Genomic DNA, 72,089 nt, shown 5'->3' with positions numbered 1-72,089 from the left:
GAAGGCACTGAATTTGTACGCTATTGCATAATCTTAGACGCGACTCAGTTTTCAAAATTAGATAACACAGTCCTTCCCAAAATTATAATTTATTGCCGGCAATGAGGTCCTATAATCATGTAGCCATTTCCGGCCCAGACTGATTATTTCAGGCCCAAAAAGTAAAAAATGACGACGAAAGACGAAGATGACATTTTTAACATTGTAATTTGCATTGACGACGCAGCAAAAATCTTCGGATACCGTATATGCACGTACGTCATTCAAGAAATGCAACCAATAAAAAAATGTTTTTCATGATTGGAGTATTCATAAATAACTCTGTAAATTCCTTACTTTTGCCTTGTAACTTTTCTGGAAAAAGCTTATGGAATTCCAAATTTCGCCACAATTTTATACCGGACATGAGGTCCGGCAATATTAGAATAATTTCCGGATTTTCCAAATTATTATCGGAAAAATCCGAGGACCGACGGTATTTCGGAATGACTGATAACAGCTTTTTGTATGGCACGTTTGAAATGAACAAAACCCATTCAAATTTATAAAGAGTTTGTCTTAAGCATGGGTCGGATTGTGAGTGCACTGTTTATCCTAATAGTTATGTTATAGAGATAACTTAGATAAAATAACAACAATATGTCTCTTTTTCTTTCGCAATTAGTTCCTGCAATGGCAACCATCTTTAGAATGTTGGTTCCTTGCTAGAGAATAACTAGCCTAGAATCATGTACATGTTGTGTTATGTGTATCTAGTATTTTAATTATTTTTTTTAAATTATTGAGCAACAATTTTGCCGACATGACAAATTACATTAGGCCACGGCTTTTATATTTCTTGGTTTACAAAACCGCCGACCCTAATTTTTGGAAAAAGGGAAAAAAACTAAAATCGGAAAATCGTCTTTTTTTTAAATATTTTATTCCCGACCGCACTGCAAAACGAGCGAAACGAGAAAAAAAAACGATCCGGTTTGAGTACGGTTGCGAATAAAATCAAGTAAGTACAATCAACGATTGGTTCACATATATTGCAGAGATCGGGATATTTTTCAATGTGACACATTATGTACCAGTCCTTTTATGGGCACTTCTCAAAATTTATTTCGGGTAAAAATTACAGAGAATAAGAAAATCAGCGTCAGTAAAATGTCGACCCCATCAAAATTTATATCCGAGTCTGTGACGCAACTATATTGTTTAACATGTTAATTATATTAAACAAACCCGATATTATAGTAGATAAAAAAGTATTTGATAATTAGTATAAATAATCCAATAAAACACTGCCATTATTTACGATATATGTGTTTAGGAATTTTGTAAACACGTCCGCCATAGTTTATAGGAACTGTACAGAAAGTTTGGAAATCGGAACAAATCGGTATATCTCGGAAAATCATTGATAAATGTATTTGTCGTTTCAATGCTTAGGGCCGAGAAATTTCGGCAAATCGGAACTCAACTTGCGTAAAACACTAGCTCAATTATCCATTAAACTCCGCCTCCGTTCTCGGCAAAAGATTCGAAGGCGGAGCTATGCACGTGCTTTTATTAAATTGGAGGATTGCAATTGAGAAACAAACACACGATTGGTTCGGCATGTTGATTGCTAGACAAAGGAAGCCAATTTTTTCGGCGCGAAATTTGTCGCTTTATTGCTTCCGACAGAAAGCGGCTTTCCTTTGATGACGTCAAACTGTCAATTCACACAGACTGCACATTTTCGGAAGACTTTAACTGACTCCTTGTTTACAAATTCGGTAAAAAAAAACACTTGCTAACATTAAACTTTGGATTAAATTATCAAAATAAAGCAAAAGCGAAGTTGACAAATATGATTAAATTAATTCGCATCAGTTCAAATAAGACGTTTTGCGTTGTAAATCAACGAGTTTTCATGACAACAATAACTTTGACAAACATTACCGCGACGACGCATGGATCGATCTACCTCGATTTTTTTTCATGTACGATCTCATAAGTCGAGTAAGAGCAAACACATACCGGGTAATTTGTGTATGAGTAGTTTATCTTATATAAGATTTATGCAACGGGCATTGCATTGCGTAATGAAGCGCATCGAATTATGGAAATGAAGCGCAGTTTTTCGTTTTAATGGGAGAAGAACGCATGTCATGTAATGGAGTGTTTAAAATTGCCTGATGTTACAAAAGGTGCTTTTAGGACTCATTTCATTTGAAGATACCGTAAATTTGCGGCCATAAGTCGACCTAAAAACGCTCCCAAAATTGACTCTAAAAGTCAACTCGACTTATGGATGAGGTACTTAATAAAAATAAACATATATCTGTGCCGTTTTTTTGTTTTTTAAGGTAATAAATCTCTGAAGCGGAGGAATGACGACTGTTTACGGTTAGGCCGACTCGTCTTTTACTTAAATGTCCGCCGATAACAAAATACTGCATGCTTACATTTGTTTTTAATTCATTAATCTTCGTAATAAGTCCAAATAAAAACATGTAAAAATAACTTCGAAAATATTAAACATTTGTGACGTACGGTATAGTGGCGAAATTTATACATAGCAATTTGTCTATTGATACATCGTCCGTTGCCTGCTAAGAACAATAGAAAATCGACTGCTGACACTTGTACCCATTTAAAGTTAATCCGTGTAAATACAAACTGTCAACAGGTGCAGGTGTCTTTATGCCACCAATTATCGCTTCTCAGCCTTTTGACTAAGATCAAAGTGTAAAGTGTAGTGTTGGCATCCTTTTGATCATTTGCGTCACGCCTTAAATAGTTATCCGTTAATGATATGCACAACGGTTCTGCTACAAACTACTTCTGACCAATCAAAAATAATTACTCTATCGTTGGATACGCCTTTAACCAATCGCTATTGTTCAACTTCACATGGTATATTTTTTGATTGGATGAAAATGTGATTTCGTTGATTTATTCACAACTGTCCCACAATTTATGCATACTCGTTTCATAAATAAATAGATCTTATCTGAGTAAAGATTTCATTCATTGTTTGATTATAATAATATTACGCACTCACCCTGGATTATTAAAAAGTGTAATTGGACATATTAAATACATAATTACTTTCGATTAGCTGCTTAGAATTATTAGATAAGACGTTTTTCCAGAATGCAGAAAATATTCCTTGGCTATCTCGTGATTTACGAATATGTATATAACAGTTGAATAGCGAGCGATGCGAGTGTTGGTAAATTCACGTGTTTCGTGCATAATGGCGAAAGCGTTTTTGATTATTTGAGAGCAAGTTACAATTATTTTGACCATATAATGAATTTCTGCATTCAAGATTTTAACGAATTTTCACATCAATAGCACTTACATTTGAATACAAAAATATCTGCTCATAATATAAACGCTGAAAGTTATTACGTTAAATGGGAAACTAATTTTGATTTGTGAAATATATATTAATTTGGAAATAATCAATGATATATAAATATGATTTTGAACAATAAAATATATTTTTCGTGATAAAAAATAACTGAAACGTTGAATGTTTCGTTTTAAATATATTCTTATTATTAATATCCAAAAAAAAGGTCAACTGCCAGTGCAAAAGCCCTCAGAACCATGACTAAAACGTCACTTAAACATGTTTGAGATATTGAGGAAATTTACCCCCGACTTATGGCAGAGTCAAGGCAAAAAAACAAGTTTTTCTAGCCACATTATACCCCTCGACTTATGGCCGAGGTAGACTTATGGTCGCGAATGTACGGTATAGATGTGTTTCATTGCATAATTTGATTTTTTGTCTCTGTGTTAAGGTTATAAAAGATATGTTGTCTTTGTTCTGATGTTATTAGTATTAACTTTTTTTTCCTATGTTTTTTTTTTTCGACCGCCCGATGGACCATTTTCAAAATAATTTTTGTAAACCAATAAAAAAAAAAGTCGTGGCCTAACGTAGAAAAATGAGCCCCCTCTGTACGTTACTTATGACGTTATTTTGGTCCGTTATGACTCTTTAAGAAAAAACCTATAAAGTCATGGATAACGACATTTATTTCATTGCTGAACACTTTTTCTCACGCATAGACTCGCATAATCCCAACTCGGATTGATTCCCCAATGCATCTGTATCAGCGCAACTCTTATCAATTACTGCATACTTACTTCTTTTCTCATCGCTGTTTAATGCCAGATTATCCCGTATATTCCATTTTAAATAGTAAACTCAAGAATGTATAAACATAAACATTCGCCTTTTTTTATGTCCCCCACTATAGTAGTGGGGGACAAATATTCAAGGTGCCTGAACCACGTGACTTTTTCGGCTATGTGTGGGACAATCGGATGTAAACAAAATGTCGCTTCAGGTAACGTTTTTGATAATTTCTTCATTATTTCAAAACCATTTTCAAAAAAACAAAGACGAGTGCCTGGTCATTGTAAAAATACACAACTTTGTTAAGTTTGCGCAAAATTAATTAAGTATTTTTTCCAAAAAGTGCAACCGAGTGTTTGAAAACACATGAAGTGAAATGCTATGTGTGGTATATTCTGTTCAATCAACAAAAACATTGATTATAATATTGTTGAGGGTTTAAAAAATAGGGTGGACATTGTTATTCTTCATAGATAAGCTACTTACATTGTATGTTTGCGCAAATACATCTAATTCGGAGTGTGTGTATATAAATGTTATACTGCTATGTGTGGGACACATTTTTTAAATGCTATGTGTGGTATACAAGAATTTGCCCGTCAGTTCTGCATTTAATCTGAACACTGTGAGTTTTGTAAGAATGTAGAACATAAACTTTAGTCTGTCCTGAAAATATATCAAATTAACCAGATGTTACATTATTGAATACTGAAGTAATCGTGTAATGATTAAACAATTTATGTTTAACTGAACATAATTCTTATAAAAGCATACACGTTACACTACGCGACCCGTGATTTTTGCCTAATTTGCGAAGTCAAGGCGGGCATTTTGCTTTTTGGGTGGAAAATCACCGCGATTTCACGTGACTTGTCACTCTGATGTCGCGCGAGAGCAAGATAATCTTCGCGCTAAATCCCCTCAATGTTGTGGTGATTCGCTGCGATTTGCCGTGATCGCAGTGACAACGATGACTCGCCAATTCATGCATAGAAACCGAATCGTATCGATAACTTTATACATGTACATAACGCTTCTAATGTTCACAATTATCTGATAATCCAATATCAAAAAAATAATCTTGAACATTTATGTCGGTAAATATGTTTGAGAATTTCATTAAAACAACCATATGACTACGCCATTTTTCAGAAGAGTAAAGAGTACAGCGCATAATGTGGGACACATCTTTCATTGGACGAGCGTATTTAAATTTAGATTGATACAATACGATCTTACAAAAAAACGTTTTATTGCATCATACGCCTTCATGTAAAAAGCGTTTTTCTTCTGGAAATTGTGCTATTAATGAATAATATTATCAAAACATTTTTTTCACACGTAAAGCGTTGTAAAAAATTGATATACAATTCAAAACAAATATACCATAAGTATTAATGTTCCGTTAAATTCCCAAATGAGAATAAAAATTTATAATCCGAAACACACTTCCGATGTTTTAATGTTAACACGACGTTTACAAATGCTTTCAATATAGTCATCATGTATATTTCCCGACAAAAGAGCGCGAAAATTATGCGGCAATGTACATGGTCAAGGTATACGAGTGTGCAAGTATTGATTTTTTATACAAACTGCGAAGCGCAGAGAACATTGAATTCTGTTGATTTCGGTTAAATGTTTCTTTGGTATTTTTAAAACAGTTATATCGCCAACAATTTGATATTTCTTTTAAAGTCAATTCAAATCAAACACGCCGTATCCGTATCGTTACTGATAGAAGTAAAACATAATACCTTGACTTGTATAGTTTTTTTGTTGTGAGAGACCATCTGAGTAAACGCCGAAAAATATATCCAAACTGTTATTTTTTGTCAATGCCCTTTGATCCATTATCGCACTTAATTGACAGCGCCATCCTGTTGTTCCTGTGATTGTCAAATCTTTTCACAGTTTGAACACGTACAAAGAGTGCCAATTAGACACTTGAACAAACACTATCACCCGCTGGACAGTACACACTAAATAATCAAATGTTGAGGGTTTTTTGTTTTTGGCGTGAAAACCCAGAGAAATGCATGTACATTATACATCATCATAAATTTATTGAACTCTGCGAACGCTAAGTGCTACGTTGATATACTCGTGTTTTTTTTTCAGCAAATCAAACACAATGTTTAAATGCTTTAATATATAGGCAATGATGTAATAACAACAAATTATTTACCACGATGTCATAATAACATGTACTTAAAAATAGAACAGTAATGTATTTCCGATTTCCGGCTTATCAAGCATTGTGAATGTATGTACAACGCTCGGAAAGTAACGCGAGTAACACAAGTTATCCGCATTGGAGCCTGAAACAGAAAATAAATAAGTATAGCATATTTTAGTCCAAATAATTAGATGTAATCTACCGATTACATTTAACCTTTAAATGAAAGTGTTACTTAAACATTTTCCCGTGTCTTAAGGCGCGAATATTTTGCTAAACACTGTTAACAAAAGGGCTAGATCTACACGTTATAATTCTTAATGAAATGCAAAAATTAGTATTAACATAATTAATAGTGTCAATTAACACACACGGTAAGATCAAAGTTTAAATGGAAAACTTATATCATATTTCTCGTAAATTACCAAATTATTAGTTTCGTCGAAATCAAATGCCATGTAGAGAAACAAGGTATTTATAACCGACCAATGAAGAAACACTATGCAACTTTCAATTTACACAGTACTACGCTACATGTATATTGGAACAATATGGAATTTGAACAGTGGTAGTGTATTCGGGCCTGGAATATAATTGATTGTAAGTTATAATAAACATTCTGCTTATGCAATTAGTTAAATAATGTTTACATGTTATGTTAAATAATTATTGCATGATCATTCTTCTGCGCTGTTATATTAATTTGGAGCCGTTAAAGCTTCCGACATAACTTCATCATGTTCATGTGGAACGGGAGTATTTTAGCTAAATACGCCTATTGCATACAACAACAACAAAAGCTTTATTATTGCAATGTATACACCCTTTCAGTTATTCGCTTTTACTAGTGTTAGAGTTGTGTCCCTTAGCCGGATGTGACGTCAACGGGGGATAGAAATTCGCCAGAGAAAATAAAATTTTACAGTGTCGCTGAAGAAATCAACGTCTTTAGCACAATATATGCGTAAGTTGCACACATGTTTTATTTTTATTATTTTATTGACGCATATTAAAGCTATCGCTTGTTGTATATTTACTTTTAAGTACGATGAAGTGAGAAAAAATGCATTAAACATTCCGTTTTGTCAAGACACATTTCATGTTCGTACATATACCATTACACCTGGATTGGAACCTAAAAGTAAATATTGTATAAAAATGCCAAATTTTGAAAGCAAAGCGAATTACGAGTTATTTTCAGAAAGTTTATATTTGTAATCATGATTTTATCATAGGAATTATATGATTTCGGGGCTTTTTTTTATTCTTAAATAGAACTAGAAAGTAGAAGAATGTGAATGAAAACCAATCAGGAGAACGGGTCATTTAACTTTCATGTTTTTTACACCAAAATCTCTATATTTATAAACTTTCAAAACCGAAACTATCCTTTGTTTCTTTGAGTGTTTGACTGAAGTGTTGAAATAATATAAAAATCAGCTGCAAAAAAAGCATTATATGTGGGTTTTTTTCAGGAATCATCCCAAATGCTATGTTCAGAAACAGTGAAGTACCATGGCTGAACCAGATCCTGTAACAGAAAAGAAACTACAACAGTACACGACTGTGATTGTCATAAGGTTTGTTTTTTTGTTTAAAATGTGAATTCACTATAATAAATACTCCTAAGTTTATTATTAATATAATTATGCAAATACATACACATTGGTGGCATGAATATATCCGGACATAGTCATGTACCATAAATACACTCTAATAAATATTGACTCGGTACAGAGACCCAACATGAAAGCATACAAGTTCAGCTGTCAGGTTTTAAGCATTATTGCCACTTAAAAAAAAAACATGTAACTTACACTACATTCAGTATCGATCATATTTATTTCAAACCATTTTCTAAAAAAATAATATGATGAATTTTGTATGTTGTATAAGTAACATGATTTTTTTCTAAAGAAGCAATAATGCTTAAAACCTGCCTTTTTATTTTTTGTAGCTGTATGCCAAGGATGTCCCTGGCGCTGTTTTACCGCAACTTCAACCAGAAAGATGCAAAGTTACAGAGTTGCGAATATGGTTGAAATGCCGGGGATAAGCTGTGAAATCGAATGAGACAAAAGCCGAACTTTGCTTGAGGTACTTATTTTATATCGCCTTTTCAGGCCTTTTCCTGGTGTATCTACGGGTCAGTTAAACGGACCCATTCCCTAACCTAAATTGTAATTTGAAAAAAATATTTTTTTAAAAAGAAAGAAGAGGTTATGATTATTTTAACTCAATTATATGTAAATGACATCTAACAAAGTACATTACCATGAATAATATGATTTTTCATCTAATTTGAATGATTGTGAAGGGTTATTTTATAATAGTTTTTCCCAAATCAGTTGATTTTTGGCACGAAAAATTCACGATCCTGCAATTGCTTTTTTCCCAAAATGGCCAGGAAAAAGCCTGCTTTTTATATTAAAAATGCACATTCATGTTGTGAATTTTTTTCTATGTTTCTGTCAACCAGTCTGTTAAAAATAAGTTTTATCTGTTTAGTCAGCCTGACTCGACCACACAGCATATAGTACTTTACAATGTATATAACATGCATAGTGGCACACAGCTTTCTGCTTCAATTAAAATCCCTGACATAATAAGTTACATTACTCTCTTAAGTCTGCATTAGAAATTGGTTGCCACTAGTTAAATTGTCTTTATACATTTTTTGGTCACAAAGAAGGTAGGGGTGGCGTTTATTAGGTGGAAAACAAGTATCTGAAACAGACTCTGGAGTAGTGCTTTTTTTGTAACACCTTAAATCTTAATGTTCTGTTACAAAGTTTAAATCTTTACTTTTATATATTTTCCAGGGTAAAGAAATTCAGTGACAACCAGGATAACATCCTAATTGTGGATCCTTATCCAGACCAGCCATTTGCAGCTAAGCAGAAGTCGTCCTGTATGAACTGTAAAGGACAATCAACAGTGTCAACAGCGGAAGAACATCTTAATTTGGAAGAATGCACATGGACCCAAAGCACCAGACCGATCTTCAAAGACTTTTCTTACATGAACATTCTGGAATGGACCAAAAGTTCTGGTAAAGGTTCAAAACTGGGTGTTGAAAAGCCTATTCAACGAGGCTATGTGTTTTTTCATGACGGTTATGTATTCGACACATGGACATCTGAACGTAACAGTTCAACAATTGTTAGATGCAAGTGTTTCCGCTCCATGAAAAACCTGTAATCAGAAATAAAGAGTATTGAAATAATCTAAATTATATTTGAAAGTATTCAATTTTGTGTTATTTTAGTGTCAGTATTTGTGAGATTCACCTCAAATCACATTTATTCATTCAATATAATCATAGGATCTCAGCTCATTTTGGTGCAATACCTGTATCTGCATGTTTGTAATTTTCAGATTGTGTTTCCTTAAATTAGTTTATGATTTCTAGCTTTCACATATTGTCTTTCATCATTAATCTTACAATTAATGATACTTCATACTGTTTTGTGATGAACTATGCTACTCAAATGTGCTTATCTTGCCTTATTTCTGTTGTAATAAAGCTTATATCATTGATTACAAAGTGTTTTTACTCAAAGGATTACGCAAATCTGTAGCAGAGTCTTAGTGAAATAGTTGCTATGGTGTCTGCTAAGCAATCTGGAGCAACCAGTTTTGATCCCCATTGAGAATCAGTAATTGTTCTTCCCAGGAAACGAACTTAAGTACTGATTTGTCTCAATATGCATTGGACTTTCTTAGTTTTACCTAATATTTCCCAAAAAAAACTAAAATTTCTATTAACAAAATTATTTATTCAGTAGTCATACAATCAAAACAAATTAACAAACATGATTAAAAAGATGTATATACAATTTTTATGTAAAGGCCACACACCTTATTTGGCATAGTAAATTTAAGTATGAGTGACATATTTTATCTATGCCAATTAGAATATATCTGGTGGTTACAAGGTAGAAATCCATCTTTTTTGCACTTTACAACTTAAAAATAATCACGTTTGTCGAAATGGATGTGTACGTCTGGAAATCCTACTTTCGGTTTTAAAAGCAGTACTGTTTGAAAAAAAAAATAACTTGCTATTAAACTAGGCTATAGATTTAATTTTATTATGCCAACTAGAATATAATCTGGTGGTAACAAGGTAGAAAGCCATCTTTTTTTGCGCTTTAAAAAGTTAAAAATAATCGTGTTTAATATAGAAATCCTTCTTTCAGTTTTAAAAGCAGTTATTCCTGTTTGAAAAATAATAAATTACTTGCTAACTAGACTATAGATTTAATGAATATTTTGCACACTTTCAAATTGCATCTATATGAACATGTACTTTATTTCAAGGTGTGTAGCTTTAAGTACTCTTTAAGCATTAATCTGTAACTAAATCAATGCTTATATCAAGATAATTATCAAAAACTTTATACAAAGCCAAAAAATGTACAAATATTACATGAACAGCCAATGGTTTTTCATTAGCCTACATGTAGTATGATGTACACGAACAACAAATGTTCATATAAATGGTATGTATGTTAAACACCAGGACATGGTATAATTGGGTCTTGGAAAAGAGTGAGCAATGAGCAAACTGTCCAAATTTGATTAATTATCCCAAACAGAGAAACCAGAATGATCAAATATGTGAAAACTTTTAATCTTGTTAATTGCACGTTCCACTTGAATTCGCTTCAACAGATGTGGTTTGTCCTTCCAGCAGTCGAATAGTGTAGGGATGGCTCCTGGTTTTAGATACCTCCGCTTAGCAAATCCAGATTCATCAAGACAGTCACGTTCAAAATGGAGAAAACAGACAACCGTATTGTGACTTATCTGAAAGAAAAAAAAGAATAAATAAATATTTGTGCTTTTTTTGAATCACATCAACACTATTTTTCTGACATGAAAATGTATAGTACTTAACATGTTTTATTTTTCTTTATACAAAATCATTTAAAGTTTTACTGAAACCACTAACAACTGACCTTAAAATGTCTGTCTTCATCTCTTCGTATTTTATTCAACCAAACAGCTTGAACTGGATCATCTTCAGCTGGAAATGCATGATAGCTGGGCTTTCCATGGCCTTCTAACAATCCTTAGCCAGTGGTGTGACATTTGGGCACACAGCAGATCCTGTTAGACTGAAATTTTATGAAGATCAACTAATAATATTAAAAAAAATCAAGTGAATAACAACTTTACCAATTATTTTGGATCATTAAAATCAGTATAACAAAGTCCACAAACGTGGTTAACAAATAATAAGATGTGTTTTTATCCTATTGGTTAAGAATTTCATTTTATTTGTATTGATATTAATTATTATATGTCTATAAATGTTTTATTCCCAAATGTTATTTAAACAAATCAATTGACTAAACAATTTAATTTACCTTCAACTTCTTCTCGAGTGATACAGTAATGTCTTGAATCTGTTTTCCATCCGGTTTTGAGTCGAATACTGGTGTTGCTGTGTAAAACTGGACAGCATAGTCGTGGTCATTAATCTGTTGAACAAAATTCTGTTTCATAACATTCATGATAACTGATTCATTGTACTTTATTAATACACATTACGCCGGGTATAGCTTAGTACAAGCTCTAATCAAACAAATAGCTTTTTAACAAACCATATGTTGCATTGGATGCCGTTGGCTTTCAATTTAAAAAAATGGTCAATTGGTACAAAAGCACGGTATGACTAAGACCAGTACGAGCGTCCTTTAGTTGCTTCAAAATATAAATGCCAACGAGTGTTCATACCTTGACGAATACGAAATGTCCTTAGATAAAACAAGTCAATATTTCCACCTATTTAATCTATATCAACATTTCTGAACAGGATTTATTTCAGTAAAAAATCCTTCGTTTGAACGTTTCGTCCTCGCGAAAACAATACCGCTGCTTTATCAGCATTATAAACCGAATATCAAAATTGCATAAGAAAATAATAAATTATTAATAATAAGGTCAGTACAAACCTTTTCGTTCATATTTTAAGTCCATTTACACCGTTGAAAACACACATTGTCAAACAGACATCTCTTTGTTTGCTTACAGTCGATAATCGGGTATCCCCGAATGACGTCATTCAGGGGAGATAATTATAATCAGTTAATAACTGAAAGGGTGTATAATGTAAGTGTATACATATATGTTACATGTACATGTAATGTAGTGTAACCCTTAATGTAAATCTCTTAAAAAGGTGAACCACGGCGGTTCGCGGTGATTTGCGGTGATTCGCGCTGATTGCGTAACAGCGAGATACATCGCGCGACGGTCACCGAGACATCACCCAAATTTTCTTGTCGCTCGGAATCACCGCAATTTGTCACGTTGCATCGATTGCGGTGATGCGAGAATCGCGGCAAAAATCACGGGTCGCGTAGTGTATGTTGAAATATAATATTTCTTTGTTTTACTTATTGTATTTAAATAAATATAATGATTGATATTTCTGCCTGATTATTGAATATGGTCCATTTTTTTATGAATGACAAAGAAAATAAGTGCACATGCTTTAAAATGGGTTTTACTTCTATTGTTTTTCAGACTTGAAAAGGATAAGTCGAACGATCTGTAACGTATTTAAGGATTGAAGCTGTGTAAGAACTACATGAACACCATCAAACCACACGGAAGGTGATATGTGGCAAGTTAATTATCAAAACCACAGTGACAGAGACAGGGACCCCGCTTCATTCTGTGATGTTTATGGAAAGCTATTTTAACTAACTATTCAAACATACCATTTAACATGTATTTTTGCATAAGCAAAACAAAGTGTGTGTATTGATATGTGTGTATATTTATGGGTTTTGTATCTATGTTATTGCTAAAATTGATTAGATGAATATAAAATCTGATTATGTGAGTTAATAAAACAGGTGTTTCATAACAAATAACAATGGAAATCCAATGATGCTTGTGTGTGGTCTATTCCAATATCATCTCCATATGAACATCTTCTAATCCAATAATGCTTGTTTGTGGTCTATTCCAATATTATCACCATATGAATATCTTCAGTATATCAAAATAAACACGTCATTAATAATAACATTACTTTATAACTAGCATGCACATGTAACAATAGAAATTAAAGCACCAAATACATAAAGAAGTACATTAGTATTCACAAAGAAATTGTAATCAGTCAATTTATGAATTTGCAAATCTTGCTATTCAAACATATGAATGCTCCAATTGAGTCATAACAAATGATAATCGCCAAAACGTCTTAACTTGTGGGGGTTATTATACCAACAAACATATTGAATTGCATCAATACTTCATTTACTCAAATTTTAATAAAATCTGAATAACTGAAAATAGTTTAAGATGTTTAATGAAAATACTCATTCGCCCCGGTCATGACAGGGCGCTGCAAGATCTTGTTACCACTGCACCAAGTTATTAACATTAAATCATATAATGTTGTTCAATTTGTTGAAATGTCAAATTTTTATGTAATGTTTACTTTGATTGTTTTCTTTCCCTGCAATATTTGCACCCTCTGGTAATAAAACAAACAGTCATTTAAAACTTTGGAACATTTACTATACATGCTTGTATATGACAACTTTTCATTGATCAAGATATCAGTACGTCTCTTGAAGGTGCTTCCAAAAATACTTTAATCTCCCTGAAAAGAACAAAATACATTGGCTGTTGCTATACACATGTGTGCTGGTTTCTCTATTAAAACAGGGACATAGGTCCCTGATTAAAATTGTTTTCTTATGCGTGATTGGCTGTTGCTATATATACTCGTGGACTGGTTTACCACATTAAATAATTATTATCGGAAAATAACATACCTCCAGTTAAAAGAGTGTGCTAGTCCCCAGATTAATCATAAGCTATTTATATAAACTTCGTTTTTTATTTTCGAAAAATATTAAAGTTTCGTTCTCGAAACAAATATAACCACGGAAATATTACTTGTTCCCGGACAAGCCAGCTTTCAAAAACTGCTTGCCCGGAAGGGTAAATTGACGACTCGGACAACTCAGACAGCATATTTCAGAACCCCTGCCTATGTCCCTGTTTTAATAGAGAAACCAGCACACATGTGTTTAGCAACAGCCAATCACGCATAAGAATTTTAAGAAAACACTTTTCGTACATTGCAAATGGCTGCATACATGTTCTAACGACCTTCATTCGATTTTAATATAATAAAACCACTTCAACGTCTAGCCATGACGCTAATCAGACCAATGATAAAATCAGTTCGGCGTCGGAAAAGAAGAGAAAAGCCAAGTATGAATATGATAAACACACGACGCCAAGCGGAAACGAGAATTTTTTGAGTCTTTGCTAATTGATTTTCCTTGGCTTGAAACGTTGCCGATGTGTGTAAATGTAAACTTCGTAAGGAGTTTCCTTTATTAGGGGATAATTATATACTTATAATTAACGGAGATTATTTTATTTCAAGTGAATTGTCTCGTCATGTTGAGATTATTAAATATCCGAGATGGTATTATGTTAGTCGAACTTGTTGACGCTCTCAAATATTAAGCTACTTTTTATATTGGTAATATTTGGAGTTCCAAAGAATTTGGCCCACATAAAAAGTATCTCTAAATTCTTTGCGCGTCTTATAAATAAGACTAGTATCATGTGTGACTTAAACGTGATCTAATTATATGCACATATTGCTTGTATTTTTTGTTCAATTTTCTAGTTAACTATGTTTATAATTTAAAAATTGAAGTTAACAAAAGTGTATGCTTGTATTATTTGCTTTATTAGTAATGACCTTTTCCTTTATCTATCTTAAAAGTACGGACTTCTTTGGTACGGACAAGTGAATTTGTGGGTCCAACTTGTCCGTGGACAATTAGACTCTTAAATATTTCAGAACCCCTGCAAGAACATACATAATTACCTTTACATCTTCCTTAAATCATTTAATATTTGTATTGTAATTATTATAATTCAACAGAGTTTAAGTCAAAACAAGTTTATCTTATCAGCTTATTTTAATTTAAAAAATAATGAACTTTAATCCTCTTTCTGAATTCAAATACAAACTATTCAAATATAATTGTGATATAAGAAAAATGATAAGACAGAAACTAGAACAAAATGCGATTGATCTTTTTCCTACCTTTTGAGCATCATTATTATAATTGTCTCAGTCTGACATGCTACACACTGGTACCATTGTCTCAGTCTAAATTGCTACGTACTGGTATTATTGTCTCAGTCTGACATGTTATTTACTGGTACAATTGTCTTAGTCTGACATTCTATATACTGGTACCATTGTCTCCATCTGACATGCTACGTACAGGTATAATTGTAACAGTCTGACATGCTATGTACTGGTACCATTGTCACGGTCTCAGATGCTACACACTGCATGGTACCATTGTCACAGTCTCAGATGCTACATACTGCATGGAACCATTGTCACAGTCTCACATGCTACATACCGGTATAATTGTCACAGTATGACAAGCTTCTTACTGGTACCATTGTCACAGTCTGACATGCTACGCACTGGTACCATTGTCACAGTTGCAGATGCTACGTTCTGGTACCATTGTAACAGTCTCACATGCTACATACTGGTACTATTGTCACAGTCTAGCATGCCGTGTACTGGTATAATTTTAACAGTCTGACAAGCTACGTAGTGATACCATTGTCACAGTCTCACATGCTAGCCACTGGTATAATTTTCACAGTCAGACAAGCTACGTAGTTGTACGATTGCCACAGTCGCACATGCTCCATACTGGTATAATTATAACAGTCTGACTTGCTACATACTGGTACCATTGTAACAGTCTGACATGTTACATACTGATTACATTGTCACAGTCAAGCATGCTAAAAGCCTATGTACTGGTATTATTGTAACAGTCTGAAAAGCTACGTAGTGATACCATTGTCACAGTCTCACATGCTAGCTACTGGTATAATTTTCACAGTCTGACAAGCTACGTAGTGGTATGATTGCCACAGCCGCACATGCTCCAAACTGGTATAATTATAACAGTCTGACTTGCTACATACTGGTACCAATTTGTCACAGTCTCACATGCAACATACGGATATAATTGTCATCGTATGACAAGCTTATACTGGTACCATTGTCAAAGTCTGACATGCTACGTACTGGTACTTTTGTCACAGTCGCAGATGCTACATTCTGGTACCATTGTAACAGTCTCACATGCTACATACTGGTACTATTGTCACAGTTTAGCATGTCATATACTCGAGTGGTATAATTGTAACAGTCTGACAAGCTACGTAGTGGTACCATTGTCACAGTCTCACATGCTACATACTGGTAAAATTTTCACAGTCTGACAAGCCACGTAGTCCTGGTACCATTGTCAAAGTCGGACATGCTAGATACTGGTACCATTGTCACAGTTGCATATGATTCATACTGGTACCATTGATACAGTCTGACATGCTACATACTGATACCATTGTCACAGTCTAGCATGCTATGTACTAGTATAATTGTAACAGTCTGACATGCTACGTAGTGTTACCATTTTCACAGTCTCAAATGCTACTCACTGGTATAATCTCACAGTCTGACAATCTAAAAGGTGGTACCATTGTCACAGTCTCAAATGCTACCCACTGGTATAATCTCACAGTCTGACAAGCTATATAGTGGTACCATTGTCACAGTCTCAGATGCAACGTACTGGTACCATTGTCTCAGTCTCACATGCTACATTATGGTTAAATTGTCACAGTCTGACATGCTACATATTGGTACCATTGTCACAGTCTAACATAATACATACTGGTAACATTGTCACAGTCTGACATGCTATGTACTGGTACTATTGTCACAGTCTGACATGCCACATACTGGTACCATTGTCACAGTCACAGATGCTACGTAATGGTACCATTGTTACAGTCTGACATGCTACATACTGGTTACATTGTCACAGTCTAGAATGCTATGTGCTGGTATAATTGTAACAGACTGACACGCTACATAGTGGTACCTTTGTTACAGTCACACATGCAGCAATGATGCTACCTACTGTATAATTTTCACAGTCTGACAAGCTATATAGTGGTACCATTGTCACAGTCTCAGATGCTTCGTACCAGTACCATTGTCACAGTCTCAGATGCTATGTACTGGTACCATTGTCTTAGTCTCACATGCTATGTACTGAATAATTGTCACAGTCTGCCATGCTTAATTTGGTACCATTGTCACAGTCTAACATAATACATACCGGTACCGTCTGACATGCCACATAGTGGTATAATTGTAACAGTCTGACAAGTCATGTTGATGAATGATCTTACTTTTGCTGTTATACCCAGTTAAAGCATTTATGGTATCAAATCTTTAGCTATTAATTCTTTTATGTTAAATAACTGCAGACCAAATTGAACAAAGTAACAAGGGAATTATTGTGATGCTAAAATATGTTTGAATACTAGTACATACAGTACAGCTCACGCAAAACCAACAAATTCCGCGTCTACGCCGTGGACAGATTCTTCTGTTAACGTATTTTCGCCGTGTATTAACTCGGCATGATGCCGAGGTACTCGGCGAAATTTCGAGGAGTGACGCCGCGTCGGTTTCTACCTCGGCATCGATTCGCAGAGTCACGCCGCGTACATGCGAGTGCCTCGGCATCATGCCGAAAATACGCTGGTATGTTTACTTCTGTGCGATTGTTAACATTTCTCAATATCTGCATACATTTAATTAAATTCCCATCGGATGTTATCTGTCAAAACAATGATTTCAGTAACTGGATCTATATCAGGTTTAAGTTAACACAGTTAAATCCCGTAGATGATTTCGGAAACGAGACTTGCTTTAAACGTCGAAACGTTATTTATTTTCATAAGATTTGCTGTAATGCATATGAGAACCAAACCAGCATACACAGACGACACAAAATTTAAATAATGTTGACTATTTGATGAAAATGATGGTTTATTTAAAATGATAGTATGGGCATCTAACAGTTTATAGGTGTCTATCGCAACCGTTGTTTATTTTTGGTGTTTTCACTTCATATACACTTATATTTGTTAATGCAGCATCAACATACTAAAACAATATCCTGGAAAGAGAAAAATAATGCATTTGAATAGCAACCGTACTTTCGTTTGACAACTGATCACGCATGTAAAATGTGAACCTAAATTTAGTTCTAGTGCAGATACGTTCATACGACACAAAGACACAATTTTGGTTTACGGATCATTTTGGCTTACAGGACTGGGTGAGTCACGTAAAATATCGAAAATAGAATATATTTTTATAAACAACTTGTAGCAAGATGAGTTGCCGATAATTGGTCAGTACTCACATTTAACTTACTCTTTTGACCTGTTAATTTTTTTTCAGCTCAATTCCCATAATATCACTTCAAAATAAATTACTTTCACTTCGTCCCGATTTTCTGAAAAAGACTTCAGGTGATATACACATGCTCAGTGGGAATACCGCCGTGGATGTCGTGATAAACGGAATTATCGAGTAATAGATAGAGACGTTAAAAGTGACATGGATATGGTAGTCAAAATAACATAGTTCAAATGACGCACAAATTATTATTATTTTGACAAAGTTCGCGTGTCATGTAAATCTTTAGTTCTGCTAGAAATCGCGCGAAAATAAAGATAGTTATAAAGTGTTATCACGTTGTGCGCATGTAAAGCGTGAGCATTTACGTGTACATTGCAATATAAAAACAATGTAGCGCAGATAAATGGATATCGTTATTATGCTCCCCTTCGAAGAAGAGGGGGTATATTGCTTTGCTCATGTCGGTCTGTCGGTCGGTCGGTGTGTCGGTCGGTCTGTCGGTCCGTCGGTCCGTCTGTCGGTCCATCCACCAGGTGGTTGTCAGACGATAACTCAAGAACGCTTGGGCCTAGGATCATGAAACTTCATAGGTACATTGATCATGACTCGCAGATGACCCCTATTGATTTTGAGGTCACTAGGTCAAAGGTCAAGGTCAAGGTGACCAGAAATAGTAAAATGGTTTTTGAATGATAACTCAAGAACGCATACGCCTAGGATCATGAAACTTCATGGGTAGATTGATCATGACTCGCAGATGACCCCTATTGATTTTGAGGTCACTAGGTCAAAGGTCAAGGTCACGGTGACCTGAAATAGTAAAATGGTTTCCGGATGATAACTCAAGAACGCATACGCCTAGGATCATGAAACTTCATAGGTAGATTGATCATGACTTGCAGATGACCACTAGTGATTTTGAGGTCACAAGGTCAAAGGTCAAAGTCACGGTGACCCGAAATAGTAAAATGATTTTCGGATGATAACTCAAGAACGCTTTTGCCTAGGATCATGACTCTTCATAGGTACATTGATCGTGACTCGCAGATGACCCCTTTTGATTTTCAGGTCACTAGGTCAAAGGTCAAGGTCACAGTGACAAAAATCGTATTCACACAATGGCTGCCACTTCAACGGACAGCCCATATTTTTTGTTAATTTCGTTGCACTTGGAAAAAAACGCAATAATCAATAATAATCAAGAGTTAACATAAATGCTATAACTACATGTATCAACAGAATTTCGCGAGCCCGCCATTTTTAAAATGTGGAGTTAAGACGATATTCAATAGCGGTAACAATTAATTTTTTTTATATTTACTTTGTTATGTTGAAATGTTAACAATGTGTTGTGTCTAGATATATTTCAAGTTCTCAATCATGAATTCTCAATTGCAGGGGGTTTTTTTAGAGAAAGGGGAAGACGCTGGACGCTGGGTGAAAGGGGAAAAAAAGAGTGCGAAAGAGACATATTAGGGGAAAAATAAAAACTGTTAATTTCAATGTCTATAACTCATCAAAAGTGGCTTGTCTCTGTCCTTTTTGTTCTTAAACACATTTAACACGTATTAAAGTCAAAGTCCTTAATAAAGTTGCAGGTGTAGATCTAATAATGGGAAATGTTTTCAACTATATTTCTGTACTGGGGCCGGGGGACGATGTCAATTTTGTGATTTCAATTTCATGATGAATGGGTTGACGATCTTGATCTGCTACAGTATTGGAAGGGAAAGGTCAAAGGAGCGGCAGCTGCCGATTTTCTACTTTCACTTTCACAATGTTCGATGTTGATTACCTCAGAATCCTGCTGGGTTATAATTGTTTTCGATGATTCTTTCTTAAAAAATGCCTCGATGCGTTCAGTATCTTCCGAGTCCGAATGTTTTATTTTGTTTGTGTAAGAACGCCAATTGTGAGACATTTTTTTCTGTTTTCACGTTTATATCTTGGCTTGCATATAGCCCGGATGAAAATTCGACTGGTTTCCGGTATTTAATTGACGAAACACCTTTCTCGCGCAAGACCGGTACCCAGTAAAATAGTCACATGATTATTACGATTAGTTGCCCAGTTTACATGACGTAATTTAAGAGCTATATTTAGAGTAACTGGGATTCACAGATTTTTTGTGTTCGTCTGGAGAGAGAGAGAGCGAAATCGTTGTCCATGGTGCAAATTGGATAATTGTCAAATGCCCAAAGGAAAAATAAACATTTCTTTGAGAGAAAATATTATATTTTGGTGAAAAATTATATTTTTGGTGGGGAAATTGTATTTTGAGGGGAAAAATTCTGTGAGGGGAAGACGCCGAATATCGGCGTCACTTTCTTAGTAAAAAAAAACCCTGAATTGTAACGCTTAACTCCATAGTTTTCTTGCAAGCCTAATTTTCGTTATCCTGACAATCTTCCCTTCGTTATTTTGACAACCCTGACATTCGCCTTACGTCAATACTGTAAAACTATGCATACGGGCTAATTAAGCTCGATTGGTCGTATTGGCTCAGGTACTACTTTAAGTACCCCGGTATACTCAATACCCCTGGTACGGGAAATACTGTACCCGAGTTTTATTCAATCACAATCGAAAAACGCACATCCGAATTACGAAACAAAATCCTTTTTTTAACAAAATCTGAAACCTGTCTCAACATGGTTTTGAGTATGAATTTCGATAATTAATGGCCATTTTATAGAAAATTATTTACACAATTATTCTGAAAAAAATGAGCTGACATCGACCAATTTAGCGTTAATATTCCCGGGTATTTTTTACTATATTTTCTGTACCCGGGGTACATTGAAGTATTCATGTACTTAAGTCTACTCAGGGTACTTTAAAGAAGTACCCAAACCGACAATGACCAACCGAGCGCTAGTTAATAAATTGTTGGGAGACTCCGAAATAAACATGAAAACCCATAAATAATGTTCTGTAGATACCATGTCAAGTGGCGCTATTTTCCAAATTTTTTTTATTTTATTCATAAAAATGGTGTTATTAGCATCAGTGTAAAAGTAACAAAAAACAACTTCCCTATTTTAACAAACAAAGCAAAGATATAAATTAGTCGTACTATTTCTTGTACAAGGAATAAATCAACAATTAAAAACGACAACTTATTTTCAATAGGTAACGATGGAGTTTCAATTTACCCGCTTAATACATAATACACACTTTTTATAAAGACAATAAACACGTGTGATTGAACTGGCTAAAATCTATGCAAAATGTAGTTTATGATAATCTGTTTTGGATTTTGATTTTTAGCCGGATTTTTTTCGAAAAAATCTCGGCTTATAGATTGATGTTGTCGGGCGGGCGGGGGGGCGGGCGGGCGGGCGGTGTGGCGGCGTGCTCGAAAATGTTAAAGTTCTTATTTCATGGTATAACTTTGGTATGCTTGGACCTAGAGTCTTCAAACTTGACATGAAGGTTGGCCAGGATTAACAGATGACCACTGGTCATTTCAAGGTCATTCATTTGAAGGTCAAGGTCACTGTGACCTTCAATATAAAAAATGTTAAAGTTGTTATAACTTTGGTATGCTTGGACCTAGAGTCTTGAAACTTGACATGAAGGTTGGCCATAACTAGTTAGTAACCACTGGTCATTTCAAGCTCATTCATTTGAAGGTCAAGGTCACTGTGACCTTGAATGTAAAAATGTTAAAGTTCTTATTTCATGGTATAACTTTGGTATGCTTGGACCTAGAGTCTTCAAACTTGACATGAAGGTTGGCCAGGATTAACAGATGACCACTGGTCATTTCAAGGTCATTCATTTGAAGGTGAAGGTCACTGTGACCTTCAATATAAAAATGTTAAAGTTGTTATAACTTTGGTATGCTTGGACCTAGAGTCTTGAAACTTGACATGAAGGTTGGCCAGAACTAGTAAGTAACCACTGGACATTTCAAGGTCATTCATTTGAAGGTCAAGGTCACTGTGACCTTGAATGTAAAAATGTTAAAGTTGTTATAACTTTGGTATGCTTGGACCTAGAGTCTTGAAACTTGACATGAAGGTTGGCCAGAACGAGTAAGTAACCACTGGACATTTCAAGGTCATTCATTTGAAGGTCAAGGTCACTGTGACCTTGAATGTAAAAATGTTAAAGTTCTTATTTCATGTTATAACTTTGGTATGCTTGTACCTAGAGTCTTCAAACTTGAAATAAAGATTGGCCAGTACTATAAGATGACCACTGGTCATTTCAATGTCATTCATTTGAAGGTCAAGGTCACTGTGACCTTAAATGTTAAAATTGTTATAACTTTGGTATGCTTGGACATAGAGTCTTCAAACTTGACATGAAGGTTTGCAAGCACACTTAGATGACCACTGGTCATTTCAAGGTCATTCATTCTAAGGTCAAGGTCACTGTGACCTTGAATGTAAAAATGTTAAAGTTCTTATAACTTTGGTAGGTAAAAATGTTAAAGTTCTTATTCCATGTTATAACTTTGGTATGCTTGTACCTAGAGTCTTCAAACTTGACATAAAGGTTGGCCAGTACTAGAAGATCACCACTGCTCATTTCAATGTCATTCATTTGAAGGTCAAGGTCACTGTGACCTTCAATGTTAAAATGTTAAAATTGTTATAACTTTGGTATGCTTGGACCTAGAATCTCAAACTTGACGTAAAGGTTTGCAAGCACACTTAGATGACCACTGGTCATTTCAAGGTCATTCATTTCAATGTCATTCATTTGAAGGTCAAGGTCACTGTGAACTTAAATGTTAAAATGTTAAAATTGTTGTAACTTTGGTATGCTTGGACCTAGAATCTCAAACTTGACGTAAAGGTTTGCAAGCACACTTAGATGACCACTGGTCATTTCAAGGTCATTCATTTGAAGGTCGAGGTCACTGTGACCTTGGATGTAAATATGTTAAGTTGTTAATACTTTGGTATGCTTAGACCTAGAGTCTTCAAACTTGATATGAAGGTTGGCCAGAACTAGTAGATGACCACTGGTCATTTTAAGGTCAAGGTCACCGTGACCTTGAATGTAAAAATGTTAAAATTCTTATTTCATGGTATAACTTTCTTATGCTTGGACTTACAGTCTTATTATTTCATCTAAGTTTATTTTCTTACATTTGATAATGAAATTGATGGAAACTTCAAACAATATGTTACTAATTTGCTAATAAAAAAATTGAGATCAAACTTTCCTAATTGTCAATTCAAGTTCATATTTGTGACCTTAAATGTTATTGTTGTTCATGTATATGCATGCATTCAAAACATAACACAAGGTTTGCTCATGCCTTGAAAAGTACTTACATTTCATTTTGACCTTTGAACAATATTTCAGTAATTTAAGTATTGCATTGACAAAAACACGAAAGGTACTTTCCTGTCATTTAAATCAAAAGTCCGGCTTCAATGCGGTCATCTCCGACCGCGGAACTCTTGTTACCTGTATTAATTAATTTAGTATTTTTGGCAATGCATTACTTAATAAATTGTCTGCCTATTGCCACGTCCAGAACAAAACATGTCTACCACCCGTGGTATATGACACCACGTTGTTAGTTAGTACACGGTGTACCGGGTAAATGTCTTTACAGCATCTGATCATAACGAGATTAATCGGTTTGCGCCCAACAAAGGGGGTAATTAAACACTGGAGTGTGCATGTATATGTTCAAATGATGGTGTCTCGATTCTTGAAACAGTTGTATCTTCATTTAGAGAAATTAGAAAGAAACAATTTCATAATCTAATGCTGTCGGCAAATAAAAAAGACGATAATATAGAGGCCATTTTACAGAAAATTGACATAAATGTGAATATATTTAATTAAAAAAAATAGCCGACAACAACCGATTAAGCTTTAAATTTCCCGCGTACGATTAAGTATATTTACCGTACCCGGGGTACATGTAAGTATACTTAAGAGTACCCGGGGTACATGTAAGTATTACTCGAGCCGACAATGACCAATCGAGCTTTAATTTAATACATGTATGTTGAGTGCATGGGATCGATATATGTATTGTTGATTTCAATCCTTATTTCATCCTTATTTGAGCACTAAACACTATTTCTAAACGAAGTTCGTTTCGAATCGTTTCTCTAAGTACAAAAAATGGTAGCAAATATTTTAGAAAGATCTCTCGAAATATTGAAAAGTGTAAACACCAAGCGCATCATTATCTTGAACACTTTGTAACAACATCATTAACGTTTCAAATACATTTTAAATATTATAAATGTCTTATTCAGACATCGATAAAAATATTTAATGATGGGGATTATTGTGAGTTTACACTACAATGTTGTACAGTTTCTACTCGCGCTTAAATATTCACATTATTTTGCAGGTGCGAGTGACGTGACTCGTCAACTCGTCTCCACGAATGCAATTTAATAATAAAATAATTGACAATCCTTTTGGTCCCTAAAATTTCTTCCCTTAAATTGTTCAATAAAATCATTTCATGAATGTGATCATGCATTTTTATGCAGATTATAATTTCGATGGTGTTAGATAGGTTATATCTCGATTATGGATTCGTCGTGGCTTCAAACTGATAATAGCATAAATAACACAGGGACATTTAATAAAAATTCTCAACATATTATTACAAATATACAAAGTATACTGTTATATAGCATGTTTTTTTTTCTTGAAGAACCCTGTGGGTGCGAACATGATTTCTTTTATCCTCGGCGTCTTAAAAGACAGAGTGAAACCTGTCATGTGTGTAAAATACATGTTGACATTTGGAAAAGGAGACATTCATTTTATATTGGCAATCCCGTATTGTTCTACAAACAAACAAGTGAATATCAAACCATTTATTTATATGTTTTTATTGTTACACATAATATTTAGTGTTTTTCTGTCGTCTTAAAATATTATAGAAATGTACATGTACACCACGCATTAGTGGAAAAGGTTACAAACTAGACAGGGCTCGAAATTAACTTTTTTTTTCTACTTGCAAAACATTGCGAGCAGCTTTAATACCAACTCTCAAAATCAAAAACAGTCTCGCAAATTTTGCAAGAAACATAAAAAAAGTTAATTTAGTACTATAAAAACAAAATAAAAAGTAATTAACATAAATTTTTTATTTCTGCAATCATACAAAGATATCAGTTCCTTGGACCATAAGGGTATTGTTTTCAAATATAAGTGTGTCGTGTTCACTCAGAAAACAAAGTGTAAGTGTCAGTTTTGGGATATTTTTAATGGGTTTTCAATCATTAAAAAAAATCAGCTATGATATCGTGTTGAGTGCGACGACACCAAAATACAAATCAACGGTTAACTTTGCTTTATCTTTCGTATGTTTATTTCCGTCTGTAGGTAAAAAGAAACTAATTATGTTTGGCTTTGACGCCATGTCTGTTCAAGTTCAATGAACAAATGTGAATAGTCGACTGTTTCACGTTTTTTGTACCAATACTATCCGTGTATCTGTACTATAAGTATACCAGTCTACATACAAGGTGCGCGCTTCCGCATACAGGTATTCAGACGTTTTATAAATTGACCTACGGTTTAGCGTTCATGACGTCAAGTGCATTTATATTACTAGTTTTTTTCCCACTATTTCTTTACTCGCAAAAAAGTACTAGTGGCTAAAAACTTAACTCGCAATCAGTATTTTACACTCGCATTTTGCGAGTGTGCGAGTGTTAATTTCGAGCCCTGCTAGAATGAACATGCGCAGACTTCATGGGCAATGGACAGTTAAAGCATCGATATAATTACATTATATCAGCATTTTGTTTAATTTCAGACTCCTTGCAGTTTTCAGATCATTATCTCTGTGCCTTATTACTCGAACTTGTTAGATTCCGATCACATGTGCTACTGAAAATAACTATCGGGATTGTGTTTTATAGCTCAAACCAGCACAAAGTGGGCACGACCTGTCTTTTTGAGGGCTAAATGTTAGATAAGCACGTATGGTGGTGGTCAGTACAAAAGTTCTCCTGTGTATTACGAAACCCAAACTTTAGATATGCACGTGTCGTCTTACAAAAACAATGATTTTATAGAGGTCAGTAAACAGATCGAAGTACACATGTAGCTCACACAGTTAAATCCCGTACATGTATATGATATCGATAACGAGACTTGCTTTAAACACTGAAAATAATTTTCATAAGAATTGCTAAACACAAATGAGAACAAAACCAATATACACAGACGACACAAAATATAAATAAGTTTGACAATTTACATTCAAACATTTACTTCCATTTTTTCCTGATTTCCAGTAAATGACTTGTAGATGTTGCATACAATCTAAAGATAAATTAAGTTATAAATTGGTCGTTTCAAAAGAATATGACCGATACACGACGCTTTTTTTGTGCAATCAGTAAACATGTACATTTCAACAATTGTTTCAATAATTAAGGAACTAAAAGCGCGTAACGCTAACGATACAGCGTGTTTGAATTTTATTTTATTTAGAGTAAATGTCAATGCCAAATAATTCGCGAGATGCTTCGGTAATTTGAAATTCACTACGAAACTCTAAATCGAAATTAAAAGATCCCACTGCTGCCTGCATTCCAAAGTTTTTATTTAGAAATAAATACACATACGCCAATTATCACGCTTTTTATCCGGACAAAATAATTCATTAAATGTTGTGCAATATTTATTTGTGACTAGAATTTGTAATAGAACCTAAACTGTACATGACGCGCGCACACCGCGTCAGGTGACTTACGCAAGTTAGAATACCCCTGTCCTGATAATAAAATCTTATGCCGAAATCCATTTGATACTTAAGACAAATGTTGAACATTTGTGTAAATGAAATTTAAATAAAATGAAGCATTAGTTTCGTCATTATTTACCCGAATTTGCTTTTACAAATGGAAGACGCATAAACGGGTTATCGGGTAGTGCATAGAAACGTGAGAAGTCGCATGTATGCGGTAAAGAATACGGATAATTTGGAAATATGATGAAAATTCTAATAACGAACATTTTCAATGTATTATGTAGTATATGTTTTTCGGAACGTAGTTACTCTACATTTAATAAACATTATGATGCAAAACTCGGGATCAGTTTCTATCCGAGATAAATAATAGTTCATAACATTCTTCGCCGAGTGACTCGGCGTCATATCACCAATTTCCTCGGCATCATGCCGAGGCGTTTCGCGGAGTCGAGATGCCGAGTCGACTCCGCGTACAATAGATGTCGCCAAACTCCGCGGATCGCAGAATTTGCTTTTTTTGCGTGAGCTGTACTGTACTTAGAAATCTCAATTCTATTTTCCAAATCTCAATTCTACCTTTTTGAAACAAAAATAACTTGTTCTAGAACTTTCTTTATTGTTAATTTTATTAATTTACCAATGTTCAACATAGTGTTAAATTCCTTTTTATTCATTAAAAAATCAAGTGAATGAACCATGAAAAAATAATTATATTCTTTATAATTAATTATAGTAGTATATATAAGCATTATAGAAAAATGATGTACATGAACGGCAGGAAATAAGTTAATTAAATAAGTTGGCTTGAGTAAAAATCTTTTAATACTGGAAATATTATTTTTTCCTTCTTTAATTGCATTTGTCGAGACGGCAGTATAAAATCACAAACTTTTTCAGTAATGTATAATAAAGGATAAAATAAATACCTCAAAGTTTGAATCTTAGCTGATCATGTAGATCTCTAGAATGGTTTTAGATGATTAAAAAAATCGTTTAAAGATCTCATTTAATTTTATTTATTAAAGTAAACAACAAATTATATTATAAAAAAACATATATCAATAATGTGTGGAATAATTATGAATACATTTTATACACCATACTAAAATGATTGTATTTGTTCAAAAAAGTGTTTTATGATTGTTGAAAGTTTATGGTAACTAATAAGTTTTGCTTTCTTTTACTAATGATGAAGAATAAAGAGTATATGATGAGAAACTTCCATTTAACACACAAATAAATGTTAAAATCTGCCCAAATTAAAAATGGAAAACAGTTGTAACTTGAGTTACTTCCCTATTGCATAAAAATAATAAATGAAATTTTCCAAAATTTCAGGTGGAAAATGGTTGTAACTTGAACATGTTCAAATATCTCTTTCCATAATTATTCTACAGATTGGAAATGAGTCTTTTAACACTGCTTGGAACTAACCAAATATATGCTTTTTTAATAAAATCCAGCATGAAATTAAAAAAAAAAATTGGGCAGTTTTTTGTTTCTCCTGTAAAATTTCCAAAAATGGAGTTACAACCGTTTTGCGCTAAGCCCACGAAATGTGGAATAAATTTCTTGCTCAGAAAAAATCCAGTGGTCAGGGCGGGATTCGAACCAGGGTCCTATCGTTTACTAAGCCAGTGATCTACCATTACACCACTGTTCCAACTCATTTGTAAGCTGCATAATTTTACTGGAGGTAATGCAGGCCTACGAGTGCTGTCGCTCATGCAAAGCGTGCACTCTCATTGGCTAATATCGATTGTATACAACGATGCTCCGCCCAGCGTAGCTAAGGTCATACTGACTTGCAAAACTCGCTACATTATTTGTACGCTATCACGACCAAATAAAAATCTTCTTGTCCATAACCGTATGGCATAGGGCTACCAAATTTGGTATGTAATGACATTTTATAGTCCTCTACCAAGTTTGTTCAAATAAAGCCCCTGGGATCAAATTTGACCGTTCCCCAGGGGTCACAAAATTGAACATATGCTTATATTGGGCCCATTTTGTGCAAACTATAAAAATGTTCTTGTCCATAACCATTGGGCCAAATTCGGTAGGTAGTGATATATAATAGTTCTCTACTTAGTTTGTTCAAATTATGAACAAATGAACATATGCTTAAATAAGGCCTATTGTGTGGAAACTTTAAAAATCTTCTTGTTCTTAATTATAGAGCCTAGGGCTACCGTATACGTGCGCTCATAAGACGCCCTCGCTTATAAGACGCACCCCGACTTCGGACTTTATAATGGGTGGATTTGAGACTGACCCGCGTGTAAGACGCGGTCAAATTTTTCCGTATTCATCGGCCAGAACATGGCCGAAAAATGGCAGAATGTTAAAGAAAATCATCAATTAGTAAAACATTGAGAATTTTTCAAACTCGCGCTGCATACAATTAGTAATTCACGCAAGTCTGAAAAATAAAACAATCAAACAACAAAGTAAATAATATTTGTTTATTTTATGATATATTAGTGGGTTTTAATTTATTTTCAAGTATTATTCATGCAATAAAAATAATTATCAAATTGACAAAATTTCTCACAACTGTGTATTAATCATTTGCCTTAACAATTGCAAACATAAAACATATTACGTTCGTAATATCAATGCACAAGCAAAATTGATCGTGTCAGTCATCTTAATTGTATTGTTTGACAGGTATTGAAATCTTATAGGCAGATATTTTGCAAGCGTTTAGTTTTATTACCTAGATTATGCAAATTTTACGCCCATTGTCTATCAACAATAGGTAACGCCTACTTTCATAAAATTAGCCAATCGCGTGATAGAGTGATAGACTCCGAAGCGCAGATCAAAATCACGTGTCAAGAAGAAAGCCATATGCGGATAATTGCATGCGGTCGCTCTTTGCTCCCGTCGTTGTTGGCCCCTAATAAATAATGTGTCATCAGTATTAGTGGTTCGTCTGAATAAACGTGTTTATTTAACAATTGACAGTTGCAAACTGGTAACTTATTTCAGAGGATACCCTAATTGCCAATTATGTCTTAATTGAATATTAACAACGTGGAACAAAGACGATCAGGTGATACAAACTTGTCAAATAGCATTTGTAATCGGCAGCGTGTATACTGAGAATTGATTTTGCTGTTGTTTTAAGCATGTTGGCATCGTGTTGCCGCTTACACACGTATACTATAATGACCAATTTATATGGCATTTAACGACGTCGCGCGCAGACAATCAGGTGATAAAAACTTTTCAAGAATAATCACGGACAATATAACGTCTTACGCCCCAAAAATAACAAAATTCAAATTAAAAATAATAGACAACAAAATCAGTAACAATACATTTTATTACAAATAAATCGGTAACTGAACATAGCGTTCCGATACACGGTACGGGCCAATACAGACTTTAGAGAAAATGCAAATGGCTGCTGCGATGATTCAAAACAACTGACAAGTGTCCAACTTGGCTAGCATAAGCCCAGTAAACTCGATATTTTGATTTTTAGCCGGATTTTTTTCGAAAAAATCTCGGCTTATAGATTGATGTTGTCGGGCGGGCGGGCAGGGTGGCGGCGTGCTCGAAAATGTTAAAGTTCTTATTTCATGGTATAACTTTGGTATGCTTGGACCTAGAGTCTTTAAACTTGACATGAAGGTTGGCCAGGATTAACAGATGACCACTGGTCATTTCAAGGTCATTCATTTGAAGGTCAAGGTCACTGTGACCTTCAGTATAAAAAATGTTAAAGTTGTTATAACTTTGGTATGCTTGGACCTAGAGTCTTGAAACTTGACATGAAGGTTGGCCATAACTAGTTAGTAACCACTGGTCATTTCAAGGTCATTCATTTGAAGGTCAAGGTCACTGTGACCTTGAATGTAAAAATGTTAAAGTTCTTATTTCATGGTATAACTTTGGTATGCTTGGACCTAGAGTCTTCAAACTTGACATGAAGGTTGGCCAGGATTAACAGATGACCACTGGTCATTTCAAGGTCATTCATTTGAAGGTTAAGGTCACTGTGACCTTCAATATAAAAATGTTAAAGTTGTTATAACTTTGGTATGCTTGGACCTAGAGTCTTGAAACTTGACATGAAGGTTGGCCAGAACTAGTAAGTAACCACTGGACATTTCAAGGTCATTCATTTGAAGGTCAAGGTCACTGTGACCTTGAATGTAAAAATGTTAAAGTTGTTATAACTTTGGTATGCTTGGACCTAGAGTCTTGAAACTTGACATGAAGGTTGGCCAGAACTAGTAAGTAACCACTGGACATTTCAAGGTCATTCATTTGAAGGTCAAGGTCACTGTGACCTTGAATGTAAAAATGTTAAAGTTCTTATTTCATGTTATAACTTTGGTATGCTTGTACCTAGAGTCTTCAAACTTGAAATAAAGATTGGCCAGTACTAGAAGATGACCACTGGTCATTTCAATGTCATTCATTTGAAGGTCAAGGTCACTGTGACCTTAAATGTTAAAATGTTAAAATTGTTATAACTTTGGTATGCTTGGACATAGAGTCTTCAAACTTGACATGAAGGTTTGCAAGCACACTTAGATGAACACTGGTCATTTCAAGGTCATTCATTCTAAGGTCAAGGTCACTGTGACCTTGAATGTAAAAATGTTAAAGTTCTTATAACTTTGGTAGGTAAAAATGTTAAAGTTCTTATTCCATGTTATAACTTTGGTATGCTAGTACCTAGAGTCTTCAAACTTGACATAAAGGTTGGCCAGTACTAGAAGATCACCACTGCTCATTTCAATGTCATTCATTTGAAGGTCAAGGTCACTGTGACCTTCAATGTTAAAATGTTAAAATTGTTATAACTTTGGTATGCTTGGACCTAGAATCTCAAACTTGACGTAAAGGTTTGCAAGCACACTTAGATGACCACTGGTCATTTCAAGGTCATTCATTTCAATGTCATTCATTTGAAGGTCAAGGTCACTGTGAACTTAAATGTTAAAATGTTAATATTGTTGTAACTTTGGTATGCTTGGACCTAGAATCTCAAACTTGACGTAAAGGTTTGCAAGCACACTTAGATGACCACTGGTCATTTCAAGGTCATTCATTTGAAGGTCGAGGTCACTGTGACCTTGGATGTAAATATGTTAAAGTTGTTAATACTTTGGTATGCTTAGACCTAGAGTCTTCAAACTTGATATGAAGGTTGGCCAGAACTAGTAGATGACCACTGGTCATTTTAAGGTCAAGGTCACCGTGACCTTGAATGTAAAAATGTTAAAATTCTTATTTCATGGTATAACTTTCTTATGCTTGGACTTACAGTCTTCAAACTGGACATGAAGGTTGGCCAGCACTAGTAGATGACAATTGGTCATTTTAAGGTCATTGAAGGTCAAGGTCACTGTGACCTTGAATGTTAAAAAAATTAAAAGTTCAAGCTTGGATCATATTTATGTGTCCAATCTATCTGCTAGAACTGGTGTGATAGAAACCTTTTGGAGTGATCATAAGGCTGTCTGGATTTCTGTGTAGGTATGTGAAAGCAAAACAATAAATAGTATTATTTCATCTAAGTTTATTTTCTTACATTTGATAATGAAATTGATGGAAACTTCAAACAATATGTTACTAATTTGCTAATAAAAAAATTGAGATCAAACTTTCCTAATTGTCAATTCAAGTTCATATTTGTGACCTTAAATGTTATTGTTGTTCATGTATATGCATGCATTCAAAACATAACACAAGGTTTGCTCATGCCTTGAAAAGTACTTACATTTCATTTTGACCTTTGAACAATATTTCAGTAATTTAAGTATTGCATTGACAAAAACACGAAAGGTACTTTCCTGTCATTTAAATAAAAAATCCGGCTTCAATGCGGTCATCTCCGACCGCGGAACTCTTGTTTTTGTTTATTTTCACCAGTATCTCGCTAATAAGACGCGACCCCAACTGTAACTTATTAATATACGTCTCAAAAATGCGTCTTATAAGCGCACGTATACGGTACTAAATTTGGTATGTAGTGATATCTAATAGTCCTCTACAAAATTTGCTCAAATTATTCCCCTGGGCTCAAATTTGACCCCGCCCGGGGGTCACAAAACTGAACATATGACGTTTACCAGTGGAGATTACTGCGGCTGTTTGGCTGTGACCATTAACAACAACATCAACATCTTGTAAACATGAGATAAAACCCTGTCTTTTAGTGCCATTTTAGGTCAGATGGTGACTGCTTACAAAGGCATTGAAGTAAGAACATGTGTTATGAATGTTTTTTCTTACAAACTGAAAAAAGTCGGGTTTTATTTAAATATGTCTAAAGTGACCATGTATCCGGATGGAAATATTTTGGATGACATGTTAATTTCATGTCTTTTAAAATTATTAAATTAAACTGTTGCATTTTTTCATAAATGAACACATTCGGCAGCAGTGAATATCTCTGCTTAACTCAAAAGTGACTGTTAGATCTTTGATCATGTTAATCAATCAAAGTACTGACAGTACTGGTGTGACGATGCTTTTGAGAGGATGGAAATAAAAGCATCAAGTTAAGTTTATCTACATCACCACAATCACCACAATTGTGTATGTTGGTACGAAAAAAAAAATTTGGTAAAAAAATTTTGCGAAAAAAATCTGGGTATGAAAACAAATTTGGGTACCAAAAAATATTTGGGTACGAAAAAATATTTGGGAACAAAAAAATTGCGACCGAAAAAAAATTGGGTACGAACAAAAAAATGGGGATGAAAAAAAACTGGGTACGAAAAAAAAATTGGGTCCGAAAAATTTTAGGTACGAAAATTTTTTTGGGGGAACGGGAAAGTAGTACCTGTGGGGAACTTGACCCACACTCGCACATTTTTGGCCCTTTCCGTCAAACATCAGATAAGTTCCTCGAAGGCAATAGTATGAATACACATTTCGGAAGCGGTAATGCGGTCCTACCTACGCGCGTCAAAATGTAAGCGAAATATGTACACAAGTTTGTCAGGAATGATTGAATTAACAAAGAAAATCGTGTATTGATGTAAGTTTTTTGAAGAAATGTGCTGAAAATATATTAAACAAGAGCTGTGTTTGTGAAACACAATGCCCCCTGCAGCTTTGAAGCCATATATTTTACCTTTGACCTTGAAGGATGACCTTGACCTTTCACCATTCAAAATATGCAGCTCCATGACATACACATGCATGCCGAATATGGAGTTGCTATCTTCAATATTGCAAAATTTGACCTTTGACCTTGACCTTGAAGGATGACCTTGACCTTTCACCAATCAATATGTGCAGCTCTATGAGATACGCATGCACACCAATATTGAAAAAGTTATGGCCAATGTTAAAGTTTTCGGACAGACAGACAGACGCTTTATATTTGACATTTGACCTTGAAGGATGACCTTCACCTTCACCTATCACAACTGAAAATGTGAAGCTCCATGAGATGCACATGTATGCCAAATATCAAGTTGCTATGTTCAATATTAAAAAAGTTATGGCCATTAAAGTTTTCGGACGGACGGACAGACTGACACACTGACTGACTGACTGACAGTTCAACTGATATAGGCCACCCTACCGGGGGCATAAAAAGCAATGGCGATATTTTTCTCAGCCACATAATTATTAATAGTTTGATATCACAAAATGAAAGTGAAAGTAGAACTCTCAAAAATGACAACCTGTCAACGTGTTGTTTTTGCTGGCACGAGAGGACGATTACACTCAATGTGTTCACATTTTGACCATAGGCTTTGTCAATGACCTTTATAGTATGGGTAGCTTTGATATTATTTATTGCTACCATGTAACTGCTTGATCGTGTATATGTTTACAATACACATTTAGCATAAATAATGATATAAATATACTGATTGAGCTTATAATAATCTGAGAACTATAGCCAGGTCAATTAAGGACTTAAAATACAATTTTGTGTCCTGATTTCATGAAGAAATGACCATGCATGTCCTAGATTTCAAATTCAAGGCCCTGGTGTGACACATTGGTAGCATTACGGTTTAAACTGTTACCAGGCTTATGAATTAGTTTTTATTGAACTATCTAAGGAAATCTAAATCAGGCACTGATTTTTCTTGTTTAAATACAGTCATAGATCAGTTGTGGCCTCTAAGTAATGACCATTTTTTGCTTACTTGTCACACCCTTAAAACTTTCCACACGTCTATAATAGCAAATCTGGATTTAGGTGATCTTCAATGGTACATTTAAACTTAAGCTCTGTTACAAGAGTGCTGGTAAAGTCCAGTCACATATTTAAATCTAGGCCATGTCAAAATCAAAGTGTCAAAGACAAATGAAAGATGCGTTCATTAATTATTGTCCAGTTGTTTACTACTGCTGTAAGTTTTTATATAATATGACTGATTAACATCATGTGAAAGAAAATTCACATTATCATTGTATATCAGGTTTAGCAGCCTTTTAGATAACAAAGTATGCTAGTTTTCAATGTCGCTTCTGGGGATCAAACCCGTAGGGCTTTTAAGAAGATTCTGAAATTTTCGATCCCTCGAGAGCAACCAAACCAAAAATTAAGTCAAATATTGCCGACTCGGTTTTTTGAGTCGGTTCATGAGGGATAATGGAGCAGGATTGGTCATTGTCGGCTCTGGTACTACTTACATGTACCCCGGGTACTCTTAAGTATACTTACATGTACCCTGGGTACTCTAAGTATACTTACATGTACCCCAGGTACGGTAAATAAACGGAATTGTACTTGGTCCATATTAGACTGTACCCGAGTTGTATTCGCGCCCAAAATCCGATGTCGTAAAACGCGCAACCGATTATCTTAAACACACTTCTCTTCAAAAAACACTGCATCAACATGCTTTTTGAGTATGTGTTCCGATAATATAGAGGCCATTCTACAGAAAATTGACGTAAATGTGCAGGGCTTAACACTAAGGCACATCCGAACGACATTCACTGCCTGTACCTTGGTCCGGGCTAGCCAATGTCCCAGGAACATACCTGACCGGTCGTGTGTATTTTGGGCGGGATTATATGTTCTATATCAATAAACTGCGTTTTAAATAAGCTTTTCAAAGATGCACAAATCTTGATACAGTACGATCAGATGACAATTAAATCCCAGAGTGAGTTCGGAGACAACGAACGGATCGTATCTCGAAATAGATTCAGAACCCCCTGATTGCAATCAAAAAGAGGCCGACAATTCAGAAAATCCCCGGCGGTTTTCCTGGTAAAACACGTCAGTACCTATTTTTAAACGGAATGCTGCTAGACACGGTTTTTGATTGGTTTCCTCGAAGTGACGTGTTTTCTCAATGAAAATACGTTTGAAACTAAAAGCCGGGATCGCCCAGGATCATCCGGAATGATGAAGGTATAAAACTCGACATTAACACAAAGTAACTATAAAATAAATAGTTATTTATCAATTTTAAATAATTTTAATTTGATGTCATTATGGAAAAGTTATTCCATCCTTTAGACGATTAATAAATCCATTTAGAGGAAGATAGAGACTTTATTTAGATTAGAAGTGTTTTGACAATATTTTTTACGCAATTCAATTAGCAAAACTAATATTAATGGTCGATCCCGGCTTTAAGTAGAGAGTTAACCCTGTACAATTGTTACAACTACCGTAACACGTTATTTATTTTGCTAAGATTCACTTACCATTTCTTTTAAGACGGTAACCCGGCAATGTATGTAAAAAAAGTTTTAACATTCATGTCGTTGTTTAAGTTTGGCTTTACGGGTGGGCATGGGGGTTCCTCGGATACGAAAAGAAAAGGGAAGGAGGAAAGTAAGAGAAAGTATGAGGAAATAAAAAACAAGAAAATTTCTCCAGAAATGGCTTGAAGATTACAAATAGTTGTCTTAAATAGATGAATATTGAATTCAATAGCATTATATAGTAAGGCAAGCTAATAAGAATGATTTAATCATAATTGCGCATCTCCAAGCACAAGAAAATACAAGTTGAATGATAAATATAAAGGTTTTTATAATACTTGGGTCAGGGCACATGAAAGATTGGTCAGGGCTTGTAGGTTCTGCATTTACTAGCCCGAACGGGCTAGTTGAAAAAAGTAAGTGTTAAGCCCTGATGTGTATATATAATTTTTACAAAAAAATAGTCGACAACAACTGATTTAGGGTAAGATTTCCCGGGTACATTTTAGTATATTTACCGTACCCGGGATACATGTAAGTATACTTAAAGAGTACCCGGGGTACATGTACGTAGTACCCGAGCTGACAATGAACAATGGAGCGATACTGGAAGGTGCAACATCTCTCACGCCCCCTAGCATCGCCTTTAGCAGAATTCAATTCTCAACAGGAAAGTGCTGGAGTCATTGATCCCGAGGGACAAGAAAAACAATTGATTAATGTTCGAAATAAATAATTTGATCTAGATCCAAACTGGCCACAATCGCTTAATGTTTCTTTAACTGTGACACAGTTCATTTAACTTTAAAATGATAAAAAGTACTAACACAAAGAAAGAGTACTAACCAGTAAAGAGTTTGAAATCAATGTTGAATCTCAGGACAGCTTGGTGATCTGCAAATCCCGGATGAAATGTTGATATCGGGTATCATAGTCATTCAATAAATCGCAAAATGCTCGAATACAATTTAAAAAAGCACAATGTGACTTATATTGATAACTAAAAATACCAGTAATCAGTATGCCAGTTTTGCCGTGTCAAGCTGTTACGATCCAGAAAGTCCTTCATTCACATCGAGTATATATCCTTTGAATTCCAACTATTGTTGTCATAAGCGGAGATTTAGTGAATAAATAATTCATATATCCTAAATGACAGCTTCTTAATAGCGAAACAAGCCAATGTATGCAATAAGAAAGTTTTGAATCGAGACTCTCATTAAGGCGGCCATTGTTGAATGTTGAAACACGAACGAAAACTCTGCTAGGAGAATGTTATCAATGCTCCTACGCAGTGTCGTATGCAAAAGGGAAGTAACTGAAAAATCGAGTTATCTCAATCGGACTGTCTCGGTCTTTTACATAGGCCGCCATTGTGAAATTTTTAGGGTGATTATCAAACCTTGGACGATGCTGTTCGCATCGTCAAAAATGTGTTCCCAAAACTCATTATAAATATAAAATTTTCAAACTTGTTTATAAAAGAGACAATTTGGTATTTAATTTTAGTAAGCTTTTTGCATTGCTGTAGGCTTCGAATAAATCTTTTGCATCACCATGTCAGGAGGAATCTCAATCTTTTGTTGTTGAAATAATAAATAGAAAATTGTTAGTATTATTATCAAATTTATGTTGTTCTTTTTCACATTGCAAATGGTTACTTGTGCAAAATCTTTAACAAACATGTGCTTTTTTTACGTGCTATTGAGTTTTTAAAATATTTTCTCTAACTGAATGCTCATTACACTTAGTAACATGAATGTATTGTTACACATACTCTTAAAGGGGCCCTTTCACAGATTTTGGAATTTTTTAACTTATTCATTAAATGCTTTATATCGATAAATGTAAGCATTGGATCGTAACAGCTCTAGTAAAAAATCAAGAATAAAATTTAAAAAAGGAAAAGAACATTGCCCGATCCAGGTTTCGAACCAGTGACCCCTGGTGTCCTGCCAGAGTCCTGAAGTAAAAACGCCTTAGCCTACTGAGCTATTCCGCCGAATACACGTACTGGACATATTTTATACCTTATATAAGCAATATTCGTAGTTTCACAAAATTTAACGACAAAAACAGAACTCTCCAAATTATTCAATCGTTTCGCGTTGCAACGCTTTATAATTTTTAGGTTTTAAAATCGTCAAAAGATGCATATAATGGCTATATTAGACCATGGTAGATGTTCAGTATTACTGTTTCCTCACAAATATCATAACTAAAACGAACATTTGAGAATCTGAAACAACTTTTTTCAATTTTGTCAATTTACCAAAGCGTGAAAAGATCCCTTTAAAATTAAATAATACCCAGATTACCTATCATGCATTAATTAATGTGCATGTTTTAGTGATTTACTGATTTATACTGAGAAATAAAACATAAACGACTTTTATGAATTGCCTTGCCTTCAAATTCTGCTGATTTTTGTTCAATACTTGAACATGAAATCACGAAAGGACTTTCAGTACTTCTATGGATATCATGTTCAAAAGGAGTCCAACAGAATAATATAATGGAATGTGAACCTTCATTGTCTTGGATGATAAAGAACAATTATACATTTTAAATTGTAAGCAATTGACAGGCGTTGATAATGTTGATATTTTTTACACAGCAGAGTAACATTTTTAAATAATTAAAAGACCGGTCTTTGCTACATGCACATATGTGCGATATACAATGGCAATTGAAACCCTGTGAAACAAATGGTATTGTTATTCGTCAAGGCATCCGGCAATTTGGTTTCCGTGTAGCATACTGCGTATTAATATTACTATTTATTTAAAAGACAAACAAGGCAAAATTGAATGAATATGTATTTGTTTATTAAACAACGACAGTCGAATATTGCGAAACAACTATCACCATAAATTAGCGAAATCGCTTGCAATCGAATGAATCTGCTTTCCTTCAACTACATGAAGGTCAGTCTGGCTGCACAGGTTCTGAGTGACTCTGTTGGTGAATATTAAAATGGCATGCGAAACTTTGCTGCGTCGGAGGTTAAAAGAACAGTTATACATTTTGAGTTGTTTTCACTTAACATGTCTTGATTATGTTGCTATTTCAAACAAAACATGGTAACATTTTAATTCTATTAAAAGACCAGTCTTTTGTACATGCACATACGTGCGATAAACAACGGCAATTTAACCCTCGCGAAACAACCAGCAATTAATATTCATCAAAGGGTCCGATAATTGGGTCCCCGTTCGACATACTGCGTAATAATTAGACTAATTAATGATTGATTTTGAGATCAACAATGCAACAATTGAACAAATACGTACTTGTTTATTTAACATAATATAATTTGAATCCGAAAAAACGTAACCCGCTCAATAAGCGAAATTCCTCACAATCGATATCGTGTAGCCGCATTATCGCTACACAGGGACCAACCAATCGAGATTATCAAATCTCGCGCACTGGTTAATTTTGGGTGCTGTATCGGGATATCGCTAGGTTGCGCATCACTTTGCTTGTATAGGTCCTTGTTTTTATGTCACCCCAAAAAACATCAATTTTTTACTATTTTTATCACCAAAATATAATTTAAAAAAATACTGTCAAATAGAATTCTGCAAAACTGCTCAAATATGTTCATCTACATCTTGTTATCATAAAACATAAATAAAAAAAGGTGGTCACCGCACTTTAAACCGAAATTTTTTTTTTAACTATCCCTACCAACTACGTCAAATTTTATAAAAATACATCAATTAGGCAAAACCCAAGTACCGGTACATAGATTGTAAGAAATATGCATAAACATTAGAAATTGTTTACAATCTTAACTTAACTCACAACAGCTTGCCAAAAGACATTAATAAAAAAAAATATTTAATCACAAACATAATACCATACAGTATCAAACTCGATCTTAATCATAAACAACTAACATGGACTTGTTCACAGATTTCGGCTTGTTTTGAAGTTTGTGATTAAATGCTTGAAATTGATAAATTAAAAAGACATGACTAAAAAACACCAGTACAAAACAAGAATGAAATTATTAAAGAAATAAAAAAAAAAAAAAAAAAATTAACCCCACCTGGGATCGAACCACTGACAATTGAACTATGAACCAACTAGGTCATTTCTGACGATACTGATAACAAAAATATTGAGTTGTGATAATAGCATCATCGGTGTTGCTATAAATATATTCTCTGTTAAATCAACTGCCGCAACACATAAAAGACAAATATAGGAAAGACTTAAAGGAAATAATCACAAAAAGGCTTGGTTGCAAATGCTAAATGGCATTTCAAACATAGCAGAATAGAAACTGGTTAGAAATAAGCACTTCTGTCTACCATGGAGGGATACATTATGATTTAATACAGAGCTCCAGATAAGGGTAGTATTTTCATAATTACGAATTATTTTCAAGTCTGTTACGTATTTATTTTAAAATCTTATATGTCGTACCATTAAGAATTACAAAATCAAGTTACGAATATTATTTTTACATTGGTTCGTGTCGATTTTTATTGAGTTCTTTTAGCGTATTAAAGATCTTATCAGTGCTATATAAAATGGTTATCGGGTTTGTTAAACAAAGCGCATTTTTTCCAATAAAAGCGGCGTGTACAGTCTATCTGTCAAAAAACAATGGCAGCGCCCAGATAGCGTCCTAAAAAACTGCAAAGCGTACAAAAACACGCTTTTAACATATTGTATGCAAAGTAAGCCGAAGTTGAATGTTAAGAAAGACATTATAGAAAAGATCTTATACGATGTTGTATGTTCAGTTGCCGAAACAGTCGGAAAAGCTAAAAAAACGTGACACTCCAAACTTAAACAAAAAAACATTGAACGAGTGGAAGGGACAATTCCCGGGGCCAATCGTTGAACAGATTGAAGGGGAGACCCGTTTTAATTGTGAAATATGTAAAAATTCATCGAAGGCATGCAATCTAAGCACAGTTTGGGCATATGAAGGTATTTGAAAAATAAAATTGTATAATACTGAATAGACACTGTTGAACTCGTTTAAATCAAGTTGCTAGTATGTTTATTTTGATTTTTTGCATAAAAATAATCATTATTATTTATTTTTAGGTCATTTAGAAAAGTTAAGAATTATTTTCCAAAACTTCTAAAAAAAAAAGAGATTGATATCACATTATACACGGGTTATATGTAAAACACTATTATCAAAGGGACGTGTTTAAACTGTTTAATAAATGAACACAGATGCTAACCACTGACTGCCGACTGAGTTTATCTCAATTTCAGTATTTCCAATGTTTCTCTATTTAATCAGCAGCATTGATTTTGCCAGAAGAGATTTGATTATTGTATTTGATCAGCAAGACATCACTAGTTTTTAAACGATAATATTCTGAACCCATTTAGTTTTTTTCACCATTTTGGGAATGGGGCCAGGCCCCTTTGAATTTGGGAAATTTGCGGCGTTTTGACTAAAATTGGGAAATTGGTGTTGTTGTTTTGCAAAATATGCTTCAAAATTGAGAATAAAAGTGTGTCCAGTATTATATTTACTATGGTTGAACTTGGATGGGAGATAACAAAATGTTGAGATCTAAATGTTTTTTTGGCAAACCTTCCATTGGGAATTTTTAGCTTCCATTTGGGAAAAATATATACTTTTTTCCATTGGGAATTATGGGTCTGCTTACCGGACCCGAATGTGAATGACAAAAAAAAACACTGTTACATTTATATAAAAAATATGTTCAGTGAATAGAATTTTTAAGTTCAGATGGCCTAATGCCTATTGCAACAGAGAACTCTCCTTTGGTGTGACATAATGATATACTTTGTCACCCAAGCAAGTAGTGAATTATATGTGTGAAATAATAATATACTTATGTGAAAATACTGAGCTCAAGCTGGGGAATGAACCCACGACCTCCTGAGTGGTAGTCAGACACTTAAACCACGTAGCTAAATAGCTAGCCCAACAGCAAAGCTGTTGGAAGTGACCTTATTTTCACTACAATACTACACTATGCGACCTGTGATTTTTGCCTAATTTGCGAAGTCAAGGCGGGCATTTTGCTTTTTGGGTGGAAAATCACCGCGATTTCACGTGACTCGTCACTCCGACGTCGCGCGAGAGCAAGATAGTCTTCGCGCTAAATCCCCTCAATGTTGTGGTGATTCGCTGCGATTCGCCGCAATTCGCCGTGATCGCAGTGACAACGATGAATCGCCAATTCATGCATAGAAACCGAATCGTATCGATAACTTTATACATGTACATAATGCTTCTAATGTTCACAATTATCCGATAATCCAATGTCAAAAAAATAATCTTGAACATTTATGTCGGTAAATATGTTTGAGAATTTCATTAAAACAACCATATGACTACGCCATTTTTCAGAAGTGTAAAGATTACAGCGCATAATGTGGGACACAGCTTTCATTGGACGAGTGTATTTAAATTTAGATTGATACAATACGATCTTACAAAAAAACGTTTTATTGCGTCATACGCCTTCATGTAAAAAACGTTTTCCTTCTGGAAATTGTGCTATTAATGCATAATATTATCAAAACATTTTTTTCACACGTAAAGCGTTGTAACAAATTAATATACAATTCAAAACAAATATACCATAAGTATAAATGTTCCGTTAAATTCCCAAATGAGAATAAAAATTTATAATCCGAAACACACTTCCGATGTTTTAATGTTAACACGACGTTTACAAATGCTTTCAATATAGTCATCATGTATATTTCCCGACAAAAGAGCGCGAAAATTATGTGGCAATGTACAAGGTCAAGGTATACGAGTGTGCAAGTATTGATTTTTTATACAAACTGCGTAGCGCAGAGAACATTGAATTCTGTTGATTTCGGTTAAATGTTTCTTTGGTATTTTTAAAAACAGTTATATCGCCAACAATTTGATATTTCTTTTAAAGTCAATTCAAATCAAACACGCCGTATCCGTATTGTTACTGATAGAAGTAAAACATAATACCTTGACTTGTATAGTTTTTTTGTTGTGAGAGACCATCTGAGTAAACGCCGAAAAATATATCCAATCTGTTATTTTTTGTCAATGCCCTTTGATCCATTATCGCACTTAATTGACAGCGCCATCCTGTTGTTTCTGTGATTGTCACATCTTTTCACAGTTTGAACACGTACAAAGAGTGCCAATTAGACACTTGAACAAACACTATCACCCGCTGGACAGTACACACTAAATAATCAAATGTTGAGGGTTTTTTGTTTTTGGCGTGAAAACCCAGAGAAATGCATGTACATTATACATCATCATAAATTTATTGAACTCTGCAAACGCTAAGTGCTACATTGATATACTCGTGTTTTTTTTTCAGCAAAACAAACACAATGTTTAACGGCTTTAATATATAGGCAATGATGTAATAACAAAAAATTATTTACCACGATGTCATAATAACATGTACTTAAAAATAGAACAGTAATGTATTTCCGATTTCCGGCTAATCAAGCATTGTGAATGTATGTACAACGCTCGGAAAGTAACGCAGGTAACACGAGTTATCTGCATTGGAGCCTGAAACAGAAAATAAATAAGTATAACATATTTTAGTCCAAATAATGAGATGTAATCTACCGATTACATTTAACCTTTAAATGAAAGTGTTACTTAAACAATTTCCCGTGTCTTAAGGCGCGAATATTTTGCTAAACACTGTTAACAAAAGAGCTAGATCTACACGTTTTAATTCTTAATGAAATGCAAAAATAAGTATTAACATAATTAATAAAGTCAATTAACACACACGGTAAGATCAAAGTTTAAATGGAAAACTTATATCATATTTCTCGTAAATTACCAAATTATTAGTTTCGTTGAAATCAAATGCCATGTAGAGAAACAAGGTATTTATAACCGACCAGTGACGAAACACTATGCAACTTTCAATTTACACAGTGCTACGCTACATGTATATTGGAACAAAATGGAATTTGAACAGTGGTAGTGTATTCTGGCCTGGAATATAATTGATTGTAAGTTTTAATAAACATTCTGCTAATGCAATTAGTTAAATAATGTTTACATGTTATGTTAAATAATTATTGCATGATCATTCTTCTGCGCTGTTATATTAATTTGGAGCCGTTAAAGCTTCCAACATAACTTCATCACGTTCATGTCGGAACGGGAGTATTTTAGCTAATACGCCCATTGCATACAACAACAAAAGCTTTATTATTGCAATGTATAATGTAAGTGTATACATATATGTTACATGTACATGTAATGTAGTGTAACCCTTAACGTAAATCTCTTAAAAAGGTGAACCACGGCGGTTCGCGTTGATTTGCGGTGATTCGCGCTGATTGCGTAACAGCGAGATAAATCGCGTGACGGTCACCGAGACATCACCCAAATTTTCTTGTCGCTCGGAATCACCGCAATTTGTCACATTGCATCGATTGAGGTGATGCGAGAATCGCGGCAAAAATCACGGGTCGCGTAGTGAACGTCACCCAAGCAAGTACTGAATGATTTTGTTTATATTAAGAACGAGAATGCCTTGATGACATCTCATCAATTTAATTGGTGTATTTTGTTTCACTATCAATAGAGTTATGAAAACACCTCAGTAGCTGATAAATGTAATATTTAAAGAGCTCTTGAATAGCCAAGGAACACACAAAACACAAATATTTTCATTGAGCTTCGTTTCTTGCATTCAAAAAAACACAATTTTACACTTATGATTTAGACTTCTACGTATCTATGATTTCCCTTGTAAAGCAGACATAGCAACACATTTTATTGAGATCATTTTTATTTTAGTTCAGTTTTATACAAAATTATAATTAAACTTTAATAAAACAGTAAAATTATATTGGGTAGCAATCGGGTAGCAATGTTGGTAAGTTGATTTCAATAAGATGTTTTTCACACTTGATTTGAAAATCTGATACGTTGTTTTGTGGCTGAACAAGTTTTAACGCATTTATAGTATGTATTCAAAGAGTTGTGTTTACCTTTTTGGGAAAAAATTAATGAGCTAATTATTTTTTTCTGTTTCAAATACACAGTTGATGTACAGGGGGCACTTTGTCAACCAAGGAGCTCAAGCATTTCAGGCAAGAGAAATAGAACTTGAGCCAGTCGCTGTACATTCACGGAACTCCATCCTGTCTATGCGGACAAGACTGTTGTTGGACCAGTTAGTGACCAGCAGAACTGTTACTCAAGCCAAACACTTGACACTATACTGGCCCCCTCATGTTTGGGTGAAAGTGACAGTGGTTGGGATAGTTATCTAGTAAGCAGCAGATACCTCGAGTCAGACACTAGACATGTACTGACATCCAAACTGTCTAGGTGGAAGTGACTGTGGTTGGAATAGTTGTCTAGTAGGCTACATAAATATAATTCTAGCTAGACACTGGACATGTACTTACCTCCCTCTTGTTGAGATAAAAGTGATTTCGGTTGAAACCGTTGTATAATGAGCAGTGGGACTGTAACTCAATCCAAACACTTGACCCTATACTGACCAACCTTCTGTTAAAGTGGAAGTAACAGTGCCTGGAATAGTTGTCAAGAATTACAAGCCGCAAGGTCGCAAAGTCGGGTCAGGTAAGATTACATTGATATCAATACCAGTCACAGCCTCAGCGGCATGCAGCCCAATCACATATTGCTTGCTCAACTGAAGTGAAAGTTTTTAGATATATGCTATTTTGTTCAGTCAATGTCTGCTGTCAAATGTGTTTTGCCTGTCATTTCAAGTACTATTTTTTGACATCTTCCATGTAACCACATAAAATAAGTTAAATAAACTGGACAAGGGTTTTCAGTTCTAACCCAATTAAGAAGAAATCCATATTTGGTACTGTGTGCTGTAAATTTGTGTTGAACATTGTAATTTATTAATTGCAAGTTGTTCTCAGCAATTATCAAATAATTATCAAGACTGTTGTTTATCACCTGATTTACTCTGTCAAATAATTTTGAATGAGTGTTCCATAAATTTACCACCAACATTAAAGCATGTAAAGGACATGTTCATGTCTTTAGTTCATGTCTAAAAGTATATAATATGCCGTATGCATTTCAGTTTTATAAGGATATTAAGAACTCTATAAATTCCATGAAGTGAATGGAAAATCTAAATTTAACTCATAATTCCTGGACAAACAGAGATGTTTTGTACATTTATTATTTTGAGTGATCTCCCTTGGAATGGCTGTACTCGTATCTCACTTCCAGCAGTAAATGTTTGTTAAAATATTTTAATTTTGAGTGGTCTCCCTTGGACTTGCATTGCTAATATATCTCACTACCATTCAATGGTAAAATGTTGCAACCAATCCCTGAATGATGTGAATATGCCATGAGCAGTGATTTTTAGCCGGATTTTTTTCGAAAAAATCTCGGCTTATAGATTGATGTTGTCGGGCGGGCGGGCGGGCGGGGTGGCGGCGTGCTCGAAAATGTTAAAGTTCTTATTTCATGGTATAACTTTGGTATGCTTGGGCCTAGAGTCTTCAAACTTGACATGAAGGTTGGCCAGGATTAACAGATGACCACTGGTCATTTCAAGGTCATTCATTAGAAGGTCAAGGTCACTGTGACCTTCAATATAAAAAATGTTAAAGTTGTTATAACTTTGGTATGCTTGGACCTAGAGTCTTGAAACTTGACATGAAGGTTGGCCATAACTAGTTAGTAACCACTGGTCATTTCAAGGTCATTCATTTGAAGGTCAAGGTCACTGTGACCTTGAATGTAAAAATGTTAAAGTTCTTATTTCATGGTATAACTTTGGTATGCTTGGACCTAGAGTCTTCAAACTTGACATGAAGGTTGGCCAGGATTAACAGATGACCACTGGTCATTTCAAGGTCATTCATTTGAAGGTGAAGGTCACTGTGACCTTCAATATAAAAATGTTAAAGTTGTTATAACTTTGGTATGCTTGGACCTAGAGTCTTGAAACTTGACATGAAGGTTGGCCAGAACTAGTAAGTAACCACTGGACATTTCAAGGTCATTCATTTGAAGGTCAAGGTCACTGTGACCTTGTATGTAAAAATGTTAAAGTTGTTATAACTTTGGTATGCTTGGACCTAGAGTCTTGAAACTTGACATGAAGGTTGGCCAGAACTAGTAAGTAACCACTGGACATTTCAAGGTCATTCATTTGAAGGTCAAGGTCACTGTGACCTTGAATGTAAAAATGTTAAAGTTCTTATTTCATGTTATAACTTTGGTATGCTTGTACATAGAGTCTTCAAACTTAAAATAAAGATTGGCCAGTATTAGAAGATGACCACTGGTCATTTCAATGTCATTCATTTGAAGGTCAAGGTCACTGTGACCTTAAATGTTAAAATGTTAAAATTGTTATAACTTTGGTATGCTTGGACATAGAGTCTTCAAACTTGACATGAAGGTTTGCAAGCACACTTAGATGACCACTGGTCATTTCAAGGTCATTCATTCTAAGGTCAAGGTCACTGTGACCTTGAATGTAAAAATGTTAAAGTTCTTATAACTTTGAAAGGTACTTTCCTGTCATTTAAATCAAAAATCCGGCTTCAATGCGGTCATGTCCGACCGCGGAACTCTTGTTTTTGCTTTAATTTGTTACAGCCTGTGCCATTTGAATTGGGAAAATTAGCGCGATAAACTGTGAAATTGGGAAATATAGCGCGATAAACCATGAAATTGGGAAAAATTAAGCATTATAAATAGGATTATAAGTAACAGAATTCATGTTGTTTTTAAGTGCATGTTCAGGGAGTTTTCTAGAAAAGGAGTCTGGTCAAATTGGGATTTTTTTAAATCAATAAAAGTGGCAAGTTTGGGAATGATTTATGGACAAAAATGACAAATTCAAGTTATAAGTTTTGTAGGATGTTTAAAAAATAAAGTTGTGACCAAGATTTAAGAAATCATAATTAAGTTATAAGAGACTTCTTTCTTTTTTTTTTTTTTTTGGAAGTTGGGCTTTTTTTGGGAAATTTTGGTCAGATTTTTGGAAAAAAACGTGTGTTTTTGCGATTGGGAAGCAGCCGAAAATCGGCTGTAATTTTTAGCATAAAAAATCACTGATGAGGTTGGATAAATCTATTTCCCGATCAGACTAGAATATTAAATATACCAATAGTCTGGTATACAAAATAGTAACATAGGCTTCAACTCAAATTCCTCATGCGTAATACTAGTATGCTTACTTTCTTTAAACGTATTATAATTTGTGTATTATACACTTGTATGAGAGAAACATTTGTTTGTTCTCCCTTTCTTCTGTTTGATTCACATTCTGAAGAAGTATTTGAACTTACATGTAAGTAAACAAGATTTGAAACAAATAATAACACATTCTGTTGCAGAATAGTATTTTTATGTCCCCCACTTTAGTAGTGGGGGACAATATGTTTTTGCCCTGTCTGTTGGTTGGTTGGTTGGTCTGTTTGCGCCAACTTTAACATTTTGCAATAACTTTTGCTATATTGAATATAGCAACTTGATATTTGGCATGCATGTGTATCTCATGGAGCTGCACATTTTGAGTGGTGAAAGGTCAAGGTCAAGGTCATCTTTCAAGGTCAGAGGTCAAATATATGTGGCCAAAATCGCTCATTTTATGAATAATTTTGCAATATTGAAGATAGCAACATGATATTTGGCATGCATATGTATCGCATGGAGCTGCACATTTTGAGTGGTGAAAGGTCAAGGTCATCCTTTAAGGTCAGAGGTCAAATATATTTAGCCCAAATCGCTTATTTTATGAATACGTTTGCAATATTGAAGATAGCAACTTGATATTTGGCATGCATGTGTATCTCATGGAGCTGCACATTTTGAGTGGTGAAAGGTCAAGGTCATCCTTCAAGGTCAGAGGTCAAATATATGTAGCCCAAATCGCTTATTTTATGAATACTTTTGCAATATTGAAGATAGCAACTTGATATTTGGCATGCATGTCTATCTCATGAGCTGCACATTCTGAGTGGTGAAAGGTCAAGGTCATCCTTCAAGGTCAAATATATGGGTCAAATTGCTCATGTTATGTCACTTCTGCAATATTGAAGCTAGCAATATCATATTTGAAATGCATGTGTATCTCATGGAGCTGCACATTTTGAGTGTTGAAGGGTCAAGGTCAACGTCATCGGACTCATCCTTCAAGGTCAAACGTCATATAGGGGGACATTGTGTTTCACAAACACATCTTGTTTTATACCGTCTTGCTATACTGTTTTACCGTAATATATTTTAACATGAATTTAGCATTATTTATATTCAATCATATTTCAATGTTTCTTATGGGCTTTTATGGTAGTGTTATTCATTTAAATATTATATAACAATCCTATGTGTAAGTAGTGATACATGTATAGTAAAATAAAACACCCTGATGTGTGTGATGTTAATTGAAACTAAAGGTAGACTTCAATATTACTCTAAGAGGGATTGGCAGGAATGTTAAATACTGTGAAACCATTTATTTTCGTCAGCACGACATTTCGTCCTTTTAAAAAAAATGACTATTTCGTCAGCACTTAAATTCGTCCATTTCTGGTTTTGAAAAAAAAAGTGTCCGATTTGTTTGTAATGTTTGTAATACATGTAATACGCGGTTGCGAAAAAATCGTGCTTGGGAAAGAGGGGTGACACTTGGTAGTCACTTGCAGGAGGTGGGCCTTCCCTTGTCAAAAAAGTGGGCAAAACCCGGTTTTAATCCGTGTTAAATCGTGTTAAACCCTGCGGTATTGGCACCGGGTTAAAGCGTGTCTTTTAAACACACTTTTTGCTTACAGACTTGGTTTTTTGTAGGTAAAACCTGGATTTCACTCACATAAACCAACACGCTTATACCTTCTTATACCAACTTAAACCAACTAAAACTAACTTAAACCAACTTAAGTGGGTTAAAAGTGAGTGTGTTTTCCTTCTCTATGTTGGCTTTTAAACCCGCTTCTACACATCAAGTCGGTTTTTCCTGTTCTTAAGCGAGTTAAAAGTGGGTTTTCGTTTGAGTGTTAAGTGAGCTAAATGTGTGCTTAACTCAGATTAAACGCAGTTAAAACACGCTTTAAAACCGAGTTTTACCAACTTAAGTTGGTTAAAAGTTAGAGTGTTTGCCTTCTTTATGTTGGCTTTTACACCCGCTTCTACACATCAAGTCGGTTTTTCCTGTTCTTAAGCGAGTTAAAAGTGGGTTTTTATTTGAGCATTAAGTGAGCTAAATGTGTGCTTTTCACAGATTAAACACAGTTAAAACTAGCTTTAAAACCTGTTAAATGCTCAGTAAAAACCCACTTTTCACCCACTTGAAAACTGAAAAACTTTTTTATGATTAGAACAAAAATATCATAAATTAAATTCTAATTCTAATTACTTTTTTAAACGATAAAACATAAAACTTTACATATATATCCATATACACGGCATGATAAAACTATTTTGACAGACATGGCATTGTTATAATAAAATATAATAGTGTTATAACATAACATTGAACACAAAGAAAGAACTGAAAAAAGTAAGATTGTGTGGAATAAATACAAACAAGAGATGTGTTTGTCAGAAACACAATGCCCCCTACTGCGCCGCTTTGAAATAAAATTTCTATTTATCATTTGGCAGGTATAGAAATTATCTCTCTTTGCTTATTTCTTCCATTGGATTTTGACCTCTGACCTTGAAGGATGACCTTGACCTTGCACCACTCAAAATGTGCAGCTCAATGAGATACACATGCATGCTAAATATCAAGTTGCTTTCTTCAATATTGCAAAAGTTATGACCAATGCTAAAGTTTTCGGACGGATAGACAGACAGACGGACAGTTCAACTGCTATATGAGACCCTACCGGGAGCATAAAAATAAGTTAATGTTGTTGAAACAGGTGCAAATCTACATAACAAAGTGAAAACAATGGTTAAATAATCATTTTAACAGCACATTTTATTTACAAAGACTTCAGTCTACTTGTGCATCAGCCGCAGATGCCTTAAACAACCTCTCATCTTTTCTTCAACATCAACCAGAGGCTTGTCAAAGGTTTTGGCTATGACATCTGAAAAAATATAATAGACTATTCATTTTAAAAACATGCAAAAAAACAACAAAATCTGTTCTTAAATAGAAAATACTCTAGCCAGAAAAAGAGGTTAAATATTTGCATATTGAGGAAGTCAACACAAATGAGTTTATTACTGATTGTCCTGGAGACAGTGACTAGAGACACGGACAAAGTTTTTCAATCCCTGTCTTCATGAATAAAAAAATAAAACTATTGTTAACTGTCACTTGGATTATAAAAACTCCCCCTTTTCACAAATGATGTAATAAAATGATCATTTATGCGACTGTAAACAGTTAGTGATCTGAAAAATATTTGTAGAATGTGTATTGAATTTCTATATGGATAACTGGTGCTTCAAATTTTTATGATGAAGAAAAAGTACCAATGATTGCATTTCTCTCAGCAGCGGGGAGGCTTGGTCTTGGTGTCCCAGTTGTAGTTGTTGCTCCCTTCATGGAGCAAGTCACAAGCTGGTGGAAAGTGAATAGTCGGCACATGGCCTGTGCGATGGCCATCACCTCCCTGGTTTCATGCTGGATTTCAGCTTAAATGATACTCTGGAACCAAAAAAAGAAAAGGAGTTTTGACAAAATATTTACAATTGGTAATTTTCCAAAGCTTGTAATTTACTTTTATCACATTTCAAACTCTAAAAATATTTGTCACATTGGTCAGAATTGTGACGCTTTTAAAATGCAATAACCTGTATAGTTTTACCTCTCAACAAATCCAGCTTTCTTGTTCACGGACAGGGCGAGGTTTGCCCACTTCAGTTCCCCTCAAGTTGGCCAGCTCGTGCAGGGTAAAAGCCTGGTGTAAAAGTCCATACATCAGGTAGTATGATTACCCCTTTTGCTCTTGGGGCAAGCGTTTAACCTTCAAAATTAAAATATGAGGGAAAGAAATCTGTTCAGTAATAACCAGAAATATCTATAAAAAACAATAAAGATGACAATAATCATAAAACACAACCACAATAATTCACTGTACACAACATTTACACTTTGTCATGTGTATGTTCATCTATTTTTGCTTCAAATTGTGTTGTTTTTCCTTTTTAAGTTGCAATACATTAACTTATCAATTTACATTTCCCAGTGACAATACATAAATATAATAATGATCATAATTAATTCAGTAAACTAAATAAAAAAAGGATGAAGAAAAGACAATACAAACCTGTTAAAACTGTTCTTCAGTATTCCAAAAAAAAACAGTTGAACTTCTTTTCCAACAAACTTATTGTTGATTTCAAAATTGTAGTAAAATACATATTGTTTTCATCACACAATACTTCATGCTGACAGTATTTCAATACATTTTACAGAACAATTACAGGGCTTTTTTTCCTTATTTATGAGTGGCCGTGGAAGGACATTTCACAATTTTGAAAAGGACAATTCACAAACCTAACATGGCCGTGAATTTTTACAAAATGGGCCGTTTTTCACAATTTTCATTATTTCACGACTCGGTTTTTCACAATTTTAAGAAGTTCGCGACTCAATTTTTCACAATTTTGAAAAGTTCGCGACTCAATTTGTCACAATTTTGATAAGATTGCAACTCATGTTTTCACAATTTTGAAAAGTTCGCGACTCATTTTTTCACAAAGTAAGGGGGCCAGGGCCGCTTCACAAAGTCAGGAAAAAAAGCCCTGAATTATAAGTCTTAATGTTAATTTAATTTAGCTCAATTCAATTGACATGACGCATTATCAGTGATCGCTCCGCCCACTTAATCACGTGGCTCAGCGGGAAGAAAACCTAGACAAGCTAACACCAAAATGGCTTCTTTGCCTATAGACTGCATATAGATTTACGCGATATTCCGGATGATTTTATGGACTTGTTTAACACCATATTACACTTGTAAAGTGGTTGATGCCATTTAGTTATTCTGCAAATGCAAAAAATATACGATTAAAGAGAACATCAGCTATTTATAACGGGTAAATTGGTACATTAAACACGCTCTCAAACGCTTGGGCGCTTACCGAAATCGAACCCGTTATTACGTGTAATGGTGGTATTTGCAATAAATTAACACTTCACCGGTATTTACCCGTGTTATTAACAAAATTATTACCGAAACATTCCCCCCTACCCGTGTATTTAACACGAAATAGCGCTTTATAACTGGGAATTTGGTGACATTTTACGCGCTTTCTGACGCCGGGTGGGTACCTCAATCCCACATGTTATTGCGTATAAAAGTGATATTAATCATATTAAACATTGCTTACGGGACAATTATCAATCACTATAATTAAAAGCGCAAAAACAACACAGTAAGTTGGGACATTGTCTGATATAAAATTAGCGTTGTACGAAATGGAATACGGTCAGGCTATTATAAATTAATAAGGCTACCAATATCAGACGCTCGCGCAGGTATCGACTTCCCCGAAGTAACCACATTTATTGGTTAACAAATATCAGTAATAATAACTCTTTTACAATAGCATTTATCGATACGTCTTTATTAAAATAATAACAAAATGGTTTTCACTTGTTTCTGACACACACAGAAACGCGATTTTTAACGGGGATTTCGTAAAGTTACACGAATTTGGTACCAAAATTCTCAATTATTTTACATGCACACGTGACATAATACATACTTAATAATGCTTAGTTATTGCTTATATGACATTTCAAGTTTGTGAAATAAATTAATGTTCGATAAAGGGGATCTCGGTAATTCTTGAAGCTTCCACTCGCTCTTGTCAAGACCGCATTGCCGCGTTGAAAATGGTATAAATTTAATTCATCTAACTTATCTTTCTGGATACCAAATGCAGTGTCCGACAAATTTCTTATTTTTCAGGTAGCCCACTGGGCTACCAAAAAAAATATTTGGTAGCCCATAAAATTGTCCTACAAAATGATAAGAGGCAGATTTTCATCTTTATTTTATTTCTTCATTTACATATACAGAGCTCCAGATAAGGTTTTGTGAAATTCTTAAATTACTACCAGATTTTCAAAAAGAATTCTTAACTCTTAAATTTTATTCTTAACGTAACTTCTAAGTTTTGGAAAATAATTCTTATTTTTTCTAAATGACCTAAAAATAAATAATAATGGTTATTTTCATGCAAAAAAAATTCAAAATAAACATACTAGAAATTTTATTTATACGAGTTCAACAGTGTCTTTTCAGTATTATACAATTTTATTTTTCCAATACCTTCATATGCCCAAACTGTGTTTAGATTGCATGCCTTAGATGAATTTGTACATATTTCACATTTAAAACGGGTGTTTTTTGTGTTTAAGTTTGGACCCGTCGTGTCGCGTTTTTGTTTAGCTTTTCCAACTGTGTCGGCAACTGAACATACAACATCGTATTAGATCTTTTCTATAATGTCTTTCGAAACATTTAACTTCGGCTCACTTTGTGTACAATTTGTTAAAAGCGTGTTTTTGGACGCTTTGCAGTTTTTTAGGACGCTCTCTGGGCGCCGCCAATGTTTTTTGACAGATAGACTGTATACGCCGCTTTTATTGGAAAAAATGCGCTTTGTTAAACAAACCCGATAACCATTCTATATAAGCACCGCAAAGATCTTTAATACGCGAAAAGAACTCAATAAAAATCGATACGAACCGATGTAAAAATAATATTCGTAACTTGATTTTGTAATTCTTAATGGTACGACAAGATTTTAAAATAAATACGTAACGGACTTGAAAATAATTCGTAATTACGAAAATACGACCCTTATCTGGAGCTCTGTATACATAATATGTATCCATACATATACATAAAACAGCAAGTAGTCTGATGTACACAGTCAAAATCGTAAATTAAAGTTACAGTACAGGCACCGTGTACTTAAATGTAAATGTACCAAAGAAAATCATATACTACATGAAGATATTACATGTATGTGCACATGTATGTGTACTTAAATTCGGACAGCACGTTGAGTCGTAAACGTAAATAAAGCATTTAGATGATCAATACGATTGACTCGTATGGTATTAATCAATGCAATTGCCCTTTTTAACAACAAATACCGAGTTTCAAGAAATCAAGAGCATCAAATCATTTATTTACTTTTGCCCGACTTTAAGTACTGTCCGAATTAACATATGGCATCCGTATGTTACAACACTTGTGTGCAGTCAGTATACAATACAATAATTGTTTCAATAATGAAGGAACTGATACAGCGTAACGGTAACGATACAGCGTGTTTACATGATATTTTATTAAGAGAAAATGTCAATGCCAAATAATTCGCGAGATACCTCGGTACTTTAGTTGAAATTCTCAACGAAACTTTTAATTGAAATTAAATTATCTCAATGTTGTACCCGCTACGAAATTTTTATTTACAAATACATACACCCACGCCAATTTTCGCGCGCTTTTTATCAGGACAAAGAAATTCATTTCTTAAATGTAGAATTTTGTAACCTAAAATAGCTGTACAAAACGCGTGCAAACCGTGGCAGGTTATTTACGCATGTTGCAATACAACGGTCCTGATTGGGAGCTTATTTCATCATATCTTTAAATAGAACCATATGCCGAAATTCATTTGACACTTTAGAAAATTTCAAACGTTTGTGTTTATGACTCTTATCGTCTATATTACCCACCCATAATTTGGTTTTAAAAATATAAATCGGGCATATATGGGATTATTGATTAACAGCCGATTAATCCAATTATTAATTGACAATGCAAACTAATTAGCAGGTGTTAACCGCATTCACAAAGTTGTCATTAATATTCATTTTCGGTTTCGTTACCGTTTTGAAGAATCCGCTATTGTTTTGATTTATTTAATGTTCGGCGTCCTTGGATATTTAACGACATCAAAAACGTTGTCGCTATTACTCATTGTTGCGGTTAACAAAGAATTCCAAACTGCGAAATGATGTTGCATCATGCGCGCCAACTATCCAACCGGCTCTCATTATATTATTAGCAGACGACAGATGTTGATTCTGATTGGATGATTAAAATACACTGTTACTGTTAAAGACATTACCGCAAGTGATTGGTGACTGATTAGATAATTGATTGCACTTTGTTTTCGGATTATAAGCAATACACAGTGTACAAACACATGGTCAGCGTGTTTATCCTACGTATGTCTGTCAATATAACATTACATATCTTTATTCTGGCATGAAATAGCACAATGCATACTTATAGCCAACAATATAATTATAGCGTGACCGGGCTACCGCTCTTATAGATTTATTAGTAGCCCGGCGGGCGTCAGCTGGAAAATTTCAGTAGCCCGATGAAAAATTTTGGTAGCCCCCGGGCTCCGGGCAATGGATTTGTCGGACACTGCCAAATGTCAGAGTTGCATTAACCCTTTTTACACCTTTTTTCGCCATATTTCATTTCCGTTTTTTAATCCGAACAAAATAAACGAAACTCGTTTAAAAAAAGAGATCTAGGCATTCGAGCTCCTAGTGTGGATTAAAAGCGTTTATTGGTGACACCACATGAGTGCAAATGTGTAGATACGGTTAATAAGATAATATATTACATGTCACCTTCAAATAACATGTATGATGTCAATTAAGTGCATTACTATCAGAGTAATAAAACACAGCATGAATTAGGCTTCATGCTGGGTTTTATTTCTCTTCAAGTAATGCAGATGAACCTCGCTTCTGACCTAGTAACTGATAAAACTATTTAAAAAAAGTGAAATATTATGTGATAATCAGATCGATAACATAAACGATTTAAATCTGATAGTATATCCGATAAAAATATATTATAGTTGTCTTTGACAGTGATGACGTTCAGTTGTTCGTGGTGACGACCGCATGTATTTATACATCTCTTACACTTCTCAAGATCTCTTTTCGGCTTTGGAAACGATATCAATTAAATGTCACCAACTAATCTTTCAGGATATCGATTGTCCGAGTTACATTATCCCCATTGACACCGTTTAACCATTTTTAATCGTTTTTTTTAAGAGGAAAACAAAAAAAACTCGTTGAAATAAAAGTGAACCTTAACATGTAGCTTGTCTAGAAAATGGCGGACAGGTGTTTCTAACGAGTGCGCCCGATTAATCAATCGCTGATTTGTGGATCAATTCTAGTGGGCGGAGCGATCATAGATAAGGCGTCATTTCAATTGCTGAAACCAGCTTGTTTTTCAAAAGTTGTTGTTTTCAAACAATTTCCTGTGCAAAAAATTGAACCAATCAAAAGTCTTATACCTCATTCCAGCCTTATGTCTGGGCAAACCCTATCAGTAGCCTTATCTACCCCTGATAATCAGTACCCTGTTTAGCTCTGAATGCCTGACAGATTGTTATCTGTTTATTGTTAGTGGTGTGAAAAGGGGTGTTTTTAGGTATTGTCTTGTTATTATGTTGACTGTTTATGTAACACAGGTCATGTTTGGCATCTTATTATTTTATTGCAAATTAAGAAAATGGATATAATGGTATCATATGAATATATCAAAATCTTGCATAACTTATGTACACAAGTTAATAGATTATTTCCAAAATAATGTTTCCAATACCATAATTATTTAAATATGCAGATTTAACAAGTAAATACTGTTTTAAACAAATATAAACAATCATATAAGATTGTTTTAAAATTAAAAAAAATAAAATAATTTTAAGACATAAAACAATCATAAGATATTGTTTATAATAAAAACAAATATAAAGAAAAAAATCAAAGCGAAACACAAACTCTTTCATTTTCAGGTATAGACCGTTAATTTAGTCATTACATAATTATCTCCCCTGAATTCTCTCCGCGTCCGCCATTACACTGCTTTACAATCGATAACATATAAGAGAGCACCGATTAATCAACGGATGAATTTCTTTCTAAATTCTAAGGCCGTCATTACATGGTCTTGGTTGTCTTGGAAAACTAATACATTGACACATTAAAAAAAAGCATTTAATTAAATTAAATGCAATATTTTTCATTTGATTATTTGCATCAATCTTTAAATCGTGTATGCCTTTGCATTCCAGTGTTAAATTGCCTCTTTGTTCTGCATAATCCGATTATCTCGTTTTGATCAGATATTGTCCAGACTTAACTAACCACATGGTGTCATAAACCACACTGGGTGGCAGATGACAATCTGGTCATTAAACACAATTGATGATGCCACCACGTCTCATCTTCCTGGTAGTATTAAGCAGTCATTTGGTAAGATAATTTACCTCCGACATACTTAAAAGTTACGTAAATAAGATATGTTACATATTTTACAAATTAAAAGTTATGTCCAATATAGAATATCAGAAATTGTACACCGTAAAGATACTAGCCCGTTTAATTGATGAAAAAATAAAGTATTTAAACAAAATATAAAAATAAAACAGTTAACGTATTTAGCGGGTATCGGTTAATTAAAACTACGTCATTCCGTATGAAGATTTGATGTTACGGCAATGCACGAACAATATCATAAAACAATAAATTACATTTGACACCAAACAGAGGTAAAAAATATTTAAAAAAATATATATGTTTATAGATATATGTGTGTTAAAATGTTAGATATGTGTCACTCATACTCACTAGTAACGAGTTTTCAATATACACGAGTACACAGTTCAATTTGCATCATATGAAGTTGTGTTTTTTCAGTTGTATGTTAATATTCCTCAATAGCGTCATTCTTTGTACAAAACCCATCAAATTAAAATTACATGTAAATACTGTCATGTGCTTTGCTTTTAATATGGCTTTGTAGTATGTTTATTTTCAAAGCACTCCTTACACTTTCTAACACTCATTTATTTATCACACTAGCGTCCTCATGCCATTGATAATTATATTTTTATTAGCCGGATTTTTTTCGAAAAAATCTCGGCTTATAGATTGATGTTGTCGGGCGGGCGGGGGGGCGGGCGGGCGGGCGGGGTGGCGGCGTGCTCGAAAATGTTAAAGTTCTTATTTCATGGTACAACTTTGGTATGCTTGGACCTAGAGTCTTCAAACTTAACATGAAGGTTGGCAAGGATTAACAGATGACCACTGGTCATTTCAAGGTCATTCATTTGAAGGTCAAGGTCACTGTGACCTTCAATATAAAAAATGTTAAAGTTGTTATAACTTTGGTATGCTTGGACCTAGAGTCTTGAAACTTGACATGAAGGTTGGCCATAACTAGTTAGTAACCACTGGTCATTTCAAGGTCATTCATTTGAAGGTCAAGGTCACTGTGACCTTGAATGTAAAAATGTTAAAGTTCTTATTTCATGGTATAACTTTGGTATGCTTGGACCTAGAGTCTTCAAACTTGACATGAAGGTTGGCCAGGATTAACAGATGACCACTGGTCATTTCAAGGTCATTCATTTGAAGGTGAAGGTCACTGTGACCTTCAATATAAAAATGTTAAAGTTGTTATAACTTTGGTATGCTTGGACCTAGAGTCTTCAAACTTGACATGAAGGTTGGCCAGAACTAGTAAGTAACCACTGGACATTTCAAGGTCATTCATTTGAAGGTCAAGGTCACTGTGACCTTGAATGTAAAAATGTTAAAGTTGTTATAACTTTGGTATGCTTGGACCTAGAGTCTTGAAACTTGACATGAAGGTTGGCCAGAACTAGTAAGTAACCACTGGACATTTCAAGGTCATTCATTTGAAGGTCAAGGTCACTGTGACCTTGAATGTAAAAATGTTAAAGTTCTTATTTCATGTTATAACTTTGGTATGCTTGTACCTAGAGTCTTCAAACTTGAAATAAAGATTGGCCAGTACTAGAAGATGACCACTGGTCATTTCAATGTCATTCATTTGAAGGTCAAGGTCACTGTGACCTTAAATGTTAAAATGTTAAAATTGTTATAACTTTGGTATGCTTGGACATAGAGTCTTCAAACTTGACATGAAGGTTTGCAAGCACACTTAGATGACCACTGGTCATTTCAAGGTCATTCATTCTAAGGTCAAGGTCACTGTGACCTTGAATGTAAAAATGTTAAAGTTCTTATTCCATGTTATAACTTTGGTATGCTTGTACCTAGAGTCTTCAAACTTGACATAAAGGTTGGCCAGTACTAGAAGATCACCACTGCTCATTTCAATGTCATTCATTTGAAGGTCAAGGTCACTGTGACCTTCAATGTTAAAATGTTAAAATTGTTATAACTTTGGTATGCTTGGACCTAGAATCTCAAACTTGACGTAAAGGTTTGCAAGCACACTTAGATGACCACTGGTCATTTCAAGGTCATTCATTTCATCTAAGTTTATTTTCTTACATTTGATAATGAAATTGATGGAAACTTCAAACAATATGTTACTAATTTGCTAATAAAAAAATTGAGATCAAACTTTCCTAATTGTCAATTCAAGTTCATATTTGTGACCTTAAATGTTATTGTTGTTCATGTATATGCATGCATTCAAAACATAACACAAGGTTTGCTCATGCCTTGAAAAGTACTTACATTTCATTTTGACCTTTGAACAATATTTCAGTAATTTAAGTATTGCATTGACAAAAACACGAAAGGTACTTTCCTGTCATTTAAATCAAAAATCCGGCTTCAACGCGGTCATCTCCGACCGCGGAACTCTTGTAATTAGATGTATTACTATTGTAATTTATTGAAGCTTTTCTGCAAAAAAAATATTACGGCTTATGCATAGAGCTCTTTATTGTGTCAAATTGTCGGCCTTTCAGTCTTCAGATAATCTTTAATTTGATGCTTATGCCGCGTTTTTAAAGTTGCAAAAAAATGTATTAATAAATTCGTTTGGCGATTAATAATATATTTTTGAAATATTATTTAGGTGTTTTTATATCGGATTTTTTTGTGTGGATTAATTGACTAAACATTTGGTGTCATTATCCATATGTTTTGCGTTACTTCAAAGACCCTTAAAATACAATTTTTAGTATTTTTAGCTTTATAGCTGTTAAATGATTCAAAGATGAAAATATAGATATATCACATAGATCGCATTCTCTTCATCATCCGAATAATCACATAAAAGGTCGTCAAGATCAATATCACTCTCTCATGATAAACAGCTCGTTTTTTAACGTGACAAAATTCCATCTAAAAAAATAAATATAAATCCAAACCACATTTTTTTTATCTCTGATATCAGTTAGAACAAGAAAAATAATGGAAGGCGTATCAATAATATCATACTTAATATAATATGTAATGATTTTGGAATGTAGATTTTTACCAAATGAGATCAATTACAAACAATTAGCAGTAATTAATTGCGCGAGAATCTTTTATAAGTATTAATTAAAATATAATCTGCTTGATGTTGCGGCTATTAAAATCAACACAACAATACATGCGTGAATTGTTTGTGAAACGTTAAAAGTAACAAGTCTAATCAAAGACATAGTATGAGCGACTGAACCAGCAAATTTTCGCCGATGATTACCACTTGATTACAGATAAACAAAAAAAATACACGAAAGCATTTTAAACATTTTATTTGTAACAATCAATCTCAACTTCAAACAATCATTTAAACAACAAAAATGTGATAATCGCCTCACATTAATTCATTAAGTAGTTTATTTATTTGACAACGGTGAAGCGGGTATTCTCTACGTCTTTGGCTTTTGGAATCGCAGACTCGCACAAGTTAGCAGCAGTGTAATGGCGGACAGTCACGTGACTGACAATATGGCGGCGGTCAATAAATCGATTATGGAACGGTCTATAAAACTAAGTTTTATCATTTTTATAGTTTTTGGCAGTGATACTTGTCCATCTGTGAACCTGTGATGTTCTGAAAGAGCCATTTTCATCCAATATTCACTAAAAAATTATGGGGAGCACACACATTTACAATAGGGACTATGGCAAACAAGCTGTAAAAAAGCCCCTTTACAATTGACTTGTATTATATATGGCTATAAACATGAAACAAAGACCTATTTGAAGAATTATTGTTTTATTGATGAGTATTATTTATAAACAAAAGACCAACTTATTGAAAAGTGTGTTAAAGTGAGTCTTTTAGCCTGGTTTCAGCTCTCAAATTCTTTACAAAAAGACCAATTTAAACTCGCTTAAACCCACTTCTGTTTAAAAAGGATCAACTTCTGTTGTAAAAGACTCGCTTATAAAACAAAAAGACACACTTAAACGGTGTACGGAAGAAACCCCCTCCGGAAGAAACCCCCTTCGCTAAAAACGGCAGGGCGGTAGAAACCCCTTTCATAGTTTGCATACGCGGAAGAAACCCCCTCGCTAGTTTTGCATAGGCGGAAGAAACCCCCTCGCTAGTTTTGCATAGGCGGAAGAAACCCCCTTCCATAGCGGAACAAACCCCCTTCAGGACGATTTAGTTACATTCAAACGCACGGTAATTGTTTACAGAAATTCACTTTCATTTTCAGAAAGTTCCCGGGAAGCATGATTCAATTTTTTTTAAGACGAATGCTTCGGTTATTGAAGGAAAATATGTACGAAATATCTTCGTCACTATCGGCTCTGGGCGCTAATTTTGTGTTTTTGTTATTTTTATCAATCTAGTACAAGTTAACGCATATAAAATGCTATAATCTCACTGAAACGAGTGCAAGACAAATTCACACGAGCATCTCATCATTAACAACTTGTGAACATACGGCCGGTACACCTCTTTTAACTCAGCACATAACAGTTTTGAAATAGATTTTCGCACCTTCATTTAATTATATAAAAGGTCCTTTAATGTACTGGCTATTGTAGATAATGATGAGAAGTTGTGTCATGATCGGCGCCTTTGCGGCTCGTGTGAAGTTATTACAGTTTTGTTTAATTACATTAGCATTCGGCTATAAATTTGTGATTTTAGGGAATGATTTGATCTTTGTAAATAAATGTAAATATATGCCTGTTTATCGTTAATAAATGCGTGTCTTTTTTCAACAACAAATTGTTTATTGCTTTTTAATATATGCCTGTTTGAGATCTTTGTAAATAAATGTAAATAAATGTCTGTTTTATTATTAAATGCCTGTCCTTTTTTGCAACAACAATTTGTTTAATGTTTTCTAGTATATGCTTGCTTGATCTTTGTACATAAATGTTTAAATATTTCATTCTATTTTTGTCTATTTTATCCTTCAATAATAATTCTTTTCCCCATTCATACATTATTCGTTTTATTACCATCTTGATTAATTCTTCACAGCTTGTGAACAAACGGCCGGTACACTCCTTTAATCAGATTTTCGCACCTTCATTCAATTATCACGATAACGATGTTTGAGTTTCACAGATTGAATTAGTGTGTATCATCAGCAACTTCATTAACAACTTGTGAACATATGGCCGGTACATTTCTTTACAGTTAATCCGAAACACACTCCCGTAAGTTAATGTTAACGCATTTTTAATACCAAACACACTTCTGAATGTAAATGTTACCGCAACGTTGAAATATTTTTGCAGTGTAAATTCTATTTTGTGTTGACTCTTTTTCTCAATAAAAAGGGCGCGAAAATTATGCAGCATAGAAAGCGTGGGTGTATTGAGCGTTGTAACAAGCACACAACTAGTCAGGGGATTGATGCATGTTCGGAGGGAATATTTCATCAAGTCTATAAATAGTCACTTATGCCGAAATTTATTTGATACAAGAGAAAAAATGGCAAGGTTTGTGTTAAAGAAGTTATTTAGAGCTTTTATCGTTAATATTTACCAGAAAGTTCTTTAAAAATGTTATAAACAGGATTATCGGGAAATAAATATAAACTTGAAAAGTAGCAAGCATGCAGTAATAGAGTAGGGTTGAAACGGATGTATTGGGGAATTGTTCGAGTCGGGATTTTACTACCTCTGCGGGAATGACTTAACACTTTAGGAAGGGGTTTAATCCGCCTCTCTGAAAACACGAAGGGGGTTTATTCAGCCTGTCTGAAAACTCGAAGGGGGTTTGTTCCGCCTATGCAAAACTAGCGAGGGGGTTTCTTCCGCGTATGCAAAATGTGAAAGAGGGTTTCTTCCGCTATGCCGTTTTTAGGGAAGGGGGTTTCTTCCGAAGGGGGTTTATTCCGGTTATCCACTAAAACACACATAAACCAATAAATAAAATGGCTCACTTTTGACACACAAAAAACTGACTCCTTACAGAAAAAAACTCGCTTAAACACACATCTTCTTAAAATAACCAATTTTAAACTCAGTTAAGCACAGTTAAGCGCACATAAAACTCGCTTTTAATAGCAAAAACCCACTTCCGCTGAGAAAAACTCAGAAAAAACACAGCTTTATGTTAAGTGTGTTTTGGTATGAAAGTGGGTAATTTTTTTGACAAGGGTTGTTTTGCATATGCCAATTAACAAGTCTGTTATTCCAGGTGATAGTTACTGTCCCTTATTATTTTATGTCATTGACACGTTCTTTGTTATGATTAGCGGATAAGTGGGACTGAATAACCGTTAACGAGTGTTTTGAACAACGAAGCCAATTGCCAACTTAAGTCTTTTTCTATTACAATCACAGACAACCAAACACAAATCAATATGTTCTTTATTAATTTGTAATAAAAGCGCAAAATATATTTCAGTCAGGTGTTGATCACACATAGTCATATTTTAATTGCGTTTAATAATATTGGTATTTAATCTGGATTCGCCGCGTGTTGGCTGTATAATCTGCAGCACCCCTGAAAAACACACTACACACAATGGGTAATAAAGTTGTTAACAATTAGCGCTAATCAACACTATTATATCTAAACGAAGTCGACGCATTCCATACAGCCTTATTGCATTCGTGTTTTACAGGAAATGTCAGTTGTCAGTACACTGTATAATGTACACCCATTTGTGTCAAAACCGGATTTAACTTGACTGTTTCATGTTCTTTGAATCAAACCATCCGGGTATCTGTACTATAAGTATACCAGTCTACAAACAAGGTGTGCGCTTCCGCATATGGGTATTCGGACGTTCAAAAAATTGACCTACGGTTTAGCGTTCATGCCGTCGAACGCATTTAGCAATATAACTCGTTTTTTTTCTCACTATTTCTTTACTTGCAAAAAATACTAGTGGCTTATAACTTACCTTGCAATTTTTTTTTTCGCATCTTGGGAGTGTGCGAGTGTTAATTTCGAGCCCTGTGTATATGCGTGGATTACGCTGGATTTAAATGCCTCATGCCTATGGTAATTCAGTCTTATTTGTGTCAAATATGGGACATGATTGTTCGTTAGGATCTTGAATTCGTCCATGGATTGAAGGACGAAAAGGCGAAAATTAAGGTCTGACGAATAATAATGGTTTCATAGTAACTGAGAAACATGCTGATGATCATTCAACCATTGTGTAACCCCTCGAAATTGATCTAAATGTACGTACTAAGTTGAAGAGGGGTGTTAACAAAAAATGAAATTATTTTGATAGCAAAACGGTTAGGCAGTTGCAACCGTTTTGCCCTGAAAATGAATACATGTACAAACATTATAGAGTAATGGTACCAGTACCTAGCAAGTCAGACTGTGACCATTGTACCGGTACATACAGACTGAGACAATGCTGTGATTTTTGTAACCCATTGGGAAAAGAACTGGTATCAGCCCAATTTGGAAAATTGTGCGAGAAAAACCCAGAAATTGGAAAAATTTGTGTATTTGATTTGTTTGCTCCCAAATACTAAAATTGATAAATAAATGTTGTAAGGTTGTCAATATTATATTTACTTAGATTCAAGCCATAACGCTGCATAAGAAAACTAGTTAAAAGATGCAGTTGCATTGTTATTTTAGTTTTTTTCAATTGGGATATTTTTTTACAGCAATTGGGTTTTTCCTTACTGGAAAAAATGCCATTTTTCCGGTACTTTATATAAAAAAAAATCGCTGCAATGGTGCCAGGAATGAAGTATGTCAGGTTGTGAAAATGGTATTGGTATGTCTTATGTTAGACTGTGACAATAATACCTGTACATAGCATGTTAGACTGTGAAAATGGTACCAGTAAGTAGCAGTTCAGACTTTGACAATGGAACCAGTACGTAGCATGTCAGGTACCAGTATGTAGCATGTCAGACTGTTGCAATTATATCAGTACGTAGCATGGCCGATGGTGACAATGGTACCAGTGCTTAGCATCTAAGACTATGATGATGGTACCAGCGTGTGACATGTCAGACTGTGACAATGGTACCAATATGTAGCATGTCAGACTGTTACAATTATACCAGTATTAAGCATGTGAGACTGTAACAATTGTGTCACTTCGTAGCTTGTCAGACTGTTACAATTAAACCAGTATGTAGCATGTGAGACTTTGACAATGGTACCAGTACGTAGCGTCTGAGACTCTGACAATGGTACCAGTACAAAGCATGTCAGACTGTTACAACGGTACCAGTCCGTAGCATGTCAGACTGTTACAATTATACCAGTATGTAGCATCTGAGACTGTGACAATGGTACCAGTGCGTTACCATCTGTCAGACTGTGACATTGGTACCAGTCCGTAGCATGTCAGACTGTTATTATGGTACCAGTCCGTAGCATGTCAGACTGTTACTATGGTACCAGTCCGTAGCATGTCAGACTGTTACAATTGTACCAGTACCTAGCATCTGAGACTGTGACAATAGTACTAGTAGGTAGCATTTGAGACTATGACAATGGTACCATTGCTTAGCATCTGTGACTGTGATAATGGTACCAGTATGTGGCATGCCAGACTGTGACACTGGTACCAGTACGTAGCATGTCACACTGTTAAAATTATACCAGTACAGTCCAACCTGTCAATAAAGACCACTCAAGGGATTTGGTCGTTGTGGTCTTTGTTCACAGGTGGTCTTTATTCGCAGGGTCGATCGAAACTTTGCAAAATATGCTAGTAGTTTTTTAACACTTACCTTATCAGGGTTTTCATTAGGAGGCGGCCCGCGGCCGATTTGACCGCCTCAAATGTTATTCAGGCCGGCTCAAATTCAGAAAGAAAATTAAAAAAAAAAACATTGGCAAATTTTCACGACGATGGCGAGATATTTAGTATTCGTTAATAAACTAAATGTCTGAAACGGAAGTACAAATGTAAACAACCTTAACCGATATATGTTAACTCCTTTCTCATTAGTCGAATTGATATAATTGTCCAATCATGGAGCGGGTAACGAGACTGTACGACTTTGATTCAAGGTCACAAACTGTGACAAAGTCAACAATTGAATATGTCAAAAAAAAGAGAAAAATAAACGACTTTTTCGTTTGTGTTTCGAGTAAGAACGATAGTTCGCTGTTGAAGTTATCTTGTTCCAGTTTTGTTAACGTTATATCATTTACCGGAACCTCCATATAAATGCACTTTCCTGCTACACTTACATTTGGTTTTTTATTCGATTTTTCGACAGATTTAGTTGATGTTTGGTTTCTCCGCGGAGTTTTGATCCTCCGAGCGGTAAGTGGATTTATTTGTTACCACATTTTACAGGAAGGTGAGTCTTATTTGCAATAACTACTTGTGGACTAGTCATTTAAATTGGTTTAGTTATATATTTTGAAATGTCATTGTCATTATTGGAAGTTACAACTTATTAAAATGTTAAAATTTCCAGTGTTTGTTTAATTTAGATTTTCATTATTACTGTAAAGAATACATGTTATGTACTGCACAGAAATTATACATTAAGCTAGGGCCCGGGCCCTTCGTCCCCGACGGGGACATTCCACCTCAGACCCATGCATCTACATGAAAATTTAAAGAAATAGATTGTGATATTTGCTAGCCAAAGTATTTTTTTCTGTTTTGAATCTCTTAAAAATACAGGTGTCTTAAAGCTCAGGAGAAGCAATTTCTTTGTTTCAAATAAGCTAAATTGCAGGTGCTTCCGGGGGCCTCTGGCCCCCTGTCCAGGGTGTGCCCTGAACCCACCGTGGGCCCTATCGGCACCCAGATTTTATTTTCAGGATTTCAAATTTGGGACAATTGAAACCCCTGAGAGTTGATGCAACCTGAGGACTGAACAATTCACATTAATATCCTCTATTTTAACTGAGGAAAGTAATGTAAAATATGTGCCCAAAATCGCTCAGAAGCCACGATTTGGCACCTTTATTTTAAAAAAATTCAGGGGAAGCATGCCCCCGGACCCCCCTAGCAGCTAGGTTGGCCTCCTCAAATGACTCTAAAGCCTGCTACAAAGAATCCTAATGAAAACCCTGCCTTATCTATGTATGTGCTCTATTGTTTAAATGTTTGAATACTTATGCATGTATAATGAAATAAAGGATTGAAAACACAGTTTTGTTTTACATTTGTATATTTAATTCATGTTGTATTTCTATCCCCTTATGTTTTTATTATTTATTTAATTTATCATATACTGTATAAATAACTATTGACATACATGTATACGTACATGTACATGTAATTCTACAAAGAACAAAGTACAAAATACACATAACATTGCAAACATTTATACATGAAATACATGAATCACTACTACACAACCAGTAAATGCACTAAGTCATTCACTGACGTGAATTCCGACTCACGCTTAGGGCGTTTACTTTCACAGTTTACGTTCTCCTCGAATTCGTCCATAATCTCATGTTTACGCTTTAAAATGCTCTGAATTTGAGTTTTTCCTACACCAAGATCACTAGCCACTCGTCTACAGCTGTGTCCTTTACCTAACAAACTAATGACCTTAACGTGTTCTTCCAACGTCAAGAACTTACGCTTGGAAGCCACGATGGTTAACTTGAACTGACAATTTACTTTTCCATAATCTATGAACGACTTATTACGGAGAAATTTAAGAAGAGAATGACTATCAAAATGTTTGTCTTTATTAGGCATCGTAAATGATATGAAACCGTTGATTTCCTTAATGAGTTTATGAAAGCCCAAAATTTGTCTTTGATATTTTCGGCAATTACCCTTGTCAAAAAAATAACCCACTTTCATACCAAAACACACTTAAACCAACATAAAACTGTGTTTTTTCTGAGTTTTTCTCAGCGGAAGTTGGTTTTTGCTATTAAAAGCGAGTTTTATGTGCGCTAAACTGTGCTTAACTGAGTTTAAAGTTGGTTATTTTAAGAAGATGTGTGTTTAAGCGAGTTTTTTTCTGTAAGGAGTCAGTTTTTTGTGTCAAAAGTGAGCCTTTTTATTTATGAGTTGGTTTATGTGTGTTTAAGTGTGTCTTTTTGTTTTATAAGCGAGTCTTTTACAACAGAAGTTGATCCTTTTTAAACAGAAGTGGGTTTAAGCGAGTTTAAATTGGTCTTTTTGTAAATAATTTGAGAGCTGAAACCAGGCTAAAAGACTCACTTAAACACACTTTTCAATAAGTTGGTCTTTTGTTTATAAATAATACTCATCAATAAAACAAGAATTCTTCAAATAGGTCTTTGTTTCATGTTTATAGCCATTATATAATACAAGTCAATTGTAAAGGGGCTTTTTTACAGCTTGTTTGCCATTGTCCCTATTGTAAATGTGTGTGCTCCCCATAATTTTTTAGTGAATATTGGATGAAAATGGCTCTTTCAGAACATCACAGGTTCACAGATGGACAACAAGTATCACTGCCAAAAACTATAAAAATGATAAAACTTAGTTTTATACCTGAAAATGAAAGAGTTTGTGTTTCGCTTTGATTTTTTTCTTTATATTTGTTTTTATTATAAACAATATCTTATGATTGTTTTATGTCTTAAAATTTTTATTTTTTTTTAATTTTAAAACAATCTTATATGATTGTTTATATTTGTTTAAAACAGTATTTACTTGTTAAATCTGCATATTTAAATAATTATGGTATTGGAAACATTATTTTGGAAATAATCTATTAATTTGTGTACATAAGTTATGCAAGATTTTGATATTTTCATATGATACCATTGTATCCATTTTCTTAATTTGCAATAAAATAATATGATGCCAAACATGACCTGTGTTACATAAACAGTCAACAAAATAACAAGACAATACCTAAAAACACCCCTTTTCACACCACTAACAATAAACAGATAACAATCTGTCAGGCATTCAGAGCTAAACAGGGTACTGATTATCAGGGGCAGATAAGGCTACTGATAGGGTTTGCCCAGACATAAGGCTGGAATGAGGTATAAGACTTTTGATTGGTTCAATTTTTTGCACAGGAAATTATTTGAAAACAACAACTTTTGAAAAACAAGCTGGTTTCAGCAATTGAATTGAGCTAAATTAAATTAACATTAAGACTTATAATTGTTCTGTAAAATGTATTGAAATACTGTCAGCATGAAGTATTGTGTGATGAAAACAATGTGTATTTTACTACAATTTGGAAATCAACAATAAGTTTGTTGGAAAAGAAGTTCAACTGTTTTTTTTTGGAATACTGAAGAACAGTTTTAACAGGTTTGTATTGTCATTTCTTCATCCTTTTTTTATTTAGTTTACTGAATTAATTATGATCATTATTATATTTATGTATTGTCACTGGGAAATGTAAATTGATAAGTTAATGTATTGCAACTTAAAGGAAAAACAACACAATTTGAAGCAAAAATAGATGAACATGCACATGACAAAGTGTAAATGTTGGGTACAGTGAATTATTGTGGTTGTGTTTTATGATTATTGTCATCTTTATTGTTATTTATAGATATTTCTGGTTACTACTGAACAGATTTCTTTCCCTCATATTTTAATTTTGAAGGTTAAACTCTTGCCCCAAGAGAAAAATCATACTACCTGATGTATGGACTTTTACACCAGGCTTTTACCCTGCACGAGCTGGCCAACTTGAGGGGAACTGAAGTGGGCAAACCTCGCCCTGTCGTTGAACAAGGAAGCTGGATTTGTTGAGAGGTTAAACTATACAGGTTATTGCATTTTAAAAGCGTCACCATTCTGACCAATGTGACAAAGATTTTTAGAGTTTGAAATGTGATGAAAGTAAATTACAAGCTTTGGAAAATTACCAATTGTAAATATTTTGTCAAAACTCCTTTTCTTTTTTTGGTTTCAGAGTATCATTTAAGCTGAAATCCAGCATGAAACCAGGGAGGTGATGGCCATCGCACAGGCCATGTGCCGACTATTCACTTTTCACCAGTTTGTGACTAATTGTTT

At 34.4% G+C, this 72,089-nt stretch overlaps 5 long non-coding RNA genes across 7 annotated transcripts; 2 read left to right on the top strand and 3 right to left on the bottom strand.

Annotated features, from left to right (window-relative positions):
• The first annotated feature begins 7,123 nt into the window (after positions 1-7,123).
• Positions 7,124-9,706, top strand: LOC127867034 (uncharacterized). Its single transcript, XR_008043231.1, has 3 exons — positions 7,124-7,885; positions 8,263-8,402; positions 9,128-9,706. It is a non-coding gene; the product is annotated as an uncharacterized LOC127867034 (long non-coding RNA).
• A 1,214-nt stretch (positions 9,707-10,920) lies between these two features.
• On the bottom strand, positions 10,921-12,374 carry LOC127867029 (uncharacterized). Its single transcript, XR_008043226.1, has 4 exons — positions 12,269-12,374; positions 11,681-11,794; positions 11,270-11,428; positions 10,921-11,117 (listed from the first exon to the last, which is right to left on the bottom strand). It is a non-coding gene; the product is annotated as an uncharacterized LOC127867029 (long non-coding RNA).
• Positions 12,375-21,975: 9,601 nt separating this feature from the next.
• LOC127867028 (uncharacterized) lies at positions 21,976-61,491 on the top strand. 3 transcript variants are annotated; one of them, XR_008043223.1, is made up of 6 exons: positions 21,976-22,098; positions 22,245-22,414; positions 31,034-31,334; positions 47,557-47,803; positions 60,027-61,072; positions 61,275-61,491. It is a non-coding gene; the product is annotated as an uncharacterized LOC127867028 (long non-coding RNA). The 3 variants fall into 3 exon arrangements; XR_008043224.1 differs by lacking the exons at positions 22,245-22,414; positions 31,034-31,334; positions 47,557-47,803 and having other exon boundaries at positions 21,987-22,059; XR_008043225.1 differs by lacking the exons at positions 21,976-22,098; positions 22,245-22,414; positions 31,034-31,334; positions 47,557-47,803 and adding an exon at positions 47,424-47,541 and having other exon boundaries at positions 60,066-61,072.
• On the bottom strand, positions 22,408-32,689 carry LOC127867039 (uncharacterized). The gene is made up of 2 exons (XR_008043236.1): positions 31,255-32,689; positions 22,408-22,479 (listed from the first exon to the last, which is right to left on the bottom strand). It is a non-coding gene; the product is annotated as an uncharacterized LOC127867039 (long non-coding RNA).
• Positions 51,839-52,466, bottom strand: LOC127867036 (uncharacterized). Its single transcript, XR_008043233.1, has 2 exons — positions 52,425-52,466; positions 51,839-52,033 (listed from the first exon to the last, which is right to left on the bottom strand). It is a non-coding gene; the product is annotated as an uncharacterized LOC127867036 (long non-coding RNA).
• Positions 61,492-72,089: the final 10,598 nt, after the last annotated feature.

The sequence above is a fragment of the Dreissena polymorpha genome, chromosome 2 (assembly GCF_020536995.1).
Source record: "Dreissena polymorpha isolate Duluth1 chromosome 2, UMN_Dpol_1.0, whole genome shotgun sequence".
Classification (NCBI taxonomy): domain Eukaryota; kingdom Metazoa; phylum Mollusca; class Bivalvia; order Myida; family Dreissenidae; genus Dreissena; species Dreissena polymorpha.
The sequence above is the reverse complement of the archived record's forward strand: the minus strand, read 5'-3'. Positions and strand labels throughout refer to the sequence as shown.